General features: G+C 36.7%; 3 protein-coding genes and 1 pseudogene across 6 annotated transcripts; 2 read left to right on the forward strand and 2 right to left on the reverse strand.

Annotated features, from left to right (window-relative positions):
- Positions 1 to 1,329: 1,329 nt before the first annotated feature.
- On the reverse strand, positions 1,330 to 4,289 carry LOC127129127 (ubiquitin C-terminal hydrolase 12). Its single transcript, XM_051058422.1, has 10 exons — positions 4,113 to 4,289; positions 3,962 to 4,022; positions 3,767 to 3,886; positions 3,517 to 3,639; positions 3,216 to 3,305; positions 3,063 to 3,151; positions 2,871 to 2,979; positions 2,657 to 2,725; positions 2,466 to 2,576; positions 1,330 to 2,354 (listed from the first exon to the last, which is right to left on the reverse strand). The coding sequence occupies exons 2-10, from the start codon at positions 4,019 to 4,021 to the stop codon at positions 1,434 to 1,436; spliced, it is 1,692 nt and encodes a 563-aa protein (XP_050914379.1). The 5' UTR covers position 4,022; positions 4,113 to 4,289; the 3' UTR covers positions 1,330 to 1,433.
- Positions 4,290 to 8,085: 3,796 nt separating this feature from the next.
- Positions 8,086 to 43,942, forward strand: LOC127126627 (uncharacterized). 4 transcript variants are annotated; one of them, XR_007805037.1, is made up of 3 exons: positions 8,086 to 8,484; positions 9,225 to 12,349; positions 43,614 to 43,942. XR_007805037.1 is itself a non-coding variant. In XM_051055585.1 (2 exons), exons 1-2 carry the CDS (start codon positions 8,280 to 8,282, stop codon positions 43,695 to 43,697), a joined length of 339 nt encoding a protein of 112 aa, XP_050911542.1. In that variant the 5' UTR covers positions 8,103 to 8,279; the 3' UTR covers positions 43,698 to 43,942. The 4 variants fall into 4 exon arrangements, 1 of the variants encoding a protein (XP_050911542.1); XR_007805038.1 differs by having other exon boundaries at positions 9,294 to 12,349; XR_007805039.1 differs by having other exon boundaries at positions 8,104 to 8,484; positions 12,300 to 12,349.
- A 5,715-nt stretch (positions 43,943 to 49,657) lies between these two features.
- Positions 49,658 to 51,285, reverse strand: LOC127126628 (spermidine hydroxycinnamoyl transferase). Its single transcript, XM_051055586.1, has one exon. The coding sequence runs from the start codon at positions 51,259 to 51,261 to the stop codon at positions 49,864 to 49,866; it is 1,398 nt and encodes a 465-aa protein (XP_050911543.1). The 5' UTR covers positions 51,262 to 51,285; the 3' UTR covers positions 49,658 to 49,863.
- A 13,638-nt stretch (positions 51,286 to 64,923) lies between these two features.
- On the forward strand, positions 64,924 to 65,557 carry LOC127130671 (beta-carotene 3-hydroxylase, chloroplastic-like; annotated as a pseudogene).
- Positions 65,558 to 72,089: the final 6,532 nt, after the last annotated feature.

Genomic DNA, 72,089 nt, shown 5'->3' on the forward strand with positions numbered 1-72,089 from the left:
GATCTAGTTATAATTGTTATTCGATCATAAAATTGTATAGACTGCTCGCAAAGACAATCGTAAAAGAAGAAAGCAACTAAAAAAACATAACTAAAAGAAGCCATTGATTCTACAAAATTAGAAGAAATGACAGAAAACAATAATCAAGCTAACAGTGACAACAATAGCCTGAATCAAACCAACAATGCTGGTGTGGCATGCCTTGCCACAATAGTTCAAGAAGTTTGGCTCACATAGTTAGGGTTGCAAGAAATACTAGGCAAGCTGAAATAAAAATTGGTTTACTACAAATTTGTACGCTAATCCTTTTTGCATGTTTAGACCACGATGACTCATCATACACACATCTTACCAAATTTTATGAATTTTCTGGAACTCTTAGAGTGACCGAATAAGAAGAGGAAGTTGTATTCTTGTGTTATTCCTCCACTCATTGATCGGTAAAGCCAAATAATGGACTTGAAATGTATTATTTGGCTTGAAATATATTCTTGTGTTATTCCTTTCACAAAGTTAGTCTTTGGCTTAACATATGTTGTAGACTCTCTTCAATTCTAAACATCCTTTCAACCATGATGTGCGAGTTTTGGTGTTGTACCATGTTACGTACATTGTTCAGCCGACCAATAACTCCCTGCACTTCGAGGTTAGCATGTAATAACTGAAGGCCGGGGAGCACTTCTGGTCCATGATTCGCATGCAGTGGTAGAGATTTGTGTGAAGGTTCTCCTTGATGAGGTTGTTTCGTGGATCTAAAAAACATAAGAGTTTGGAATACTCCTTATCCGACTCTCGGTTGAACATGATCTTGTTGATAAGGATTAGATGAAGATGCTACCAAGATTGGATCGTCCACTATTTGAGAAAGAGGAAGTGGGTCTTTGGCAGCCTCAACAGCGGCAACAACAACTTGCTATTGAATGGCGACGCGAGTGCCTTTGGATGCCACCATAGGTGATGGATCTGAGAAAGGATTTGATGGAAAAGAAATCGAGATTCAAGGAAGGTGATCAAGAAACAGAGATCTTAACTTCTAACAGAGGACGTGTAAATGTCTAACAGAGGAGATCTTAACTTCTAACAAAAGAATCAGATTCCATTCCCACAGACAATTCATTGCTATGTGGAGGAACCAGAATTGATCGGTGAACAAAGAAACAAAGCTTACTACATTGAACCTAAACTTCTCATGCGGTGGAGAGGGAGGGGTCTGTCTCTTTATTTTGAATATGAATCATTATACAATGATTTACACATAAGAGATGAAAATGAAATTTCTGCTAATGTTTAAATCAATAGAATTTACTTTATTGTCGCGTGTCAATTAAGTAGAGAAAAGAAGAAATGTGAAAATTTATCATTGAAGGCTAGCATGCTAAAGCAGCATCGAAACTAAAAAAGTTGTGGCCAAAAAGATCATCCAAATACATAAATCAAAATGGAGGACTTGTCCTAAAGGTCTTGTACATCTTCTCATGACTTTCTAATTCAGTTTGGGCCTCTAAGATATTACACTCAACGCTTTTCAACTTCATTTTCTCATCAGCAAGGCGATATATAATTGATTTAACTTCTTTGTTGAAAGATGTGATCTTATCTTTCTCTTGATCTTGCATCTCAACCATTTTAACCCTGTCACCTTGTAATTTTTCAAGTTTCCCTTTAAGATCAGCAATTTGAACATCTAGAGATTTGAGTTCTGTTTGGTGGTTGGTGAAGGAAGCTTTTGAAACCAGTATTTTCTGTCTTTTCCTCTTCAATTCTTGGTTATCTTCTTCAGTGCACTTTTCAGCTGTGTTTCGCTCTTTTTTCAAATTTTCAAGTTTATCAAACATTGTCACAACTTTATTGAGAAGGTTAACAATAACATTGACATGCTCTAATTGCCAAGAAGAGAACACGTCTGCATTGGCATCAATTCTCTCCTTGATGGAATTGAAGTTAACTTTCCGCGTGAACCCTTTTTTAAGATTTTCAACCAAGTCGTCTTTGAAGGCAATATCTCTCAATTCCTGAAGAAGTTGCTGAGGGAGGTTTGGATCCAGTTTCCTCGCTTCTAGTCCTAGGACAGAATGCTGAGATCGCAGTGAAATGCTGATTTCTTCTGATAAAACTTTGTCGATTACATCAATGACATCATCCTCTATCAAAGCATCAACTTCTTCCGAGTCTACTATGAACTCTGAATTGTTTCTTTTGCTGGAACTTTCATCTTTAGTGGTCTCAATGTCCACTTCTGACCGTTGAGCTGCAGTGTTTCTGTGAACATTCGCTTCCTCAGCTATAATGATTTTGTTTTGCTCCTCCATGATTTTTAATCTTCCGATTCTTTGGCTGAAGGAAGAATAAGGAATCTGGACAAGGAAAAATGTTCAGTTCAACTTAAGCCTAAAAAATAGACAAAAAAAAAAAGCAATTTTGATTTTTGAATCACATTGCCTTTAGTTAAAGGTCAAAAATAATACCTCATAAATGTGCACAAATTTCAAGTATGAAGTCACATCAGGAAAAGGAAAACGTTTCTTACAATCCATAGCCAAAGATTTCTGAAAGCATATAATATCACCATTTTCTAACTGCATTGCATTCAGAGATAAACAAATCAATAAGAAACCAAAGATAAAGAAATTGTGCATCAACTTATAGTGTATCGAACCTCGCTTGCTTTAAATGTAAGTTTCTTATCAACAGGTTCACACATTACATTTGGTTTAAACCGAATTTCCTGGACAACAATAGGCATAACTAAATTAGTAACAGAACAGTATTAAATTCACCCGCAGATCAAATAACAAGAAATAACGCAACAACATGCAATGATAATAATCTTTCATAGAAACTAGAACAACTGGAAAGGAAGAACTACAAACCTCATAAAGTTCAATCTCTTGCTCTGAGTCAAAACCAGCCATTTCATTTAATCTTGCTAAAATGTCGGATGGCTTACCCCTACTTTTCACAAAGAGCCTTCCAACATAACTGCAATCACATGAAATATGTTTCAAGCCAACTAAGATTCATCCTTTACCTAAGTTAAAATCACACAAGAAATTATTCAGTACCGTAATGTCTCTTTTTCAAAATCATACAACTTGAAGAAAAGTAATATATCATCCTTTTCCAGGTTAAGAAGTGCAACGGGACATAAATCCTATATAATAATACGGTTAGTCATGTTATCAAAATAGTAAAAAAAATAGTTATATAAATTTTACCCGCCCACGCTCCACTTCCAGAAAAAATGTTAATTTGTCTTCATTTTCTAAATCAAAATTTTCATGGTTTCCAACTGTCAACTGTCCAATCTGCAATTTGAAATCAAAATGAAAAAAAAAACATCAAAATCATAAAAAAAAATAAAAAAAAATTGATGTAACTCATTACAAGGACAAAACTAAGGGACCCAAAAACAAAACCAGTTGCAATTGATGAATATACATTTCACAAAAGGTCACAAACACACTCAACATAAAAAATAAAGGAGAGAAAAAGCTTCAAGAGATCCTATGAATTTACAGATCCTAATTCCTCAATGCATGTCAATGGCCGAGACGGACGAAAGGTCTGGTTTCGCCGCCATGCAAATACCCAAAAGCGCTGGAATTGAGCTGGTATGCCAAACACAGTAGCTAGCTTTTTCTACATAGTAAGAATAAAACAAAACAGAAAAATCAAACTATACATTATGATATATCTAATGGGATGAATACAATTTATACAAATAATTAAATAATAGTGTTGATTAAGATGGTGATGATGATGATACCTTGAAATGATTAAATGTTGTAACCTTTGAAACATGGAAAGTTTTCACCTTGTCAGGGGCCACAAGATCAAAACATATGTTATTTCCAACCTGTTTTTCTAGGTCTTCATCTTGCACCACCTGACAAGTATTATATGTCAAATAAATATGAAGACACAAACAAAACAAATTTCTAGGGAAGCAAACTTAGAACACCTTTATAATAGTGTAGTTGTGAGTCTCAAACATTTCTTCATTTTTGTGTTCTTTCTTCATCCTTTCGTGCATAAATCCGTTAGTACAATAGAAATCGAAAGTAAATGATAAACTGTAATAGTTCAAAAAGATTTTCACATGCAAAACTGACCTTTGTATCTATCGCCTGGAACGTGACCTTTGTAGTACTCTGGAAGACTCTATTTTATAGACTTCATTGCTCTCAGATAGAAGTAGTAAAATGTACTGTCTTTTGAACTTCTCAAATAATTAATCAAAAGTTTGGACTTCCTAACTTATGTATGGACTTCTTCATTTTCTTTATTGCGATTTCTGGAAATTGAACTTTAGAATATAAAAAAAATAAAAAAATAAAATATATATATATATATATATATATATATATATATATATATATATATATATATATATATATATATATATATATATATATATATATATATATATATATATATATATATTGATTTGCTTAGCGAAATGACAAGTTCAATGTTCTTGGACTTGCTAACCGCACTTGTGTGTTTGGCTTAGCAGGTTGGTAATCGGTTATTAGCGGTTGGTAAAGAGTTACTCGTGAGAAAAATGAGTTTTTAGATTGTTTTTCATGCTTGTAATCGGTTATTCCTGAAAGTGTAAGAAAATACATAATTTGGAAATAACATAACTTGATGTCTACGACTCCGATTGAGGAGCGGTTTAAAGTGTTGGAAAGTAATGAATAAAGCTATCTTATGGTAATGTCTCGTGATGTTTCAAATGTGAGTTATGTGGAAAAGGATTAATTGTGTAAGTGTGAAGCTGGCGGAAATATACCCAAACGCATCACATACTCGAAGGTACAACAGAGTCGTCGTCGAACTTTATTTATTTTCGAAGGAAAAGAAAAACATCGATAAAATTCGGGGGAAGAGAAATGGGTAAGGAAGCCGGTTATGCAAGGGAAATGTATTAGCACCCCTTACATCTGCTGTACTCAACGGAAACCGTTTTGATTCTTCTTTGTTTAAATGGGTGTTATTTAAAGATTACTCGCGAAAGACAAAGGAAAAAAGAATGGAATAGATAGAGTGATCGGTGAGGATTAGGGCCTTCATGCCTACGTATCCTTATAGTACAATAAGGAATTTAAAGCTTTGTAGTTCATAGAACCAGTGGTGGGAGAGGAAAGAAGAGTGATAACAAATATGGTTTGAACCAAAGAATAATATGGTTTGACTCCAAAAAGGTATGAAATCTAAACCAGAGAGTAAAACTGACATTAACTAATATGTGGGGAGCCTAAGGCATGTAATCACTATATGGAATGACCGAAAAAAAAAGGGAATTAAATGTTTGGCATCAAGGAAAATATCTCTCGGTTCAAAGGCAGACACTAGATGGAGCTCAAAGAAATAATGTATTTGACTCAAAGAGAGAGTATATCACATGGAGTGAATGAAGGTAGTAGGTATTGGATGAATGTAATAAATAGTGAATAATAGAAATGAATGAAGTGATTGAGAAAAATAATTACTGTAGAAAGAATTGAATGTAAAAGTGACTAAAGGGTATGGTGTGGAACCAAAGATAAGAGTATTATTGGAATCCATAAAGGAAATGGTATTTGAAACTTAAGAGTAAAGGTGATATGAACCAATATGTGGGGAGCCTAAGGCATGTAACCACTGTATATGGTTGGGTCGAAAACAAGGACAACTAAGTGTTTGGCATCAAGGCAAACATCTCTTGGTACAAAGGTGGACAATTGTCCTAAAAAGGTATATATGGAATTCAAAAGAAAATGATATTTGGTTCCAAAGAGAGACAATATGTCACTGGGATGAATGGTTATGATTGAATATAGATCATGGATCATGAAAGATACGAGTGGAATACTAAGGCAGAAGAAAGAATAATTATGCTCGCCAAGGGTTCAAAACCTTGTGCTTACGTATTCTCATCGTGCAATGAGAAAATCAGAGCTCCGTAGTTTGTGGAACTAATGCGGAACAAGGACAAAAAGATTGATTTGATAAGACGTGATGAAAAATATAACTTTCACCAAAAGACAATGGTAGTATGGGAACCCACAAAGGTAAGTGAACTTTAAACTAAAGAGTAAACAGACATAAAGCCAGAAAACAAAGGAATTAAGTGTTTGGCATAAAGGCAAACATCTCTTAGTTCATAAGGTGGGCACTGGAATTGCCCTAAAAGGGTATGTGGAACACAAAGTAATATGGTGTTTGATCCAAGGAAACAGTATATCACTGTAGAGGAACAAGAAATTTGAAACCAAAAGAGAATGGTATATTGAATCAATGAAGGAATAAACTCTCAATCGAAGAGGAAATAGGAATCAAGCCAGAAAACAAAGGAATTAATTGTTTGGCATTAAGACAAACATCTCTTGGTTCATGAGGATGGACATTGAAATTGCCCTAAAAGGATATGCATGAAATCCAAAAGGATAAGGTATTTGGTTTCAAAGAGAAGACACTAAAATACTACTGAGAGATGGTAATGATTGATGAACGGGAAAGAATAAATAAATGTGTTCGCCAAGGGTTCGAAACCTTGTGCCTACGTATTCTCATCGTGCAATGAGAAAGTCAGAGCTCCGTAGTTCAAAACTAATGTGAGACAAAGACAATAAAAGATTGCTAAGGAAACAGAGATGATAATGAAAGATGAAGAAGACTTGGCAGTCATCGGATGTGAACCACATTAAAGTCTATGAACGAATGCAAATGCTTTGAATAGCTAAGGCTTATGCCCCGTATGCAAAGGCATTCTAGACAAGGGTAGGATAAGCTTCATTTCATCATTATTTGTTGCTTAAGACTCATGGCATGTGATATTCATCATGACTAACAAACTGCTAAAGAAGAATCTCCTTGCTACTCCTTAGGATGAAGTTACTTTGAAGAAGAAGATTTGATAATCGTTTGATTCACGTTGTATTAAAGTCTATGAATAAAGACGAATGCTTTGAATAGCTAGGGTCTATGCCCCTTATGCAAAGGCACTCTAGAAAAGGGTAGGAGAAACTGCATCTCGTCATTCTTAGTTGCTTAAGACTCATGGCATACAACTTGAATCAATATTGACAAGTGTTGACATTTGTTGTGCTATGTATGCAATGTGAAGATCTTGCATTGATTTGAAGTCTTGAACTCTTGATCTTGGATCTTGAGGTCTTGAGGTCTTGAGCCCCTAAGGTCCAGTACAGCTTAAACAAAAGAAAATTGCCCTATCAAGTAATCAATGGTCTTTTGATCACTTGAATATGCTTGATGAATTAAGCACAATGCAAAGGATTTGGTTGATCAAAGTGAACTTTGATCAACACTAGTCAATGGGAAAAGATCAAATGATTTATGTATAATCTAATGAATGAATTACTCAGTCAAACTAAATCAACTGATCCTAAGCAAAACCCTAATCTAGGGGAGCATGAAAATCAATCAATCAACAAAATTCACATGAAGAATAAATGATCAATGAAGCTTAAACAAAAACCATAAGCTAAGGCATCATGCATTTTGAGATTTAAAATCCTAAGTATTAAGGTTAATGGAACAATTATGAATCAAAATCTAGTTGATAATTAAACAAACATATTTATCTAATTATCACTATCACTAATCAATTAAAAAATTTAATATTTCTAATCATATTCTATCAATTTTAAAATCTAATTATCATTAATCTAGCTAGAATTCTAAAAAAATCCAATCAAGCTCTAAAAACTAATTAATTTAATTAATTTCTAAAACCTAATCAAGTTTTAAAAACCGAATTATTCTTAAAATTCTATTTAACACCTAATCAAATTCTAAAATCTAACTAAATTAAATGACCTAACATTCTCTAATTAATACGATTAGAACTATAATTATCCTCTAATTTTATTCTAATCATAGCCTAAAAATAATAAGAAAAAAACTAGATGATTAATAAGTTAATGGAGGTGCAGGCCCAAACTTGGGGTATAGTGCAGAAAGAGGCTCATTTGGATGGGCCAAACGCCGATGGCCCAACTACCGTGACCTCAGGTGAGTTATGAGGGTGTATTGTGAAATTAGTATGCAGAAGTTTGTTTGGGCCTAAGGCCCAAACATCTAACCTGGAAAAGATATTGATCAAGTCATCTCCTTGTTCAACGTGTGAGCTGCAACAATAACGTGGAAACGCAGAAAGGAAGAGAAAACGCGCTCTGGAGAAAGCTCTTGCCACGATGTGATTCGCTCTTCTTGTCAACATCATCAATGGAATTCGATTCTTGGTTTAAACAAGAAGAAAATGAATCACAACAATGTGTACGCAACATCAAGAACTTGATAATAGCTTCTCAAAATCGCTTCTTACAAACGCCCCGAACACCACAACTCAGCTTCAATGCCCTCCGACGGTGCTCAACTTTGAATTGATTCCGGAAACGCGAAAAACAACGAAAAAACAAAGGGAAAATACACATAATCTAGCTCGAAGCACTTACCAGATCGATGTCGACTTCGCAGGTATGCACTTTTATCCTTCCTCGTTCTTCAATGCTTCTCTTCTTCTTCAATTTCTTCGAGATATTTATGCTTTTTCTCCCTCTGTTCCTCTTCTTTTTTGTTCTCCTTCTCTGTTCTTTTGAGTTTGTTGTGTACACGCGTGTGAGATTGTTGTTCTCTCTCTGTTGATGAGAGTGGGGGATTGAGAGAGAGTATCTGAGAGTAATGATTGCTTGTGTCAGAGAATCGATTGAATGAAGATGAAAGTCTCAGTATATAGGGTGTAGAATCAGATCAATTGAGGAAAGGAGTGAGGTATGGAGTTAGTTAGATTGAACTCACTAAGTTGATCCCAAACTCAGTTAGTTATTGGATTTTTACTCAGTTGGTTAAGAGTGAGAAGTTGGTTCAGTTAGGATTGGAAATTCGAGAAAAAAATGCCAGGTAAGGCAATCAGTTAGGAAAATCCATTTGGTTGAGTAAGTTGTAGTTTTTGTTAAATGAATGAAAGTTAGTTTAGAAATAGCTTTGTTGTTAACAGTAAGTTACTGTTTGGAATGTTATTGCTGTAAATTTTTCTATGCTAATTCATTGCTTGTTAGATGGAACATGCTACGTGTGAATGTTATTGGACTGTGACATCATGTGTAATTTTTAGTTGCTGCAGAAATTTGTTTACATGATGCTAAGTTGTTTCATTTTCCCTAGTTAAGTATGAACATGTTGCATAATTATCATGAACTTGTTTTGGCTGCTACAAGTTAATGGAATGATGGCCTGCTACGCTGCTACACTATTACTCATTGTTTTGCTTGGATGAAATTGTTCAGTCTTGTCTGTGTTGCTCTGTCGCGGCGGGATTTTTGAATGTAAGATATTGGGTTATCTTGACTCAATTGAATCACTAAAACAAGAGTTACCACCGAACTTTATTGTATCCAAAGACATGGAAAGTGAAAATATCGATAAAATCCTAAGAAAGAGATCTAGGTAAGCAAGTCGGTTATGCAAATGGAAGGTGTTAGGCACCCTTCACATCCTTGGTACTCCAAGGGAACCATTGATCATATCTGTTGTTTGCCTTATTATGAGTATCGAAAGGTGAGTGGGTTTAAAACAAGAAAAGGAAAGGGAGAGGTTGTATTTTTTATTATGCTTGCAAAGATTTGTTTGAACATCCCATGCCTACGTACCCCCCAAGTGCAATGAAGGATCAAAGTTTTGTAGTTCACCTAAAAGGTTGTTTTGTTTGTTGGTTGATTTTATTTGAGAAAGTGATAATAGGCCTTCCCACTTAAGATAATGTTCATTATACATCATTTTGTTCTTGCTTGCTCTTTTGTTATCCACCCTTGTGGCCGGTTAATTGCGAGGCTAAAAGACACTCGGCTTACAACACTGGTTGGGTGCTTGGTATATGGACCAAGTAAGTGCGGGGGTTAAACGTAAAGTGAAGTTTGTGTTTTTTAATCTTTGATTAAGTTGATTCCTTTATTAGGTATTTTACAAAGTGTTTTGACATGCAAAAAGGGTGGTTTTCTAAGTTATGGACAAAGGATGGTGGAAAGTTTTTCATGCAAAAAATTAACTTTAGTTTGAATGGTTGGTTTTAGTTTAAGGCATTAAAGCATACAACCTCTAACCTATCCCTCATACAAAGTACCATACCCCTATCTAAATATAGTATCCATAGTATCCTTATTACATCACTTTGAAAAGCAAGAAAGATAAACTAGTCCTAAGGTGATATTTCCCCTCCACACATGGAATTTCAAAGACAAAAGGAAATGTGAAAGAAACTAATCAAATGAAGAGATAAGGCATCTCTTAGTCTCTTGCTGGTATCACATGATTTGGAATGGCTCTTCCTCGTTGCAATTTTCTTTTTCATCATGTATGGATGTAATACTCTCGAATGTAACAAGAAGAGAAATAATGCTAATACAATGACTTAACAAATTTTAAACTATAACATATAATCTAAATTGTTAGTAAACTTCAAAAGATGAAATGGAGAAGTGTGATTCCAGAATGACATATATTTTTTTGTATATTTTTCTCATGTAAGGAAGAGCACATTTGAACATGGTTATCAAGGCACGTCACAAATGGAATGCAAACTAAACATGCTTTCTAGACAAAATGAAATGAAATGGAAAAAGATCAAAATGCAAAAACACTTAACATATGAAATGATACATAGTGAGATCAGAATCAAATATAATTGAGACACATCATTAATCATGCAAATTGACAAAATGGGAGTCAAAATAAGGCATGCTAGCAAGGTATAAACCCTAATCTACAACATGCTTGAACATTAGACCAAAAGTGCAAGATGTAAACATGATATCAAAAACATTTGGGAAGATGAAATGAAACAAAATATAACCATATATCATTTATGAACCAATTTAAAACACTTAGGATTTTCAAACTTTGGAAATGAATGAATAATGAACCCTATGTTCAAACTAAATGAAAGATGCTTCAAAATAGAAAGCTAAAAAGAAGAGAAGTGTAACCTATTGCATGAGGATCATTCACAAACATTTTGGGATTTTTATCAAGTAATTTAAAATTACTATGATTTAAATACATTACAAATAATACCTAAAAGGAGAAAAAGATTTTTTATTTTCTAATGGTCAGAAAAATAAACATAAATCATATTATGGAAGAGAAAAATAATCCCGACAACTTTCATGTTGGACATTTTTTCAAATTCCAAACGGGATGAGAAATATTAAATAAACAAAATAAATAGAAAAAATAGAAAAAATAATAAAAATTCAATCCAGTGGAAATTAGGGGGACAAGGCCTATGGTAAGCCAGCGCGCAGATCAATCCATTCCCCTTATTAATAAGGTGGCTCAGTGTGAGCCACCAGATCCAATGAAGACACACCATAGCGCGTGTTTCTTAAAGCATAGGAACAAAAACAAATTCAAATTTTGGAGGGACCACACGTCACACTCCCATTGGTCCAATTTGAATTTTTGGAAGGAGGGGCGTGTGGTCGCCTGAGAAGACGACCAGGCAACCATGGGCGGTGGCCGGTTTCTGGAAAAATGTAAAAAGCTTCAAAATGAAAAACTCAAAAGAGCAAAGTTGCTCAAAATTTTATGGCGAGCAAGATGATAGGATCCAAAATTATTTATGAACAACCAACAATGCAAATCAAAGTTGGTACCAAAATGAAACCCTGGACTACAAATTACAATTAAATGCTACTCAAGTCATGAAATGCAATTAAATGGCATAGTGATCATCAGGAACAAATTTCCAACAACATGGCATCAAGAAATTCACAATTTGGTTCAAGTTATATACCTCTTGAAGATCACTCGAATGACTGACTTTAAAGCAATGGTTCTCCCTCCACATGTCATTATTTTGCTTGCTTCAAGTTGTCACACCTTCACCAAACTTCAGAGAACCTTGTTGAGCTAATGGGGAAGCTTGAGTATGCTCGAGTTTGGAAAACCTATTCAAAGTTCAAAGGTTCAAATGTAAAATATGCAGAGGTTCAATGGCTATCTAAGCTTAGAAATAATAGTGTAGTAGCCTCTATTTATAGAGGGGAAATGTGTTGGTCATTTGCTAAATGATTTCAATTAGGTTAGAGGGAAAATGTAGTTTTGATTAATCTTGCCAACCAAGTTTGGTGAGTGTTAGGGACCAATTAGTACTACTTTTTATATCATTTTATTGGTCCCTTTTTCCAAGTTTTGATGTAATTACACACTTTTATTCTCACTATTTTGTATAAATGCAATTAGGTTTAATTTATTTTGTTTTGAATAGTTATTTCACATATATGTTAGTTTTGTAGAATTTTTGGATGAGAGAGCTTTTGGAATGCAACATTATAATATGGAAAAGGTGTTGAATGCAATGTGTGTTGGTGTAAGCCCTAGAGGCCAATACTTTTGGTACTTGTATCGAATTATTTATTAATAATAAAAGGCTTTTTCTTTATTACGTTTGTTTAATAAAGTCCCTAGAATAGTTAGTCTGTTTAATGTATCAAGTATGACTTAATCATGAGATCACATTAAACATAAGGACACTATTCTTAAAGTATCCGTAGTCGAGCTTTAGTGTGAAGTGGGATAACATTAAAGCATTAAGACTATTATGTTTGTAGACTGATGATCACATCTCATGGATCATGGATAAAGAGTTATCAAGTCTTAAACATAGGTATGAATATTAAGAGTAATATTTATACCGGATTGACCCGCTATGAGAATACTATATAGAAAGTTATGCAAAGTGTCATAAGTTATTCTCATGGTGATAATGGTGTATACCACTCTTCGACCTGAAACCACTATGGACCCTAGATGTAGAGTCGAGTGCTTTATTGTTGATCCAACGTTGTCCGTAACTGGATAACCATAAAGACAGTTGATGGGTACTCCACGAAGCATGCTAAGGGACATGAGTGACCTAGATGGAATTTTCCCATCCTGCGTAACAGGATAAATGTCTATGGGCCCAATATTGAACTGGACAAGGATGACACGGTCTATGCCTTGTGTTCAATATAGACATAAGGGCAAAAGGGTAATTATACACATAATTATTATCATAGATGGTTTTGTCAGATCACATGACATTTTCGTGTCTTGGGTAGCAGTGATGTGTTGCTAGATACCGCTCACTGTTTATTATATTAAACGCGTGATTTAATATAATTGCCAACGTCGCGAAAACCTACAGGGTCACACACAAAGGACGGATTGATGAGAGATAGAGTAACTAAGGAATACCGTAAGGTACGGTGCCCTTAAGTGAATTATAGAACATCTTAAGATACGGTGTACTTGAGTAGAATACGAAATATGGTAAGGTACCATGGGCTTAAGTGATTTTGGGCATATTATAAGATATGGGCCAAAATACACTTAAGTGGGCTTTTAGCTTGAAGCCCACACAAGTGGTTCTATAAATAGAACCCTTGTGCAGAAGCATTCATAGCGATTGCATTATTTTCGTTTTCTCTCACTCTCTCTCTCACTCAAAGCCTTCATTCGTACCAGCTAGCACTGAGATTGAAGGAACCCGTTCGTGTGGACTGAGTAGAGACGTTGTCATCGTTCAACGTTCGTGATCGCTTCGTGGATCTGCATCAAAGGTTTTGATCGTCACAAGAGATCTGCACCAAAGGTTTCAATAGTCACAAGAGGTAAATATTCTATCACTGATCATGACCATTCGTAAGGATCTCTAAAGGAGAAAATTTTAATTTTCGCTGCGTTTTGGACCGCAATTCTCCTTCAATGTGGGGGCCCAATTTTGGAAGAATACCACTTGGAAGATTTTGGATGAAGCTTGCAAAGCAAGGAAGCTGAGATAGCTTCAGTTCGCGCCGCGAACCTCCTTCGTGCCGCGAAGGCTGCGAATCCAGCAAGCTGATTTTGGGCCAAGGGTGCTGTTTTTCATGACCAGCTGTTTTTGCCATTTTGGTGTCTTCCTTGGAATAGCTTTTCTGCCTTAGATGGGAAATGATCAAATGAGGAAATGTCAACCCTTTTTAGAAATTTAGAATGGAAATTGATATGTATTCCATTATTCATTATTATTCAAAAATTGAGACATTGAGATTTTTTGTAAGAGAGAAAAACAGAGTTTTTCTTCCATTGCATTTTGCTTTGTAAAATGATGATGAGGAGCTAAACTCCATTTTGTCAAGATTGGAGGTAGTAGCTATTCTCATTTGTTTATGTATTCCATTTGATATATATATATATATATATATATATATATATATATATATATATATATATATATATATATATATATATATATATATATATATGATAAAAGATTGTTGATGTATTGAATACTGTTTTTGCCCTAAGTTGAAAATCAGATTTGAGTAGTTGTTGAAAGAGGTTATTTGAGTCTTGACATAAAATAGATTTTCAAGTAGTGAATAAGTTGTAGAGATAGATTTATTCATTACTCTTCTTTTGTATCAACCGTTAAAGATTGTTATATTGATGGTTAGGTGGAGAGATCGTCTAAGGATCAATATAGTGATTATCACAATATCATTTAGACATAAATGACTTTGAGAGGATACTTGAACATCATCAATAATCTTAAATCTATATAGTTATCATAAAGAATCATAAGCACTTAGAATAGTGAACTCCAATCTTGCCAAGCTTTTACATTTGATTAAAACCATTTTACTGTTTTTAGTGACATTTACTCACAAGATAACTTTCCAAACAAAACAACTTTGTTACTTTCTAAACTTATAACAATTTGGATTATAGAACGGCGGTAATAACAACAAATCTCTGTGGATACGATATAAAAATATTTGCCGAAGATATACTTTTCAACAGTGAGGTGGCCTTTGTACCTTGCAAAAGGCATGTGTAGACACAATACACTCTCCACTATTCTGTTTTGCATCCAAAATCGTGGTCAGCTGTCAACGCCCTTGTCTTATGTGTGATTTGCTTTAAAATGTGAAAAATGAAAAATTGAGGAATCTGGGACTTTGGCATGGTATAGGTCGTGGATGGGTGCAAACAACAAGTGTAAATGGCCTTTGCATGATCTGTTTGAGGTCCAAATGGCTCAGGTTGGAATACAAGTCATGGTTTGAGCCCTCAACCATGCATATCTTGATGCACACACACCACATAGTTGGTATATAATGGAATGACACAAAAAACTGAGCTCAAAAGTGTGTAATTTGGAAAATGGCTATGTGACATAAATGGATAACTTGAAATGAAAGGTACAAGGTGGTCCAATTGAGTTTTGGCTTGAATCAACCTTAAATAATTATGCACACAAGTTATATGAACCATTTGTGAGGTGTTTGAGTTGGAAAAACACCCAAAGAGCCTTTAAATAAAAACCTCATTTTTTCACTTTTGGACAATTTTAGCAACTTTGGGGTTTGCACTACAAGTCCTTGATCTATGCATTTTTAGATTTTTGTCAATGAATTAAAAATGTAGGGAATGGAAAAATAAGATCATAGCAAAAAGAATCACCTCATTTGGGTCAAAACTGAGAAAGTTATGGGGTAGTGAAGTTGGAAAAATGACTTATAATGTATGAACCTCATTCACCCCTTTTCCACTCAAAATTGGCCTTGGATATGTGAAGATAAATTGTCCAGAATGGTTGTAAGATTAACTTTGAAAAATGAACCACCTCATTTGGCCAAAAATTGAGGTAGTTATATTATTTTGAAGTTTGGCCCAAAATCAATAGGAACCAAAGATGATCTGTAATGTCTTCCCAAAATAAATGGGCTTCCACTCAAAATTGGACTTTATAATCAAAAGAAAACTTGTTAGGAATGACTCCAAGATTGATGTGGTGAAAATAACCACCTCATTTGGATTAAAGTTGACCAAGTTATGGTCAATTGAAGTTGGGCAAAAATTAAGGCACTACAAAGGGAAACCTCCAAACCCAAAAGCTAAACCAAACAAAACATCTTCTTGAACAATGAATCAAAGTTTTAGAGGGTCTCAATTGGAGAATATGAGAAAAATAATGGGCTTCGTATGATAAGTATTTCCCAAGTTATGACCTTGGGAAGTTCAACTTGAAAATTAGGTCAAAACCCTAGACATCTTGAGATGTTTTGACTTCAAAAATGGTTTTCCATCCACAGTTGTCTATTGACATGTGAAGATAAGTTGTATATGATGGGGATTAGAGTTCAATTCAAACCCGTCTACAATTTTCTATCTAAATGCATAAAGTTAGTGATGGATGAAAGTAGATGTCAAGTACATACCTTTGAGCCAAATACATAATAAGAGACCAAGCAAGTTAAATATAGAACAAGTAATAGTATAAATCAAAGCAATGGGTGATACAATAAGTGAGATACACACCGCTAGCTTGAGTTAACAAATAAGGATATATATATATATATATATATATATATATATATATATATATATATATATATATATATATATATATGTGTGTGTGTGTGTGTGTGTGTGTGTGTGTGTGTGTGTGTGTGTGTGTGTGTGTGTGTGTGTGTGTGTGTGTGTGTGTGTGTGTGTTGTATGATGTATTTTATTGAGAAATTATGGGTTTTGGTGGTTAGAAAAGAAGACCCATTATGCAGGTTGAAAACTAAGGGTTGCAGGAGAAAGTTTTTGGTTTGTTATAGGGACCAATCGATTAGTCCTGGAACTTTTTCCAGACCAATCGATTGGGTAGAGCTTCTGAGTTGTGAAGAAGTGGAAAAATGTTGGGACCAATCGATTGGTCATTGGTGACAATCGATTGTGTTGTCTTCCTGCATTTGAAGAAAATGAAATTTTCCAGGAACAAATCGGTTGACATTGGACCCCAATCGATTGTATGAACTCACTGACTTTGAAAATTGGAATTTCGTTCAGTTGTCAATTGATTGACACTCAGTATCAATCGATTGATCCTTTGCATTCTTTGAAAAATAAAATTGTGAGATAGACCAGTCGATTGACTCATGATTTTTACCTCATGTCTTATTTTCTAATGTTTCTATATGCATTGTATCAACCAATAATAAATTGCTATGACTCTTATACATTGAATCAATAACAAATGTGAGAGTTACATGTTGAATCAAGTGAGTCAACCTAGTGATCTATTTTAGGTTGTAAGTTAGACATATAACTCAGATAACGTTAGAAAACGACATTCATTCGTATGATACCTATGTGAGGGTTGTGAATGAATGGTTGCTATAGTTGAGAGTGAGACGCTTTGTATGGAACATGCGTTGTTATTGTATGGTATCAGTGAATGAAGTCACCTAGTGATACATGAATCAAGTTATGTTTTGAGGAATTAATCACGTATTCAGAGTGTTTTATCCTTGATGTTGTACATCCTTATTTGATATGCTTAGATGAGTAGGCAATTGGATGTGATTCAAATGATATGTGCCTCAATTAGGTTTGAGCCTCAACCATGGAGGACATAGGGGATAGGTGGACACCAAAGTGGGTTAGAGGCCCATACGGTGAAAGATACCCTAAGTGGGTTAGAGGCCCATACGAGTGATGATTGCTTGGATTGAGCTTGAGACTCATAGAGGACCCGATATCCACCGTGAATGTCGAATCATACGATCATGCATGAACCGAGCTTTCCCAAGATGCAGATCCGCTCAGGGATTTATGTTTCGTGAATCTGAATAGTGATTTATTTGAGTTGTGAGAACTCATGAGTATGTTGCCATACATTGTGATACTTTTCCCCATCACTTAAGTCTTCCTTCCCTTGTTGACTTAAGTTGGATATTTATTAGAAAACCTTGTAGAGCCAAGTGGACCTATAAGATAGGGAACCCATTGGGATTATTATCTCACCCCATGATTGTTGATTATTTTTCAGGTAGTTCTGATTAAGCGAAGGGTAAGGACAAGATAGTGTGATGTCCTTGCTTATCTAATGTTTTGGATGACTTTTCCGCTATGTAGATATTTTTGATATCATTCTACAATGATCTAGTTCCTAGTTTTATTTTGGGAACCTTTGTGTATAATTAGTGCCAAGTAGTGTTTTCTTTTGGGCATGTAATATGTATATTGTTGCCACTAGGCGCTTATGTATTTCAGTACCGGTATTACACAATATATAATATGTATTTTAGACATATATTATATGTGGGTGTTATAGCTTTGTAGGCGTAATCAGCAAGAGAAAAGAAAGGCAAAGGGAAGTAGTTCGACAACAGAGGCAGATGAGGCTACAACAATGCGAATGGTCGAAATCAGCAAGAAGGAGGTTGGTCGAATAAGAGAAAACCCTCATACCAAAGTAACCAACGAGGTGGTGGTGCAGATAGAGGAAAAAGTGGTGGTCGAAAACCTGACAAAATTCACATTCAGTGTTTCAATTGTTAGAAGTATGCTCACTACTCAAGTGATTCTCCTAAAAAATAAAAGAATCAAAAAACGGATGCTTATCACACATGACTGGTAGGAAAGATTGGTTTGTCAACATGAAACTGTCACATCTAGAAAAATACGATCCTTCGCGAAGTCACAGAAAAAGTTGATTTGAACAGAGTTACCATCGAACTTTATTTATTCCAATGAAGGAAAGGAAAATATCAATAAAACCTTTGAAAAAGAAAATGGTCTTCGCAACCAAATTCGGGTTTGGGAGTCGATTACACAAGGGGAAGATATTAGCACCACTCACGTCTGTTGTACTCAATGGGAACCTTTTAGTTAAATTTGTGATTGAATGTTGGATATCGTTAATTATTTTCTTCGTGTAATAAAAAATGTAAAAATAAAAGAAAAAGGGTCGCAAAAATGTTTTTCTTAGGGTGCTTGACGAGAATGCAGGTCTCACTCCTACGTATCCTTAGGTACAATGAGGAACTCAAAACTTCGTAGTTCGGGGAAAGACAAAAGATATTTTTGGTGTTTGTTATTATAGTGTTTGACGAGACGCTGAATCTAGCTCCTACGTATCTCCAGGCGCGATGGAAAACTTAAAGCTACATAGTTCTTGGTAGCGAATGAGTGTTGGTTGATATATTTTAATGAACGAATGTTTAAGCCACATTTTAAGGGTTAAACACCGGCGTGTCTACTGTCGGTTGAGGCTTAAGCACTAGTTTGTATACGCATTAGAAATGATTAAGCATCGTTATTTTAAAAATATTTTGATTGATTTAAAGTGTTATGGATTGAACACGTGTATAGATCGCATTCTAACAGTTAAAAATTAACTTACATGCTCGTAGTGGAGACTTAAGTGCTAGCTTGCATACACATTAGAAAGGATTAGACAAATGTTCTCTTGTGAAAGCTTTTCGATTGCACAGAGGCGAGGAAATAAGTTTGATGTATTTGAATGTTTTTTAAAGGTGAATGACGAATGCTCGATGAGAACGAGACGTGAGTCTCGAGACCAATTATTCAGGGTATTACCAGAATACTAGAGTCCAACGATACCTTTTTCATTAAATGTATTTATAAAATTTGTTTGATGGACAATGAACATTCAAAAAGATTGTTCAAAGGTTCTACCGAAGTGCTAGACTCCAACGGTCCCTTCTTTTGTCCAAGTTTTTATGTTAAGTGTTTTTTTAAAACGCAAAGAGTGAATGAAAAACTAACCCAAGACATGTGCCTCGAGAGCGTTCTTCGAAGATTCAAGGAATGCGAGACTCTAATGATCCATTTCTTTTGTATTTGTTTAAGAAATTTTTTTAATCTTATGTTTTAATCTAGAGAAGATTTAATTCGCATCGATACAAAATTAATCGAGGGAAAAAAGTTTGGAAAATTCACTTGACGTTGGACCAAGGGTTTTGATATGTTTGAAATTACTATCTTAACTATTTATCTATATTTATTATTAATATTATATATTTATTTAATTAATTATAACAATTAAAGACATAAACAAATAAAAACCAATAATAATAATAAAATAAATAAAATTAAGGGGTTTTGAAAATTCACTTGGCGTTGTACCAGGAGCTTTTAAATTAGAAAATATGTTTATCATCATTATAAATATTCATTCAATTTAATTATTTAATTAAGTAAATTAGCAAATAATAATTGAAGTATAATTCTAAGTGAATAAAAAATGATATGTGGAAGTGCATGAGGCATGAGAGATATGATGGAGCAAATGGTATATAAATAAAGAATTAAATTAATTAACTAAACTTTATTCAAACTAATTACTTAGGTTAATTAGAATTAAATATTTTAATGAATCAATTGAAAAAGATCCAATTATTAATTAAAATGATTAAGGCTAATTGATATATTTAATTAATTAAAATAAATTTTAATTAATTAATTATTTATAATAATAATAATAAAAAGAAAAAATATTAAAAAAATACAATGAACAAAATAAATAAAGTGCAAGAGAAATAAAGGAGAGATGAGAGAAAAGTAAACAAAAAATGTAGTGGCTCAATGTCCAATTTAACTAAATACAAAGAAATAAAAAAGATGATAAAGAAACAAAAAAAAGGTGAAAAAAACTCCATTTTATCCATTCTTCAGCGCCACATGGCAGCGCAGGATGAAAGGGGAAAATCATGATGTGTGGTATAAATTAAATCTGAGCTTATTCAAGAACAACAATAACATTCATTCATATTTTGCCCATAACTTACTCAAGTTTTCATGAAATTAAGCAAATTAATAATGAAAATTCATCTACTCAATCTCATGAACAACATGAAATGCTCAGAGTTAAAAAATAAGAAACAAAAAAATGAAAATTAAATCTCATTTAATCACTTTTGCTAATGGAGGTTCAAAAACCCTTTAAACTCTTGATTTTGAATCAATGGAGTTTTCAAAATGGTGATAATTAAGCCACTAATTAAGTTCAACAAGAATAATAATGCAAAGAAAATTAAATAAACGAGAATTAATTCAAATTTAATCATTTTTGCTCATGGAGGTTCAAGAACACTTTAAACTCTTGATTTTGAATCAATGGAGTTTCCATGCAAAATGGTGATGATTAAGGTGCTAAATAAATGAAGCAAGAATAAAAATTTAATATGATTAAATAAATGACAAACATAAGAACCTACCTAAAATAAAATTCAATAAAGAAATAAATAAATGACTTGAAGAAAAATGAAGAGAGTTTTGACTTAGTTTTTGTGAATGATTTGTGGTGTCATTTGTGAACGAAATGAGATTAATTATAGGGTCTAGAAATGATAGTTTAGGAATTATGCAAAGAGTGTGAGTTCCTTCTAAAAACTTATTTAATTAAATAGGGAATAATAATGTAAAATATGTACGGAATAATGATGTAATATATGCATAAAATAATGATGTAATAAATGAGAGATATTTTGGACGTTTTAGAAACATTGATTTTTGTTGTATGATGCATGAAAATGATTAATAAAATTCAAATGGATATTTTGATGACAAATCAAATGATCATACATTTATTTTTCAAAATGCATAATGGAAATATACAATTTTAGTCAATTTCTTCAATATGTAAAATATTGACTTTATATTGATTTTTTTTACTATAATGCATATAAGCATGATTATCATGACTTTATTTGATGATAAAAATGCATAGGCTAAAAATATATTACTTGATAAATTGACATGTATCAAATGGATTTAAAATACTCGGACAAAATTAAGGTATGACACTTTGGTAAAATGGTTGACCAAAAAGTCAACAGTTGACAAAAAGTCAACTTAGGTAGGAAAATGCATTTTTGTGTGAAATGACTTGTAATGTAATGACTTTGATGTATGATTGTAATGATAATTTATATAACACATTACTTAAATGAATGAAATATACCTTGAATATGCATTACAATGCCCTTAGACCAAATGAATTATGTCATGCTACAAAATTGGGGTATGACATAAACCCTTAATGAAGAACATGGTAAAATTTGCAAATGACAATACTCTAGCAGTTGAAGGTATTAGTGATGTTCTAATTATGAGGAAAGATGGCAAGAGGTTAGTAATTTCCAATGTATTGTACATATCATGCATAAAAAGTAATTTGCTCAGCATAATACAGTTGGTCGAAAAGAAATACAAAGTGTCGATTGAAGACAAGATGACGAGAGTTCTCGACTCGGGTGGAAGGTTAATCTTGAAGGCACCTATGTCTCATAATAGAACCTTCAGGATTGAACTTAATATGATGAAGCACAAGTGCCTTGCAACCGCAGGTAGCAGGGATGAATGGATATGAAATTATGGACTTGACCATCTCAATTTCAAAGACATCAGAGATCTGAAGAGAAGAAATGTGGTTTCTAGGTTACTAGAAATCGACATTCCAAATGAAGTGTGTGAGGAATGTGTGCAGGCGAAACAACATAAGAACAACTTCATCAAGGATACAGGAAGCAAGTCGAAGGCAAACCTTGAAGTCATATACTATGATGTGTGTGGTCCTATCCAGGTGGAGTCGATTGGAGGTAACAGATACTTTGTCACATTCATAGATGATTTTAGTAGAAAATTATGGACTTACCTGATCAAGAAGAAAAGTGAAGTGGTCAAGGTATTTGCGAAGTTTAAATCTATGGTCGAAAGATAAAGTAGTTGAAAGCTTAAGACTCTGAGGACTGATGGTGGTGGAGAGTATGTGACGAAGAAGCTAGAAGGAATCACACCAGAAGGATGTTAGTCTAGTGTGAAACCTAGCTTGAGTCATTTGAAGGTATTTGGATCTATAGCATATAGACATATTCCATATCAATTGAGGCTTGGGAAATATTCAAGTCAATCCCGATTCATGGAAGCCAAAACGGCTATTGCGGTATTCACTCAAGGAAGCAACGAGTCTCTAAATGAGGATTGGGAAAGATTCAAGTCAATGTTGAGAAAATGCAAGGGTCATGGTTTTGATGAGCTCACTCAAATCCATATTTTTCTAAATGGGCTCCAATCAACTCACAAGACACTTTTGGATGCTACCGCGGGTGGCTCTCTTATGTCAAAGAATGCGGAAGAAGCTAAAGTCATTATCGACCGGATGACACTCAATGATCGTCAAAGTCAACATGACCGTAGCCCTTCACAACGTAAACTGGGAGTTCTTGAGTTGAATACCAATGACGCCATTCTTGCTCAAAACAAGCTACTCTCTCAACAAGTGGAGTTGCTCACTCAACAAATGGCCAAGCTTCCGCAGCAAATGAAAGAAATTCAAGGGTCTCAAGTTCGACATCAAGTAGCATGTTGTGAATTATGTCAAGGGGATCATCCAACTGGTTTTTGTCCTCCACTAGAAGAAGTGAGTTATGTGAACAATCAAAATCAGGGATATCAAAGACAACCTCCTAACAATCAAGGTTATCAACCAAGAAACAATCAAGGCTATCAACCATCAAGGTTCAACAATCAAAAATTTCAGCAACAGAGTCCCTATCAACACCCAAACTCTCAAGGCCAACAGTCGCAAGGAGGAAATTCCAAGCTAGAGGACACTCTTCAACAATTCATGTAAGCCTCCATGGCAAATCAGAAGAGTAACAAAGCAACAATTAAGAATCTGGAAAATCAAGTAGGCCAACTTGCGAAGCAACTGTCGGAACAAAACGCAGGATCTTCCTTTTCCGCTAACACTCAAACCAATCCAAAGGAGCATTGTAAAGCAATTGTCACGAGGAGCGGTAAAGAGTTGACAAGTGAAAAAGTGAGGAAATTACAGTAGAGAATGATACGGATGGGGTGCTGGAAAAAGAAGACATGATTGGTGGAAGGGAGAAAGTGGCTGGAACTCTTCAGTTCGTGCCGCGATCCCCCTTCGCGTCGCGAAAAGAGCATGATCTACCAAAGGAGCTGCAGACTGAATTGGAGGTGAAAAAGGATGTCGAACCAAGGAAAAAGAAGAAAGGAGAGAAAGGTGTGAGCGTCATTCCAACCCAACATCTACCTTATCTGCATGCTCCATCGAAGAAGGACAATGCTAGGCATTATGCACGGTTCATGGACATATTCAAACAACTTCAAATCAATATTCCATTTGCCGACGCATTAGAACAAATGCCACGGTACGCAAAGTTCATGAAGGACATTCTTACAAAGAAAAGGAAACACGTGGAAGACGAAACCATCTTACTTGATGCACGTTGTAGTGCCATCATTCAAAAGACTCTCCCAAGGAAGGAATCCGATCCAGGCTGAGTCGTTTTACTGGTGACCATTGGAAGCACATACATTGGTAATGGTTTGATTGACTTGGGGTCTAGCATCAATTTAATCCCCCTCTCCATTGTTAAAAGATTGGGAAATGTTGAGATCAAATCGACAAGGATGACTTTGCAACTAGCCGACAAGTCTACCACTTCACCATATGGAATTGCTCAAGACATGTTAGTGAAAGTGGACAAATTCTTGTTTCCGGTAGATTTCGTGATAGTAGAGATGGATGAGGATCGTGATGTTCCTCTAATTCTTGGAAGACCATTCATGAAAACAGCCCGGATGATGATTGACATAGATGATGGACTAATGAAGGTGAGAGTGCAAGACGAAGAGGTGACCTTTAATCTTTTTGAAGCTATGAAGCATCCAAATGACAAGCATGATTCTTTCCGAATTGATGCAATCGAAGAGGAAGTAGTGGAGGTCGCAAACCAAGTTCATATTTCTAATCCTCTAGAAAGATCTCTTATCGGAGCCTACAATGTGTTGACCGAAAATGAGGAAAAAGAGATTGAAGCAATGTTGCATGAGTTAGAATCTTGTGGTGAGCTTACTTATCAAGAAGAAACAAAGGAAAACTTGGATGCAACGAAGACAACGGAAGAACCAAAATTAGAGCTGAAAATGCTACCTTCACACTTGAAGTATGTGTTCCTTGGTGACAAATGTACCAAACCGGTGATCATTAGTAACACCCTGTCCACAAAAGAGGAATACAAGTTGATACAAGTGCTGAAAAAGAATGAAGGTGCAATAGGGTGGGTGTTATCCGACTTGAAGGGTATTAGTCCGGCCTATTGTATGCATAAGATCATGATGGAGGAGAATTTCAAACCCGTTGCACAACCTCAAAGGCGTCTAAATCCATCGATGAAAGAGGTAGTTCGGAAAGAAGTTGTCAAACTCTTGGAAGCCGGAATGATTTATCCTATATCCGATAGTGCATGGGTGAGTCCGGTACAAGTAGTTCCCAAGAAAGGTGGCATGACGGTTATCAAAAATGATAAAAATGAGTTGATTCCGACAAGAACGGTAACCGGGTGGAGGATGTGTATTGACTATCGAAGGTTGAACCAAGCTACAAGGAAAGATCACTTCCCACTACCTTTCATGGACCAAATGTTGGAAAGGTTAGCCAGCAAAAATTTCTACTGTTTCTTGGATGGGTATTCGGGGTACAACCAAATTTCGGTCAATCCGACGGATCATGAGAAGACGGATTCTACATGTCCTTTTGGCATCTTTGCTTACCGAAGAATGCCTTTTGGGTTATGTAATGCACTGGCCACATTTCAACGGTGTATGCAAGCTATATTCTCGGACTTAATAGAAGAATGCATTGAGGTGTTCATGGATGATTTCTCTGTGTATGGATCATCTTTTGATTTATGCTTAAAACATCTTGATGTGGTTTTGGGAAGATGCATGGAGACCAACTTAGTGCTCAATTGGGAAAAATGCAACTTCATGGTCACCGAAGGTGTTGTACTCGGTCACAAGATCTCCTCCGAAGGATTAGAGGTTGACAAAGCCAAGGTGGAAGTCATTGAGAAATTGCCACCCCCAACAAATATAAAAGGAATAAGGAGCTTTCTCGGACATGTCGGTTTCTACCGGAGATTCATCAAAGATTTTTCAAAGATAGCAAAGCCATTGAGCAACTTGCTCAACAAAGGTACGCATTTTCGTTTCGATGAGTCATATCTCAAAGCTTTCCTAGATTTAAAAGAAAAGTTGGTCACCGCACCCATAATCGTGGCACCAAATTGGAAACTTGATTTTGAACTTATGTGTGACGCAAGCGATTATGCGGTTGGTGCGGTGTTGGGTCAAAGAAGAGATAAAGTTTTTCATGCTATTCACTATGCTAGTAAAGTGTTAAATGAAGCACAAGTCAATTATGCAACAACTGAAAAAGAATTACTAGCCATAGTGTACGCATTGGAAAAGTTTAGAGCTTACTTGATTGGGTCAAAAGTTGTAGTCTACACTGACCACTCGGCGATAAAATATTTGCTAACCAAACCGGATTCCAAACAAAGACTAATTCGCTGGATTCTCTTACTGCAAGAGTTTGATTTGGAAATCCGGGATAAAAAAGGTTCCGAAAATTTGGTTGCGGATCATTTGTCTCGTTTGGTCAATGTAGACATCACCAACAAAGAAGAGGAAGTGAGAGAAGAATTTCCGAATGAAAAACTGTATGCGATTCAAGTGAGGCCTTGGTTTGCTGATTTTGCTAATTACAAAGCAACCGGTTTAACACCGGAAGACCTCACTGGTAATCAAAAACGGAAATTCTTGGTGGATGCAAAATATTATGTTTGGGATGATCTGTATCTGTTTAAAGTGGGTGTAGACAATATTTTGAGAAGGTGTGTAACAATTGAGGATTCAAGAGACATCCTTTGGCATTGTCACAACTCTCCGTATGGAGGTCACTATAGCGGTTTGAGAATAGCCACTAAAGTGCTCCAATCGGGCTTTTACTGGCCATCTTTATTTAAAGATGCACATGAACATGCGAAGAGTTGTGATACATGCCAACGGAGTGGAGGAATAGGAAAACGAGACGAAATGCCTCTAACCAACATGCTAGAAGTAGAAGTTTTTGATTGTTGAGGTATTGATTTCGTTGGCCGATTCCCCTCTTCTTTCTCAAATGAGTACATACTAGTAGTCGTTGACTATGTCTCGAAGTGGGTAGAAGCAATTGCTTCACCTAAGGCCGATGCCAAAACAGTGATTAAATTTTTAAAGAAAAACATATTTTCACGTTTTGGTGTGCCTAGGATGTTGATAAGTGATGGAGGCTCACACTTTTGTAATACACCTCTAGAAATTTTTTTGCAACATTATGGTGTAAAGCACAAGGTGACCATTTCCTACCACCCACAAGCGAATGGTCAAACGGAGGTTTCGAACCGGGAAGTCAAGCGGATTCTTGAGAAAACAGTCTCGAATTCAAGAAAAGATTGGTCCTTGAAACTGGATGAAGCTTTGTGGACGTATCGTACCGCCTACAAAGCACCTATTGGGCTAACTCCGTTTCAAATGGTGTATGGGAAGACTTGTCATCTTCCAGTGGAAATGGAGCATAGGGCCTTATGGGCTCTCAAATTCTTGAACTTCGACTCCACTTTAGCTGGGGAAAGAAGAAAAGGGCAACTCCATGAATTGGAGGAATCAAGGAACAACGCGTATTGTAACACCCTTCTAAAATACCCCAATAATTAATTAAAACAACAAATATAAATCAGAGTAGATATGCAATTTAAGGGTGTCACACTTGACACTTCACACCATTCACCATAATAACTTGTCATGCTCATTTATTAATCAAAATAAAACATTGCACAATTCGCAGCGGATAGAGATCTAATCAATCATGCAAACCATGTAATCACATTACATGTAAAACTGTTCAACAACCAAAAGGAAGACAAGGTAAAACATCCCGTCCCGATGTTACATCTACCAGAGCATGACCCACTAAAGAACTACACTAGACTCCAAGCACTAGCTCCTACTCAATCACTGCTCGTTACCTGAAACATAGTTGTAAGGGTGAGTTCCTCAATCGATATAATAAGCATTATGAAATATCATGTAATGCTAAGTAATTTAACACATTTCATCACCCTAATCAGATCACACATTCAGCAACGGCAACATCAACTCATAATCATACTCAACACAACACAACACAAACACACGTGTAATATTGGAATACATCCATTCATATTATACGTCATACATACATTATGCAATGAGACTCCATGCATGCGGTACCGACTATTCGTGAACACATAGTTCAACCTCACCGATCAAATCCAGATACGGCTACCAAGCTCACTAGTCCCACTCATTTGAGACCTAGTGACTCACTCACTAATTCCTCACCATGGGAATTAGCTACCACCATAAAGGCCATACTATGCACGCTAAATCACCTAGCATGCAACCATCAACAACAATCCACAATGGACATATGCTCACACTCTAAGCCATAAACAGTCCATCCACAATTGCATACATAATAGATATATTCACAACATTATGCATACCATCATACATTATCAGCATATTTATCACAGAATCATATCATGTCATGCCAAATAATAAATTACAGTATTAGCACACTCTACTAATACCCCTACTGCTCAAAACAACGGGAAATGATCCCTACTATATCATACACCAATATAGGCCAAACGTCAAATATGTACACAATATTTGAATATCAATTTTCCACTTTCCAAACAGGGTTAACCGGTTAACGCCCTGGGTTAACCGGTTAACGCAAAACAGAACACGCTTCCTGGCACATTTTAACAGTGTTAACCGGTTAACGCCCTGGGTTAACCGGTTAACGCAAGACAGACAGCAATTTCTCATAATTCATAACAGTGTTAACCGGTTAACACCCTGGGTTAACCGGTTAACGCAAGACAGAAAGCTGTTCCTGCGCTAACACGAACAGAATGCAGAATCCCCCGCATTTTCCGCCGTCGGAGGACTTCCGGACCTCCGATTTCAATTCCGTAAAAAGCTACACGTCCAGAAAATCACAACTCATCCAAACATAGATTCAATCACAGTTTTTAACGTAATTTGGTCATCACAATTTGCAACATTCATCATTCAAATTAGGGTCAAATCAATGGCTTATTACTACCCATTACATGTTAACCCATAATACCCATTAAACGACGATAAACCCCCCTTACCTGAGTTAATCCGGCAAATCCTTTCTTGACCTTCAACAATCGTGAATTCTCCTCTTGAGCCCTAGCCTCTTCTTCTCCCTTTCTCAGTTTCTTCTCTTTTCTCCCAATGTTACGTGTTCTCTGCTTTCACGTAAAAACCCTTTTTACCAAATGGGACCTTTATATATATTCCAACTTTATTATTCCAATAATAATAATCCAAATAATATTCCAATTATTTAATTAAATTAATAAATATACTAATAATAATATATATGAATGGTTTATCTAAATAATACCCTCTCATTCATATTATCATCATAATATACTATTAAACTTAAATTAAATAATTATCATATTTTATCGGGGTGTTACAACTCTCCCCCACTAAAAGAGTTTTCGTCCTCGAAAACATACCTCAAGCGAATAACTCTGGATAAGACTCCTTCATCTGACTCTCAAGTTCCCAAGTCACATTGCCACCTGCTGGTCCTCCCCAAGCTACCTTTACCAAAGCAATCTCTTTACCCCGCAACTGCTTCAACTCTCGATCCTCGATCCTCATAGGTGATGTTTCAACAGTCAGGTTATCTCTCACCTGTACATCATCTACTTGGACCACATGCGACGGATCAGGAATGTACCTCCTCAACGAGACACATGAAAAACCTCATGCAAATTCGCAAGTGACGACGGTAAAGCGATACGATAGGCTACCTCCCCTATCCTTTCCAAAATCTGATAAGGACCAATAAATCGAGGTGTCAACTTCTTCGACTTCAAAGCTCGACCAACCCCAGTTATCGGAGTAACACGAAGAAACACATGATCTCCCTCTTGAAACTCAAGTGACTTCCTCCTCTTGTCGTGATAACTCTTCTGACGACTCTGAGCAATCCTCATCTTCTCCTGAATCATCTTAATCTTTTCCGTAGTTTGTTGAACAATCTCCGGTCCAACCACAGCACTCTCACCGGACTCATACCAACATAAAGGTGTCCGATATCTCCTACCATACAAAGCTTCAAACGGTGCCATACCAATGCTCGAATGAAAACTATTGTTGTGGGTAAACTCAATCAACGGTAAATAACAATCCCAAGCACCTCCCTTTTCCAAAACACAAGCCCTCAAAAGATCCTCTAGTGACTGAATCGTCCTCTCAGTCTGACCATCAGTCTGCGGATGATATGCAGAACTCAATCTCAGCTTAGTTCCCAAAGCCCTCTGCAAACCTTCCCAGAACTTCGATGTAAATCTAGGATCTCTGTCCGAAACAATACTCGACGGAATACCATGCAAACTTACAATTTTCTCAATATACAACTCAGCTAATCTCTCTAACGGATAATCCATTCTGATCGGAATGAAATGAGCCGATTTTGTTAATCTGTCAACAATCACCCAAATAGCTTCAAAATTCTTAATTGTCCTCGGTAAACCAGAAACAAAATCCATACTGATACTATCCCACTTCCACTCTGGAATAGCCAACGGTTGCATTAGCCCAGATGGCTTCTGATGCTCAATCTTTGACTTCTGACAAGTCAAACAAGAATAAACAAAACTCACAATTTCTCTTTTCATTCCCGGCCACCAAAATAACTTTTTCAAATCATGATACATCTTCGTAGCCCCAGGATGAATACTCAGGCCACTACGATGTCCTTCCTCAAGAATACTCTTCTTAAGTTCGGTAACATCTGGAATACACACCCGATTACCAAATTTCAAAACACCATTCTCATCGACTCTGAACTCACCACCTTGATCTTGATTCACTAGAGTCAACTTATCAACCAAAAGCACATCGGATTTCTGACCCTCTCTAATCTCATCCAGAATACCACTCGTTAACTTCAACATTCCCAATTTAACACTATTGTGAGTACTCTCACATACCAAACTCAAGTCTCTAAACTGCTCAATTAAATCCAATTCCTTAACCATTAACATAGACATATGCAATGATTTCCGACTCAATGCATCAGCCACTACGTTTGCTTTACCCGGATGGTAATTCAAACCAAAGTCATAATCCTTCAGAAACTCTAACCATCTTCTCTGTCTCATATTCAGCTCTTTCTGATCAAACAAATACTTTAAACTTTTATGGTCACTGAAAACCTCAAATCTTGACCCGTACAAGTAATGCCTCCATAACTTCAGAACAAATACCACAGCTGCCAACTCTAAATCGTGTGTCGGATAGTTCCTCTCATGAACCTTTAGTTATCTCGAAGCATAAGCTACAACCTGCTTATCCTGCATCAAAACACCACCCAAACCCAACAATGAAGCATCACAGTAAACCTCAAATGGTTCCGATGGGCTTGGTAATATCAGAATAGGAGCAGTAGTTAACCTTCTCTTTAACTCTTGGAAACCTTCTTCACATTTTGAGTCCCAAACAAACGCTTGCCCCTTTCTAGTCAACATCGTCAACGGTAACGCCAACTTAGAAAATCCCTCAATGAATTTCCTATAATAACCGGCAAGTCCAAGAAAACTCCTTATCTCAGAAACTGACTTCGGAGCTTCCCACTTAGATACCGCTTCTATCTTAGAAGGATCAACAGCAATACCACCTCTTGAAATCACATGACCAAGAAAACTAACCTCTTCTAACCATAATTCACACTTGGACAGTTTAGCAAATAACTTCTTTTCTCGTAGAACTTCTAAAACCACTGTCAAATGTTCAGCATGCTCTTCTTCAGATTTCGAATACACCAAAATATCGTCAATAAACACCACAACAAACTTGTCTAGGTACGGATGGAAAATCCTATTCATATACTCCATAAATACCCCAGGCGCATTAGTCACACCAAAAGGCATTACAGAATACTCATAATGTCCATACCTTGTTCTGAAAGCAGTCTTCTGAATATCCTCAGTTTTCACACGTATCTGATGATACCCCGATCTCAAATCTATTTTGCTGAACACACTCGCACCAACCAACTGATCCATCAAATCATCAATCCTCGGCAAAGGATACCGATTCTTGATCGTCACTTTATTCAGTTGCCTGTAGTCCACACACAACCTCATCGTACCTTCTTTCTTCTTAACCAATAACACTGGTGCGCCCCACGGTGACACACTCGAACGAATAAATTTCTTATCCAACAGATCTTCCAACTGACTCTTCAAATCAGTTAACTCAACAGCAGACATACGCTACGGAGCCATCGATATCGGCCTAGTACCAGGTACCAAATCAATCGAGAACTCAACTTCACGCTCTGGCGGTAATTCATTCACCTCTTCAGGAAACACATCAGGAAAATCACACACCACGGCTAGATCGCAAATCACCAGTTTATCTTTAGCCTCCAAAGTTGCTAACAGCATAAACAACTCTGCCCCCATCTGCTACTGCCTCATCATAGGGAGTGTAATACTTCGACAGCTCTGTGAACCTAGCAGCATACTCAGTAACAGACCGATTGCCCTGCTTCAATTCTAAGAACTCTATCTCTTTCTTTCTTCTGACATCCTCTGGAAAGTACTTCCTCAGGAATCTCTCTCTGAACACCGCCCAAGTGATCTCAGCACTCCCAGCAGCTTCCAACTCAGTGCGGACAGCAACCCACCAATCATCTGCTTCCTCTGATAGCATATGCGTACCGAACCTGACCTTCTGGTTATCGGCACACTCAGTCACTCGGAAGATCCTCTCGATCTCCTTCAACCACTTCTGAGCACCATCTGGATCGTATGCTCCCTTGAACATTGGAGGATTGTTCTTCTAGAACTCACTCAGTTGACGAGCAGCTCCCAATCCCACAACATTCGGATTCCCTCCAAGTACTCCAGCTAGCATACCCAGAGCCTCAGCAATCGCAGCATCGTCTCTACCTCTTCCAACCATCTCTATTCTGAGTTAATCCAACAAGCTAAAACAATAAGTACTGATAGGGTTACACAACACCTATCACGTACAGGGAAACAGAATAATTACGACTCGACTCGACCGACTATGCTCTGATACCACTAATGTAACACCCTTCTAAAATACCCCAATAATTAATTAAAACAACAAATATAAATCAGAGTAGATATGCAATTTAAGGGTGTCACACTTGACACTTCACACCATTCACCATAATAACTTGTCATGCTCATTTATTAATCAAAATAAAACATTGCACAATTCGCAGCGGATAGAGATCTAATCAATCATGCAAACCATGTAATCACATTACATGTAAAACTGTTCAACAACCAAAAGGAAGACAAGGTAAAACATCCCGTCCCGATGTTACATCTACCAGAGCATGACCCACTAAAGAACTACACTAGACTCCAAGCACTAGCTCCTACTCAATCACTGCTCGTTACCTGAAACATAGTTGTAAGGGTGAGTTCCTCAATCGATATAATAAGCATTATGAAATATCATGTAATGCTAAGTAATTTAACACATTTCATCACCCTAATCAGATCACACATTCAGCAACGGCAACATCAACTCATAATCATACTCAACACAACACAACACAAACACACGTGTAATATTGGAATACATCCATTCATATTATACGTCATACATACATTATGCAATGAGACTCCATGCATGCGGTACCGACTATTCGTGAACACATAGTTCAACCTCACCGATCAAATCCAGATACGGCTACCAAGCTCACTAGTCCCACTCATTTGAGACCTAGTGACTCACTCACTAATTCCTCACCATGGGAATTAGCTACCACCCCAAGGGCTATGCTATGCATGCTAAATCACCTAGCATGCAAACATCAACAACAATCCACAATAACTCACTCACTAATTCCTCACCATGGGAATTAGCTACCACCATAAAGGCCATACTATGCACGCTAAATCACCTAGCATGCAACCATCAACAACAATCCACAATGGACATATGCTCACACTCTAAGCCATAAACAGTCCATCCACAATTGCATACATAATAGATATATTCACAACATTATGCATACCATCATACATTATCAGCATATTTATCACAGAATCATATCATGTCATGCCAAATAATAAATTACAGTATTAGCACACTCTACTAATACCCCTACTGCTCAAAACAACGGGAAATGATCCCTACTATATCATACACCAATATAGGCCAAACGTCAAATATGTACACAATATTTGAATATCAATTTTCCACTTTCCAAACAGGGTTAACCGGTTAACGCCCTGGGTTAACCGGTTAACGCAAAACAGAACACGCTTCCTGGCACATTTTAACAGTGTTAACCGGTTAACGCCCTGGGTTAACCGGTTAACGCAAGACAGACAACAATTTCTCATAATTCATAACAGTGTTAACCGGTTAACACCCTGGGTTAACCGGTTAACGCAAGACAGAAAGCTGTTCCTGCGCTAACACGAACAGAATGCAGAATCCCCCGCATTTTCCACCGTCGGAGGACTTCCGGACCTCCGATTTCAATTCCGTAAAAAGCTACACGTCCAGAAAATCACAACTTATCCAAACATAGATTCAATCACAGTTTTTAACGTAATTTGGTCATCACAATTTGCAACATTCATCATTCAAATTAGGGTCAAATCAATGGCTTATTACTACCCATTACATGTTAACCCATAATACCCATTAAACGACGATAAACCCCCCTTACCTGAGTTAATCCGACAAATCCTTTCTTGACCTTCAACAATCGTGAATTCTCCTCTTGAGCCCTAGCCTCTTCTTCTCCCTTTCTCAGTTTCTTCTCTTTTCTCCCAATGTTACGTGTTCTCTGCTTTCACGTAAAAACCCTTTTTACCAAATGGGACCTTTATATATATTCCAACTTTATTATTCCAATAATAATAATCCAAATAATATTCCAATTATTTAATTAAATTAATAAATATACTAATAATAATATATATGAATGGTTTATCTAAATAATACCCTCTCATTCATATTATCATCATAATATACTATTAAACTTAAATTAAATAATTATCATATTTTTTCGGGGTGTTACACGTATCATTCGAATAAACTTTACAAGGAAAAGGTAAAGGCATACCATGATGGAAAGGTTCGTCATAAGGAGTTTCATGTTGGACAAATGGTATTGCTGTTCAACTCAAGGTTGAAGTTATTCCCGGGTAAGCTGAAGTCAAAGTGGTCAGGACCGTTCGTTGTCAAAGAGGTGCGCAACTATGGGGCCATTGTGATCGAGGATCCAAAGTCACAAGAGAGCTGGACTGTAAATGGCCAAAGACTCAAAGTCTACCATAGTGGCGACGTAAATCGGGATGTGTGTGTCATTTCTCTATCTGGACCGGGCTAATCATTGGACCGTCGAGCTCTAAACGACGTTAAACAAAGCGCTTGTAGGGAGGCAACCCAACGTTGTAAGTCTGCATTTTACATTTTTTCAATTCTGCTGTGTTGATTTTCTGCTGTGTTAAATTTTGTGAAATTGGGTTCTGTTTTCTGCCGTTCGCCCCGCGAACAGTGCGTGGCAGAACCACTTAAGTTCTGTTTAGGTTATTTTTTCCTATTCATTCCAATTCATTTTCAAAACAACAAGTTTCCCTCGTTTTCACTCCCACTCCCGAAACATCCAAAAACTAAAAATCTTCCTTGCCCAACTCCCTAATCTTCATTTGCTAACAAGAATCAAGTGCTTCAATAAGGTATGTTATGCTTTTCATTTCCTCTTCTCCATTTCCTTTTGGGTTCACATATAGGTATGGTTAGGGATTGGAAAAAATTTGAAAATTGACACTTGAAATCACTTTGCATGTCTGATTTAGATTAGGAATAGGATAGAGTTGGAGACCATGACTGTTGGAAGTAGCATACTTCACATCTTTGGAACCCTAGGAGGCTCCTGGAGATTTCCTGGTTCGCAGGGTTCGCGCCGCGAACGGGCCTTCGCGCCGCGAACTGGGAAATTCCAGGGCCATGTTTTTTATGCTGTTGATTGCTAACTCTCTTCATGTTTTGTTGTGTGGTTGTTCTGATGTTTAATGCAGATGTCAAAGAGAACTAAAACCACGGCTTTCGTTCAACCCCGTTCATTAAGAAGGTTCACAAGTGACGAACACGAGGAACGATTCGAAAACCTTATCAAGAGAACCATCCAGCCGGAAAGGTTCATCCGTTTATTACCGGATGTGACTTATCGGAACGTGGTTTCAAATTTTGAGAGACGAAGGTGGACGAAACTTTGTGAACCAGAAGCGGCAATCAACTATGATATTGTTCGGGAGTTCTATACAAACGCCATGCATCAAGAAGAGGGGGTAGCTTTCAACTACCAAACAAGGGTAAGAGGCAGGATCATTTCTTTTGGGAGAGATGCCATTAACTCATATCTTGGTAATCCTCTAACCCTGGGAGAAAACGAGTGGTGCGAGTATCGTACCCAAGAATTGGCTAATGTGTGGGATCTTCCAGAGGTGAATGCTACTCTGTGCCTTAAAGGAAAATCATTCGACCTAAATGACCAAGGACTTCCAAAATCTTGGAAAAGAGAAAATCTAAATTTGGAAGCAAGGGCATTTCTGGTACTGCTGTTGAGCAATATTCGGCCAAGGAGCCACACCACCATGATCCCTCTGGATGTAGGGTATTTGTTGTACTACATTATGATCGGAAAATCTGTGGATGTAGCATCAATCATAGCGGGGGAAATGAGAAAGATGGATATAAGTGGAACCAAATTTGGTGGTAAAGCAGGTGTGCTTGCGTACCCGGGGCTGATCATGGGACTTTGCCGTCGGGCGAATGTTGCCATTCCGGATGAAGTACACTTCAATATCACCAGTGTGATTAACGATGCCTATCTGAATAGGTTCTGCCAAAGGCAAATGGATATAACCGAAGGAGCTGAGACCTCGTCATCCAGACCCCGACCCCGCACTACTCCAGTTTTTGACCATATGGCGTTTGCCAATTATTGTTGCGAGAGCTTTGAGGCCTCTAGGAGGTCTCAATCATTTATCTTCGATGATATACAGCAACAATTCCAGAACACGTTCCTTGCACCCGAAGCCCGCACATTTCCCTCTCAGGCGGAATATGTGGCTTATGCTAATTGGCCTGAGGGCAGGCCAGATTTTATGGGGGGTGCAGGAGGTGGTGCAAACCCTAATGATGAGATGGAGGACGTCATTGGAGCTGTTGGTGGTGGCCAAGAGGAGGAGGATTGAGGAGTTGGTGAATTTGAAGAGTTGTTGTCATTTTGAGTTTTCTTTGTATTATTTCTGTTTTGGAAAAAATTTGATGTACTTTTGGGTGGCTCTAATTCACCAAAACTTTGTTTTTTGTTAGTTGTTTTAAATTGCATGAATACTATTTGAGATTTGAGTATGTTACAATCAAATTGGTTTACCAACATTTTTTGTTTAATTGTTCTTACTCTTAAGTCAAGCTTAAAGCAACCGAGAAATGTTCGCAAAGAAAGAAGCATAGGACACTTCGAGTGGTGATGATAAGAATTAGTGTCGGCATTTCAAGGTACACTTTATCGATTTCTAAACTTATCATGAGTAGTTTGATGGTATGTGTCGCATCCGCGAAAAACAACCGACGGGCTAAAACAAAAACAACACAGAGCCGCCACCGTGCGTTATTTATCCCAAAGAGGGAAAGGAAACGCTCGAAGTAAACCTGGGAAAAGCAATGGTCTCGCGACCAGAGAGAATGGGATCGGGAGTCGGTTATGCGAATGGAAGGTATTAGCACCCCTACGCATCCGTCGTACTCGACGGGATCCACGCTCAAAAGATAGAAAAAAGGTTGCTAAAACAAACATCACACACACACACTGAAGACAACACAGGTGGAGGAAGAGGGGAGAGGGCTCGCTAGGATATCGCATCCTATGCCTACGTATCTCGTCTGAAACGAGAATCAGAGCTGCCGTAGTTTGGCTCACGCACGCCGAAACAAAGCGCACACAAACACAGGCAAACCTGGAACCCGAACGCCAATCGCTGGACTTACATCGGCTTCCGAACCAAACAAACACACTCAGGATACGGACAGCCAATCGCTGGTCTTACATCCATATCCCGACACACAATAAGAAACAAACAACAACAAGTTACTAAGGAGTCAGGCACTCGAGCCTAGCAACTGTCGAGCAAACACACACAAAAAAGAACAAAGGGTGCCCGGAGAGACCTCGCACGGTCTCCTGCCTACGTACCTCATCTGGTATGAGGATCAGGGCGACGTAGTTCCCCTGAACGGGAAAGAAATTCTAACCAGATACAAAGGGAGACACACTACTAGGGAGCTGGACTCGAGCCTAGATGTTATCATGCATCATTGCCATATGTTATGGCTTCTATCCTAACTTGCACAGGCAGCAAGCTAATCCTAAACAGGCAAAGCAATCAAAGCAAACAATCACAAATAGCACACACTATATCCAAACAGAGGTGGCTCAAACAAGGGTTAGACTGCCAAAGCAAGTCAACTGTATCAGGGTGATGTTAGCTCTTAACCCTGACATTGAGAGTCAGGGTGAAGCCAGATGAAAGGTGAGTGAGGGGTGTGCCTCACAGCTCTTATCCCTGGCCAGGGAGAGCTTCAGACAAAGGAAGTGTGGGTCCAGAAAGTGGGAACCCTTCTACATTTATGACACTGACTCAACTGTACAACTGTACATGGATCTTGGGTTAGGATCCACAAGGCATCAACATGTAATGTGAGCCAAGGGACGACTCAACAGATTAGCAGGAGGTGGATTACACACCTCTTGTGTCTGCCAATTGCCTTAACAAAGGTCTTTTCCTGCTTGGGGACAAAAATAAACAAGCACAAACATCGCCTCTTAAGGAGGACTTCAGACAGGTGCCTGGCCAAGTAACAGGCCAGGTCTTCCAGACTACATGGAGAAAAGAAATTCTACCTCAATTGGTTAACACAACCAAGAAACAACACAAAGCAAGTTCAAAGATGAACTATTAGCAACTAATGTACCTGAAATCAATCAAATATAATCAGTATACCAATCACAAAGTCAAAACAAACAGATATGAACCAACAGTCAACACAATCAATCACATGTGCAAAGCACAATCAACTCAAGTGAGCCAAGCATCCTACAAAATAAACCAAGTTAGTTCATAACAAGCATATAAACCAAACTCAATCAACTTGGATTAATCTCCTTAAAGCATTTGCTTCTTCAACCTGAAAATCACATTCAAACATGAGAAACAAGACCACTAGGACAAGCCTAGGGTCCAAAGGAGATGAAAAATTTAAAACAGCAAGTGAAACTCAACAAGAATCAAGATAAATCACTGCAGAATAAAGTCCAATTGGTCTCACATCAAAACTATGCACCAAATTCATTTCATACACAAATCATGTCAAAGTGTGCAAGTGTGAATCACAATGGAGCAAACAGAATGATCACAATCAAATCAATACCAAAATGGCTCAATAAATTCCAAGAAAATTCAAGCTTAAACAGAACACATTCAATGAGCAACATATCAAATTTCAGGCTATTTGGACAAGAGTAAGTATGGAAATCAAATTCACTAAGTCAAGTCATGCTTATACAAGTCCCAACAAGGCACAATTTCATGTATCAACTTCAAGCAAGCATAAAACAGTGTAGGAACATGATAAATGCACCAAACCAAAACCATGATACACTTAAATGTGTCTAAAATCACTCCACAAAATTTCAAGTCCATCCAATACATATCCAGAATTTCATAAATCAATTAAAAACATGTCTCACAAAAAGTTCACAAATGGCTAAACAGAAAATAAAATCCCAATCAAATAGGAAATGGATTCAAAAATTCCATAAAAATTCACATGCATTATCAACATGCACAAGTATCCTCATGCAAAAATCCAGCTCAATTCAAGTTCAATAAGCATAGCAAATAAAATCAAGAAGATGCACAAGACATGGTGTGATACAAAATGTAACACCTACAAAGATCATGTCATAACTCTCAATCCAGGAACTCAAAAATTACAAACCACATACCAAAATGACAAGGAATGAGTCTAGTTTAAGCACAAAAAATTTCATGAATTTCTAATGAAGCATCATCATTTTATGAGCAAAACAGCAAGCAATGTGCAAGCAAACACATGTTCATACAAACCCTAGGCCATGTCAAAATTTACACGTGCACAATTTCCACAAAAATCATCAAAAAATAGTAGAGACTACAAGGATCATGGTGAAAAAATTTCATGCAATTTGGAATTATAGTTTGGGAGTTATGAATTTTTGAAGGAAGAAAAAAAATAAAAAAGTGTGAAATAAGCATGTGAAGTATGTAGCATATGGTTGAAATAAATGGAAAAGGCCAAAATGGACTTGGCGCCAGCAAGGATCGAAGCCGGTCCTAATTTAAAACAGTGGCGCGCGCAAACACTATCCAGTATGAACAGTAGCACGAATTTTGGATTAAACACACTTTCTGGAAATTTTTTCAAGTGTTCTTCATCATGTTCATACATTCATAGGCTCAAGAACAAATCTCCACCAAATTGCACAAACTATATATCAATGGAAAGCTCTTCTAATGTACATTCACAATCTCAAATTAATTTTTCCTAATTCCTCATGATTAAAAAGATTCGATAGCAAACATGTTTGTGCACAAAACTTCAAATCATCATAACTTCCTTGTTTCTCAACCAAATTTAGTGGTTCAAATTGCAGAATTCTCTACTAAACAAGATCTATCCAAAGCATCAATCAATTTCAAGAATAATTGAAGTCGAAAACTCACCTTAATTTGAGGACAGTTGCTAAATCGCGCGTTTTAGGCCTTGAAATGTGAAAACAGAACTTCTATGATGCTTGTAGAAGTGAATGGAACAAGTCTTGTTGCTCAATTATGCACGATCTTGATGAAATCTTGAATTGCCATTGTTGCACCTCACTTTAACAGTCCAAAATTTGGCTTGGAAATGTTGAAATCTTGCTTCAATTAGCTTTAATAATGCATGTGGATGATGAAACAATGAAGATCTAAGCAAGGTTTTTGAAGAAATTGCAAAAAAAGTGAAGATGAAAAGTTGAGAGAATTGTGCAATTTTGGATCTAGATCTGAAATTCTGTTATGATTAATCAAAAAACAGTTAGGATTATGTTTATATATGCTATGTTAATGATGTTAGTAAACATGATTAGTGAAAATGCAATGAATTAGTGAAAATGCAATTTCATGCTAAATGACAATTTTGTCCTTTCACCTCACTTAGGCCAAACCAATGTAACAGTGGAATTTTCTGGTTTGAGCAAGTTTCAAGTGGCATTTGTGAGCTAGTGCAAAAGGAATGGAGTGAAAATAATGAATATTTCTCAAAAACACCCTTTTCCCTCCACTTTTTAAAATTGGTCCACTTGAAAAATGGACTTTTTATGTGATGAGTTTTCATGAAATGCAATGCTTGTTTTGGATAGAGGACATCAAAAGAATTTTGCTCAAAGAAACCTCACTCCATTTGGCCTTGTGAATCAAAAGTTATGCCACTTTGAAATTCAACTTTTTTGGACAATGATCAATCCATAACTTGCCAACCACACATGAGAAATTCATGTTCTTGGACTTTTTGGAAAGGTGAGAGCAAGATCTACAACTTTCATGTTGAACAAAATTTCATTTGAAACATTTTTAGACACGTAACTTTGAGGAGAAAAACTTTCCATTTTTGGCAATTTTCAAATACAAGTCACTTTCTATTTTTGGAAAGTTTCCATCTGACTTTATTTTCTTCATTCTTGATCTTTGAAATGTCAAATGAAACTTGTTTGGACATGAATGAAGTGTCTCTAACCCTCTCCCTCCTCCAAATCCATGAATTCAGGCACAGTTGACCACAGTTGACTTTTCTGACTGATAGATGAATTTCAACTTGACTGATCAAATTGAGCCTCAAACTCCTGATGAAATGGCTCAATGATGAAACCCTAGCTTCCATAAGCTCAATATAACCATATGATGATCCCCATATCCACTGAAAACCCCATCTCCTTGCCAAGCCCTGATTGGCCCAATGCAACTGATTAGGGTTGACCAGTGGTCAAAAACCCTAATCTCAAGGTATCTGATCAATCTCTTGGTGATGACAAGACCATGATGATGATGATGTACCATTTCAACCAAGATAAAGCTCAACCTCTTTGAAGAACCAAGAAACCCTAATTGATGCACACACCCTCAGATGATTAGTGATCAATTCAATTAAACCTTAGCTTGCATCTTAACCTCTTTATCTTCTGATCAAGACTTAGGAGGATGACTTGCTCAATGTAGCCACATGATATGCAAATATGCAATGCCTAATGACCTACAAATGATATGCAATATGCTAAGCTAGTCCCAAGAGATGAGGGCAAATTTTGAGGTGTTACAGTATGTGCAAATTTCATATCATAAACTCATTGAAATGTATGTCACCTTTGAATCAAAATAGGACTTAACCAATTGTGAGGAAGCTTTCCATTGTACACTAAAAAGCGGGAAACCGAGCATTATTTCAACTCATTCTTATCATGCTAAATCATGCATCAATCTATTTTTGTGTGAAAATTTTGAAAATGATAGAGGCATTGTTTGTCAGAAAAACCACTTGACCAAAAAGTTTGAATCAACTAACCTTGTGAGGAGTAATCCTTAGTTAAACCCCTTTAAGCTTATTTTAGGATTCATTTGATTGATCATTGTAAAATCAATTGAAAATTTTGGAGTAAATGAATCCTAATTTCTTTCGTATCAATTGAACCCTCAAACCGAGTTGTTTGCAAATTTTGCCTTTTGCTTTTGTCTAAGTAGGGAGCATTATTGAATAAAAATTGGTTTTGGAATCTAAAGTTGGGGAGAGTAAAGAAAAAAGAGTTGATTAGAAACTTGGAAAAGTGAGTTTTTATGAAAGGGTGAAAATATGAAAAGAAACAAGAAAAAGAAATCACCCTTGAAACCATAGAGCAAAGAAAAAAAAGTAAAGAAAGAAAAAAAAATCAAAGAAAATGCTCATGGTTGTGTGGATGTAAAAAGAAAAAAAAATAGGGATCAAAGAAAGGGAAATTGTGTAGAGTTGAATGTTTGGGAATGCTCCCTTAGGATAGACAACTTTGTTGAATTCTCTTAATCATATCCTTTCTTGTAACCTAAGTCACATTACAACCTTTGAAAGACCTCTTGATTATCATTTTTCACATGATTTGGTATTTGTTGTGATAACCGCATGATTTGAATTGTTGTTGATTTAATTGCTTGGATGAGTGAAAGTAACCCTTCATGTTATTCATCATTATTATGATGTGTGTGTAAGTTTGATTCAATTTTGACATATATGACTTTGAATTCCTTGGAATGATTTTTGCACTCAACCATTTCTCTTATTCATGTTTTGTCTAGAATTGAGATAGGCGGATTGAGAAATTGCCAAACACTTTTGAACCATTTGAATGTCCTTGGTAAATCCTTGTTTCAATATTTTGTGTCATTGCTTTGGTTGTGAGGGTGGAAACTTTTGTTTAGGGACAAACAAAATTCTAAGTTGGGGAGAGTTGTTAGGGACCAATTAGTACTACTTTTTATATCATTTTATTGGTCTCTTTTTCCAAGTTTTGATGTAATTACACACTTTTATTCTCACTATTTTGTATAAATGCAATTAGGTTTAATTTATTTTATTTTGAATAGTTATTTCACATATTTGTTAGTTTTGTAGAATTTTTGGATGAGAGAGCTTTTGGAATGCAACATTATAATATGGAAGAGGTGTTGAATGCAATGTGGGGGCCCAATTTTGGAAGAATACCACTTGGAAGATTTTGGATGAAGCTTGCAAAGCAAGGAAGCTGAGATAGCTTCAGTTCGCGCCGCGAAGGCTGCGAATCCAGCAAGCTGATTTTGGGCCAAGGGTGCTGTTTTTAATGATCAGCTGTTTTTGCCATTTTGGTGTCTGCCTTGGAATAGCTTTTCTGCCTTAGATGGGAAAAGATCAAATGAGGAAATGTCAACCCTTTTTAGAAATTTAGAATGGAAATTGATATGTATTCCATTATTCATTATTATTCAAAAATTGAGACATTGAGATTTTTTGTAAGAGAGAAAAACAAAGTTTTTCTTCCATTGCATTTTGCTTTGTAAAATGATGATGAGGAGCTAAACTCCATTTTGTCAAGATTGGAGGTAGTAGCTATTCTCATTTGTTATGTATTCCATTTGATATATATATATATATATATATATATATATATATATATATATATATATATATATATATATATATATATATATATATATATATATATATATATATATATATATATATATATATATATATATATGATAAAAGATTGTTGATGTATTGAATACTGTTTTTGCCCTAAGTTGAAAATCAGATTTGAGTAGTTGTTGAAAGAAGTTATTTGAGTCTTGACATAAAATAGATTTTCAAGTAGTGAATAAGTTGTAGAGATAGATTTATTCATTACTCTTCTTTTGTATCAACCGTTAAAGATTGTTATATTGATAGTTAGGTGGAGAGATCGTCTAAGGACCAATATAGTGATTATCACAATATCATTTAGACATAAATGACTTTGAGAGGATACTTGAACATCATCAATAATCTTAAATCTATATAGTTATCATAAAGAATCATAAGCACTTAGAATAGTGAACTCCAATCTTGCCAAGCTTTTACATTTGATTAAAACCATTTTACTGTTTTTAGTGACATTTACTCACAAGATAACTTTCCAAACAAAACAACTTTGTTACTTTCTAAACTTATAACAATTTGGATTATAGAACGGCGGTAATAACAACAAATCTCTGTGGATACGATATAAAAATATTTGCCGAAGATATACTTTTCAACAGTGAGGTGGCCTTTGTACCTTGCAAAAGGCATGTGTAGACACAATACACTCTCCACTATTCTGTTTTGCATCCAAAATCATGGTCAGCTGTCAACGCCCTTGTCTTATGTGTGATTTGCTTTAAAATGTGAAAAATGAAAAATTGAGGAATCTGGGACTTTGGCATGGTATAGGTCGTGGATGGGTGCAAACAACAAGTGTAAATGGGCTTTGCATGATCTGTTTGAGGTCCAAATGGCTCAGGTTGGAATACAAGTCATGGTTTGAGCCCTCAACCATGCATATCTTGATGCACACACACCACATAGTTGGTATATAATGGAATGACGCAAAAAACTGAGCTCAAAAGTGTGTAATTTGGAAAATGGCTATGTGACATAAATGGATAACTTGAAATGAAAGGTACAAGGTGGTCCAATTGAGTTTTGGCTTGAATCAACCTTAAATAATTATTCACACAAGTCATATGAACCATTTGTGAGGTGTTTGAGTTGGAAAAACACCCAAAGAGCCTTTAAATAAAAACCTCATTTTTTCACTTTTGGACAATTTTAGCAACTTTGGGGTTTGCACTACAAGTCCTTGATCTATGCATTTTTAGATTTTTGTCAATGAATTAAAGGTGTAGGGAACGGAAAAATAAGATCATAGCAAAAAGAATCACCTCATTTGGGTCAAAACTGAGAAAGTTATGGGGTAGTGAAGTTGGAAAATGACTTATAATGTATGAACCTCATTCACCCCTTTTCCACTCAAAATTGGCCTTGGATATGTGAAGATAAATTGTCCAGAATGGTTGTAAGATTAACTTTGCAAAATGAACCACCTCATTTGGCCAAAAATTGAGGTAGTTATATTGTTTTGAAGTTTGACCCAAAATCAATAGGAACCAAAGATGATCTGTAATGTCTTCCCAAAATAAAAGGGCTTCCACTCAAAATTGGACTTTATGATCAAAAGAAAACTTGTTAGGAATGACTCCAAGATTGATGTGGTGAAAATAACCACCTCATTTGGATTAAAGTTGACCAAGTTATGGTCAATTGAAGTTGGGCAAAAATTAAGGCACTACAAAGGGAAACCTCCAAACCCAAAAGCTAAACCAAACAAAACATCTTCTTGAACAATGAATCAAAGTTGTAGAGGGTCTCAATTGGAGAATATGAGAAAAATAATGGGCTTCGTATGATAAGTATTTCCCATGTTATGACCTTGGGAAGTTCAACTTGAAAATTAGGTCAAAACCCTAGACATCTTGAGATGTTTTGCCTTCAAAAATGGTTTTCCATCCACAGTTGTCTCTTGACATGTGAAGATGAGTTGTAGATGATGGGGATTAGAGTTCAATTCAAACCCGTCTACAATTTTCTATCTAAATGCATAAAGTTAGTGATGGATGAAAGTAGATGTCAAGTACATACCTTTGAGCCAAATACATAATGATAAGAGACCAAGCAAGTTAAATATAGAACAAGTAATAGTATAAATCAAAGCAATGGGTGATACAATAAGTGAGATACACAACACTAGCTTGAGTTAACATATAAGGATATATATATATATATATATATATATATATATATATATATATATATATATATATATATATATATATATATATATATATATATATATATATATATATATATATATATATATATATATGTGTGTGTGTGTGTGTGTGTGTGTGTGTGTGTGTGTGTGTGTATGTGTGTGTGTGTGTGTGTTGTATGATGTATTTTATTGAGAAATTATGGGTTTTGGTGGTTAGAAAAGAAGACCATTTATGCAGGTTGAAAACTAGGGGTTGCAGGAGAAATTTTTTGGTTTGTTACAGGGACCAATCGATTAGTCCTGGAACTTTTTCCAGACCAATCGATTGGGTAGAGCTTCTGATTGTGAAGAAGTGGAAAAATGTTGGGACCAATCGATTGGTCATTGGTGACAATCGATTGTGTTGTCTTCCTGCATTTGAAGAAAATGAAAATTTTCAGGAACAAATCGATTGACATTGGACCCCAATCGATTGTATGAACTCACTGACTTTGAAAATTGGAATTTCGTTCAGTTGTCAATCGATTGACACTCAATATCAATCGATTGATCCTTTGCATTCTTTGAAAAATAAAATTGTGAGATAGACCAGTCGATTGGGCCTTCTCAACCAATCGATTGACTCATGATTTTTACCTCATGTCTTATTTTCTAATGTTTCTATATGCATTGTATCAACCAATAATAACTTGATATGACTCTTATACATTGAATCAATAACAAATGTGAGAGTTACATGTTGAATCAAGTGAGTCAACCTAGTGATCTATTTTAGGTTGTAAGTTAGACATATAACTCAGATAACGTTAGAAAACGACATTCATTCGTATGATACCTATGTGAGGGTTGTGAATGAATGGTTGCTATAGTTGAGAGTGAGACGCTTTGTATGGAACATGCGTTGTTATTGTATGGTATCGGTGAATGAAGTCACCTAGTGATACATGAATCAAGTTATGTTTTGAGGAATTAATCACGTATTCAGAGTGTTTTATCCTTGATGCTGTACATCCTTATTTGATATGCTTAGATGAGTAGGCAATTGGATGTGATTCAAATGATATGTGCCTCAATTAGGTTTGAGCCTCAACCATGGAGGACATAGGGGATAGGTGGACACCAAAGTGGGTTAGAGGCCCATACGGTGAAAGATACCCTAAGTGGGTTAGAGGCCCATACGGGTGATGATTGCTTGGATTGAGCTTGAGACTCATAGAGGACCCAATATCCACCGTGAATGTCGAATCATACGATCATGCATGAACTGAGCTTTCCCTAGACGCAGATCCGCTCAGGGATTTATGTTTCGTGAATCTGAATAGTGATTTATTTGAGTTGTGAGAACTCATGAGTATGTTGCCATACATTGTGATACTTTTCCCCATCACTTAAGTCTTCCTTCCCTTGTTGACTTAAGTTAGATATTTATTAGAAAACCCTGTAGAGCCAAGTGGACCTATAAGATAGGGAACCCATTGGGATTATTATCTCACCCCATGATTGTTGATTATTTTTCAGGTAGTTCTGATCAAGCGAAGGGTAAGGACAAGATAGCGTGATGTCCTTGCTTATCTAATGTTTTGGATGGCTTTTCCGCTGTGTAGATATTTTTGATATCATTCTACAATGATTTAGTTCCTAGTTTTATTTTGGGAACCTTTGTGTATAATTAGTGCCAAGTAGTGTTTTCTTTTGGGCATGTAATATGTATATTGTTGCCACTAGGCGCTTATGTATTTCAGTACCAGTATTACACAATATATAATATGTATTTTAGACATATATTATATGTGGGTGTTATAGCTTTGTAGGTGTAATCAACAAGAGAAAAGAAAGACAAAGGGAAGTAGTTCGACAACAGAGGCAGATGAGGCTACAACAATGCGAATGGTCGAAATCAGCAAGAAGGAGGTTGGTCGAATAAGAGAAAACCCTCATACCAAAGCAACCAAAGAGGTGGTGGTGCAGATAGAGGAAAAAGTGGTGGTCGAAAACCTGACAAAAGTCACATTCAGTGTTTCAATTGTTAGAAGTATGCTCACTACTCAAGTGATTGTCCTAAGAAATAAAAGAATCAAAAAACGGATGCTTATCACACATGACTGGTAAGAAAGATTGGTTTGTCAACATGAAACTGTCACATCTAGAAATATACGATCCTTCGCGAAGTCACAGAAAAAGTTGATTTGAACAGAGTTACCATCGAACTTTATTTATTCCAATGAAGGAAAGGAAAATATCAATAAAACCTTTGAAAAAGAAAATGGTCTTCGCAACCAAATTCGGGTTCGGGAGTGGATTACACAAGGGGAAGATATTAGCACCACTCACGTCCGTTGTGCTCAATGGGAACCTTTTAGTTAAATTTGCGATTGAATGTTGGATATCGTTAATTATTTTCTTCGTGTAATAAAAAAATGTAAAAATAAAAGAAAAAGGGTCGCAAAAATGTGTTTCTTAGGGTGCTTGACGAGAATGCAGGTCTCACTCCTACGTATCCTTGGTACAATGAGGAACTCAAAACTTCGTAGTTCGGGGAAAGACAAAAGATATTTTTGGTGTTTGTTATTATAGTGTTTGACGAGACGTTGAATCTAGCTCCTACGTATCTCCAGGTGCGATGGAAAACTTAAAGCTACATAGTTCTTGGCAGCGAATGAGTGTTGGTTGATATATTTTAATGAACGAATGTTTAAGCCACATTTTAAGGGTTAAACACCGGCGTGTCTAGTGTCGGTTGAGGCTTAAGCACTAGTTTGTATACGCATTAGAAATGATTAAGCATCGCTATTTTAAAAATATTTTGATTGATTTAAAGTGTTATGGATTGAACACGTGTATAGATCGCATTCTAACAGTTAAACATTAACTTACATGCTCGTAGTGGAGACTTAAGTGCTAGCTTGCATACACATTAGAAAGGATTAGACAAATGTTCTCTTGTGAAAGCTTTTCGATTGCACAGAGGCGAGGAAAAAAGTTTGATGTATTTGAATGTTTTTTAAAGGTGAATGACGAATGCTCGATGAGAACGAGACGTGAGTCTCGAGACCAATTATTCGGGGTATTACCAGAATACTAGAGTCCAACGATACCTTTTTCATTAAATGTATTTATAAAATTTGTTTGATGGACAATGAACATTCAAAAAGATTGTTCAAAGATTCTACCGAAGTGCTAGACTCCAACGGTCCCTTCTTTTGTCTAAGTTTTTATGTTAAGTGTTTTTTTGAAACGCAAAGAGTGAATGAAAAACTAACTCAAAATCAAAATCCCGTAGCCTTGCAACTTTCAAACATTCTAAGCATGAAGTCTCCTAGCATTGCCTCACAGTTTAAGACTAAAATAAATATAGTTGTTTATTTTAAAGAAAACATGTACTAAGCCACCTTTCAACAGATTTGGGTGATATTAATTCTGAATTTTCAAGTCAAAACTTATCTCAAAATTAAACATTTAATAATGTAAGCAAACATTATCAAAACAACCGCACTACTTTCTTTGCCAACATTATTTAGTAATACAACCAAAACTCTTTATCCATGACTTTGAAATTCAACTAACCAAATTTAGATGGACCACACCCATCACAATTTAGAACTACAAAACACCTCATTGATATCCTCATAAAAGAACTTCTTAAATATATCCATATAAGATGCCTCCAAAGAAATTGCCACCACAACACCATCACCATTGTTATTATTCATAACAAATGCCTTTCCTTCAGAATCCATGTACCCTGGCCCAAAATAAAAAGGTTCTCCCAACCCAAAATCTGCTTCTTTATATGAAAAATTCATCCAACTCACAACAAATAAATTTGGACTCCCTTTGTATTCTCCCTCCTCACACACACTCTTTGCAGGGTAGTGAAAGTTATATCTTAATAATTTCATGTCCTTCTCACTATCTATATAATCAAGTGCTGACATTACATACTCTCCTGTCACCCTCTCAAGTGCGTTCCTAACATCTTCCACCGCGTAACCCAAAGGTTTGCAAATAAGATCGTTAAAGGAGCGAGTTGGTGTCACGGTCGGAAATGCTGTATTTCCAATGTAACTACTAGGAAGAGGTGGTTTTAAACGATTTCTACAATTAACCAAAGTGGACAGCCTTGTCGGTTGGTCACTACTTCCACGCGAGTAGTGTGATTTAGTGACACACCTCCAAAGATGTCCTGCAATAACCTCGAAAGTTGTAAAAGGTTTTGTTCTAGAAACATCTTTGGAGGTGGATTGAAAACTCAGGTGAGAATCAATATTTTTCTTAAGTTTTAAAATTTGTTCTCGCTTGAGTTTCATAATAGTAACACTAGTTTCTTTATTGTCTCCCGAGTCATGAGACATCCAATTTGGAGGCGCTTCAAACTCCGGATGACGATGCAATATTGATGAATTTGTTGATTTACGTGAATTTAACAAAATTCGATCATGACACGGAAAGTCATTAGGGTCCACATACTCCCCACGCGCCAACTTAGCCCATGCGCTCATGAAGTGCATGGTAGCCATTCCATCCGTCGCGGCTCGACATAAAGCAACGCCTAACGTAAAACCGCCACAACGGAACCTCGTAAGTTGCACCACCAATAATGGAACATCCTCAATTGGAACATCATAATTAATGTTTGGTATGAGTTGTGACACCAAATTAGTTGGCACAAAATCACCCAAATCTTTCAAGTTAGTTTCACATTTAGCTTCTAATAGAATTGCTCCTTTAGCGTTGCAATTAAGTTCCCACCTTTTATCTTTGATCCAACTCAACCTTCCAGCTAGTGGATAGTAAATAACCAAAACATGGCTAAGAGAGTTTCTAAGTGTTTCAAGAAAGGTTGATATGTTGTTATGAGGGTTGTAAACGTAGAGGAGAGGAGCATGAGTACGAAGCTTGATTTGTTCACATAATGAAAAGAGTTTTGGATTAGGGGTTGGTTTGGAAGGGATAACAATGGATTGAGATATGATACTCACCACCATTTTTTTTTCTTGAGTTATGGCTTTGTCTTTGTTGTCTTATAAAGAGGTTAAATGAGTTCTTGTACGTAAGCAAATAGGTGTCAAAATCCATTTTTCAAAATTATTTAAAAAAGCTCTTAACTTAATCTAGAAATACAAATCCAAAACTTTATTTGATTTTTGCAACTACCTACCAAGATGTTTGATTTGGATTTGGATTTCGGCTCTGACAAATTATGAACAGGAGTATGATTCATTTTTCTGACGCATGTGAGATATGATTGCCATTCATGCATCTCTATTTTTTTTATTATAATTATTTGCTTTTTATTTATAATAAAACTTACATTTTTAAAAAATTATTTATTATTTACTGTATCTTTTAAAATCATTTTCTTTTAATATTATTAATTTAATATATTTAATGTTTCACAAATTTTAATAAGAATGTAGTTGATGGATTCTTTAAAATATAAGAGGAATTATTAGTTTGAGCGATTTTGATGTTTTTTCTCGTATAATTAGGATTAGAGGGAGTAATCCACTTGAATTGTTAAGCTATAATGTAGATGGACAAACAAGTCAACAACATGCACTCACGTCATTTCTTTTAAATATATTCAAAAAGGGACAAGAAGAGAGTATATAGAAACATATGCATTGTTTACTGCTTACTTTAATAACTTATAAGTGACGCAAATATTAACTCGTCATCTGCTTTGTTTGATTCTTTCTTTCTCATTTATAAAATGAATATCATTTTTTTAAAATTGCTGATATATCAACGACTTGTTTAGCATAAATGTAAATAAATTTTTAATATAGAATTAATTTTTTTCTTCACTTATATCTATAATTAATATTATATAATTTATTTTTAATTTCTGTCTAGGTTAGTTTTGTTATACATAGTTGGTTTCAAGTCTGGATAACAAAAGAAAGTTATGTTAGACAGTCGACAGTTAACGTAAAACTTTGTCGAATCTATATGACACAGATACTATGAAATATGTGAATGTTAGGTCGTTGTCCATAAGCAATGTGTTGTATGACTCGAGTACAATGTCAAAAGAGCAAGGGTCGCTGCATTGTCACCTGGATGTAATGAAAAATAAGCAAGGGTTTCCATATTTTCGTGAACGGGTGTAGGTAAAAAAGTTAGTTCATGAGAGGATGATTTGTTTTGAATCATGGAATATATGCACACTTACAGAGAAATCTATGGAAATAGTGAACGTTATGGTTAAGAGGAAGATTAGTTTTATGTGTATACAAGAAACTAAGTGGACATGTGAAAAGCGAAAGAATTAAACAACTTAGCATTTAAGCTTTGGTACACCAGAAAATTTAGATAAAAAAATGGTGTAGGGATTATTGTGGACAAGGAATGGAAGAAGGATATTGTAGATGTGAAAAGAGTAAGAGACCAAATCATAGCCTTGAGATTTATAGTAGAACAAGACACCTTTAATGGTATTAGTATTTACACACCTCATGTTGGGTTAGCATAACACCTTAAGATAAAACTTTGTGAGGATTTATAAGGTTTACTGCAGAGGATTGCTGGTTGGATTCTCTGAAGACCATGTATATGTAAAAAGATATATCACATTGAGTATTACCTATGGAGAAAAACATCAAGCCAAGGAGATTAATGTTAGGTATCTGGTTATTGAGGCCCTTTCTTCATATAAATGATTATAGGGCGTCCAACCTTTAACCGATTGGGCACCACCTTATCTACTATATATTTATGCATGAAATATTTGTTCCCCAATGGGCGGGCGGTGAAGGAGAATAGCGATCCAAAACACAGTGGAATTTAAAATTTCTCCTTTAGTGATCCTTACGAATGAGCATGATCAGTGATAGAATCGTTACCTCTTGTGGCGATTGAAACCCTTAATGCAGATCGAAGGAGTGATCACGAATGTTTAATGGTGACAACGCCTCTACTCAGTCCACACGAACGGAATCCTTCAGTCTCAGTGCTAGCTGCTACAAATGAAGGCTTTGAGTGTGTGTGTGTGTGTGTGTGTGTGTGTGTGTGTGTGCGTGTGTGTGTGTGTGTATGTGTGTGTGTGTGTGTGTATGTATGTGTGTGTGTGTGTGTGTGTGTGTGAGAGAGAGAGAGAGAGAGAGAGAGAGAAACGAAATTTCATATGCACAAATGCTTCTGCACAAGGGTTCTATTTATAGAACCACTTGTGTGGGTTGTAAGCTAAAAAGCCCAGTTAAGTGTATGTGGCACATATCTTATGATATACCAAAATCATTTAAGCATGTGGTACCTTACCATATTTCGTATTCTACTTAAGTGCATTGTACCTTATGATGTTCTATAATTCACTTAAGTGCATCTTACCTTACGGTGTTCCTTATTTACTCTATCTCTCATCAATATGTCCTTTTGTATGTGATCCTGTAGGTTCTCGCGACATTGGTAATTATATTAAATCACGTATTTAACATAATAAACAGTGAGTGGTATCTAGCAACACATCACTGCTACCCAAGACACGAAAATGTCAAGTGATCTGACAAATCCTTTTATGATAATACTTATGTGTACAATTACCCTTTTGCCCTTATGTCTATATTAAACACAAGGCATAGACCGTGTCATCCTTGTCCAGTTCAATATTGGGCCCGTAGACATTTATCCTGTTACGCAGGATAGGCAAATTCCATCTAGGTCACTCATGTCCCTCAGCATGCTTCGTGGAGTACCCATCAACTGTCTTTATGGTTATCGAGTTACGGATAATGTTTGATCAGCAATAAGGCACTGGACTCTACATCTATGGTCCATAGTGGTTTCAGGTCGAAGGGTGGTATACACCATTATCACCATGAGAATAACTTATGACACTTTGCATAACATTCTATATAGTATTCTCATAGCGGGTCAATCTAGTATAAATATTACTCCTAATATTCATACCTATGTTTAAGACTTGAAAACTCCTTATCCATGATCCATGAGATGTGATCATCGGTCCATATACATAATAGTCTTAATGCTTTAATGTTATCCCACTTCACAATAAAGCTTGACTACAGATACTTTAAAAGTAGTGTCCTTATGTTTAATGGGATCTCATGATTAAGTCACACTTGATACATTAAACGGACTAGTTATTCTTGGGACCTTATTAAACAATCATAATAAAGAAAAAGCCTTTTATTATTAATAAATAATTAGATACAAGTACCAAAAGTATTGGCCTCTAGGGCTTACACCAACAATCCCCACTAGCACTAGAGCCAATCAGGCATACCCCTAATGCCCATAGATCTCGTATGACCATCATGCTTCTCCTGCGCAAGAGGCTTTGTCAGTAGGTCAGCAATATTGTCAAGTGTAGGTACTCTGCATATTTTCACATCTCCTCTATCTATCATCTCTCAAATGAGGTGATAACGCCTAATTTTGTGTTTGGATCGTTGGTGAGATCTAGGCTCCTTAGCTTGTGCGATAGCACCATTGTTATCACAATAGAGACCAATGGGATCCACAATGCTAGGAACTATGCCAATTTCACTAATGAACTTTTTGATCCAAACAACTTCCTTTGTTGCACTTGAGGCAGCAATATACTCAGCCTCAGTTGTAGAATCAGCAATTGTATCTTACTTTGAACTTTTCCAGCTCGCAACGCCATCGTTTAAGCAAAACACATAACCAGATTGCAATCTAAAGTCATCCTTATCTGTCTGGAAACTAGCATCGGTGTATCCAATTACAACAAGCTCTTCCTGACCTCCATATATCAAGAATGAGTCTTTAGTCCTTCTCAAATACTTAAGGATATTCTTGACAGCTACCCAATGAGCATCACCGGGATCAGATTGGTACCTACTCGTTGCACTTAAAGCATACGAGACATCTGATCAACTACATAGCATGGCGTACATGATAGATCCTATTGCAAATGCATATGGAATCTTATTCATGCGATCCCTTTCTTCCTTAGTTGAAGGGGATTGTGTTTTTGATAGACACAGGCCATATTGCATAGGTATGAATCCTTTCTTGGAGTCATGCATATTAAAGTGTCTCAGCACTTTGTCTATGTATGTACTCTAACTTAGGCCAAGTAGTTTTTATGATCTATCTTCATAGATCCTGATTCCTAATATATAGGTTGCTTCACCCAGGTCCTTCATAGAAAATCATTTCCCCAACCAAGATTTTACTTGTTGTAGGGTAGGGACATCGTTTCTAATGAGTAATATGTCATCTACATATAATACCAGGAAGACGATCATGCTCCCACTAACCTTCTTGTAGACACAAGGCTCATCTTCATTCTTGATGAATCCATATTGTTTTACTGTTTCATCAAAACAAAGATTCTAGCTTCTGGAAGCATGCTTCAATCCATAGATTGATCTTGGTAACTTACATATATTTTAAGCTTCTTTTGGTATGTCAAACCCTTCAGGTTATGTCATGTACACATCTTCAAGAAGATTCCCATTAAGGAAAGCAATTTTGACATCCATCTGCCATATTTCATAATCATGATATGCAGCGATAGCAAGTAAAACCGAACAGATTTAAGCATTGCAACTGGTGAAAAGGTTTCATCATTGTCAACCCCATGAATTTGTTTATATCCTTTTGCAACCAGTATTGCCTTATAGGTATGTACCTTATCATCCATGTCAGTCTTCTTTTTGAAGACCCACTTGCATCCTATAGGGTTAACTCCTACATGAGGCTCTACCAAGGTCCAAACCTGGTTTGTGTACATGGAATCCATTTCAGATTTCATGGCTTCTAGCCACTTCTCAGACTCGGGACCAGTTATGGCCTCTTGGTAGGTTACATGCTCATCTTGATCCATGAGTAATACATCACCTTGATCAGTTATGAGATATCCATATCTCTCAAGTAGATGATGTATCCTACTTGACCTACGCTGGTCTTGTTCTACTTGAGCAGGTTGCTCTTCCACAACTACTTGTGTTTCCTACTCTAATTCCTCCATAGGTGTATCAATGCTTTATGATTCTTGAATTTCTTCAAGCTCTACTTTCCTCCCACTGATTCCTTTGTAAATAAAATCCTTTTATAGGAAAACTCTACTTCGAGCGATAAACACTTTGCCCTCGGAAAGATTGTAGAAGTAATACCCTCTTGTTTCTTTAGGATATCCCACAAATAAGTATTTGTCAGATTTGGGCTCAAGCTTAGTTGAAATTTGTCGTTTCACATAAACTTCGCAACCCCAAATATTCATGTAAGACATATGTGGTTTCTTACCACTCCATATCTCATATGGTGTCTTCTCAACCTTTTTGGATGGAACATATTTAAGTGTGTAAGCTTTTGTCAACAGTGCATGTCCCCAAAAGGAGTTTGGAAGATCAGCGTGACTCATCATGGATCGGACCATGTCTAACAAGGTTCGATTTCTTCTCTCAGATACACCGTTCCATTGAGGTGTTCCAGGAGGAGTAAGTTGGGATATGATCCCACACTCTTTCAGATGGTCATCAAACTCTAGGCTTCAATACTCACCACCTCGATCTAATCGAAGAGTTTTAATATTCTTACCTAGTTGGTTTTGTACTTCATTCTTGAATTCCTCAAACTTTTAAAAGGACTTTGATTTGTGTTTCATTAAATACACATAACCATATCTACTGAAATCATAAGTAAATGTGATGAAGTACTGAAAACCTCCTTTAGCTGGTATGTTTAGTGGTCCACAGACATCAGTATGTATGAGGGCCAAAAGATCATTATCTCTTTCACCTTTTCCTGTGAATGGAGACTTTGTCATCTTTCCAATTAAACAAGATATGCATGTCTCATATGATTCATAATCAAAAGAGTCCAAGAGTCCGTCTTTATGGAGTTTTGAAATGCGTTTCTCATTTATGTTGCCTAATCGACAATGCCAAAGGTAAGTTGGATTTAACTCATCAGGTTTCATCCTTTTAGTATTAATGTTATAAATAGGCATTTCAAAATCAAGGACATATAGTCCATTGTTCATTTGTGCAGTAGCATAGAATATATCATTCAAATAAATGGAGCAACAATTGTTCTTTATTATAAATGAAAAACCAAACTTGTCCAAACAAGAAACGAAAATAATATTTCTGCTAATTGCATGTACATAATAACAGTTCTCTAACTGAATTATTAAACCACTAGGTAAAGTCAATACATAATTTCCTATGGCTAAAGCATCAACCTTTGCTCCATTGTCAACTCGTAGGTCAACTTCACCTTTTGCCAAATCTCTACTCCTTTTTAGCCCATGCACATTGGTACAAATGTGAGAACCACATCCAGTATCTAATACCTATGATGCAGAAGTAGATAAATTAATTTCAATAACAAAAATACCTGAAGTTGAAGTCTCTACTCCATTCTTATTATCTTCCAGGTACTTTGGGCAGTTTCTCTTCCAGTGTCCGGTCTTACCGCAATGGAAGCAGGTGCCTTCCTTTGCTATGCCTCCACTAGGCTTCAAAGCATAAGCAATGGATTTGGGTTTGGCAACTTCCTTGCCTTTCCCTTTATCACCCTACTTGGTGGGTCTTTTGTTCTGTCTCTTTCCATTTCCGATCATCAGAATGGACTTCCCTTTTGACTTCAGATTCTGCTCAGCAGTTCTTAACATGGCTAGTAGTTCAGGAAGAGATTTGTCCATATCATTCATATTGAAATTAAGGACAAATTGACTGAATCTATCTGGCACCGATTGCAAGATCAAATCAGTCGCAAGTTTCTTTCCGAGGGGAAAACTCAACCTCTCAAGGTTATCCACATACCCAATCATCTTGAGCACATGGGGACCTACAGGGGCGCCCTCGGCTAACTTTTCTTGAAAAAGGGCTTTTGAAACTTCAAACCTTTCATGCCTTGCCTTCTCTTGATAGAGCATCTTCAGGTGTTCGATCATATCGAACATTGCCATGTTCTCATGTTACTTTTGCAACTCTGAGTTCATGGTAGCTAGTATGAGACAAGCAGTTTCATTGGCATCATCGACATGTTTCTTATAAGCATATCTTTCTGCCTTAGGTGTAGAACTAAGAGGTTCCTCTTCAGGAACAGATTTCTCCAAGACATACAAATTTCTATCATGTTTGAGGATAATCCTCATATTTCGGTGTCAATCTAGAAAATTTGTCCCAGACAATTTTTCCTTATCAAGGATTGATCGTAAAATGTTGTTAGAGGTGTTTGTTGTCATGGTAATCTACATGAAAATAATGAAAATATAAGTATCAATAACATATTTAATTAGGCCTTTAATTAAATATGCTCCCACTATTTTACTCAAAACAAATGACCCTCGCCATTTGATTCGGAAAATCCCGTTGGAAGATTTTCTAGTGGGTCGAGATCCACATTTCACTTTGTTTTAAGTCCGCGTAGGAGGATTACACAAAACTAGGTTATTTAGGTAGGAACTCCTTCCAAATGTATCTAATACAACTCTCGACTATTTTAGTTGGGTGAATAACTCCTTATTCCAATCCACCACATGGATCATTTCCAACTCTTGCTTCTAAACATATATAATCTTATTATAATTTGTTTAGTTAAGTTTGACTCATTGTTTTAGCAATTGGATATTACAATTATCCCACTGCACCTTACTAATATAGAATATGCACCTCGCATAGACGTAACTTACACTACTCGATACTAGTCTTGATGAGTGCTAAAACTTGAAAAGCATAAACTTAATATTTAATTTGAGGGAATTTGCAATTATTCTGATCTCATCGGCTTATTTATCATATAAATCATCTCTCACATGCATCAACATGAATTCACATGCATCAACATATATACAAAATGAAACAGTTATGGCCCCTAGCGCAATTGTTCTCCCAAGCCAATGAGAGAACCTAAGCTAACCTAATAACGATATAAGCTTATCCAAGCAAGATATTCAAGGTTGTCTTCCTTTGATATTGTATTCTTCTCTTTCTTCATAACATTACATTACATAAAAGAAACTCGTTTTACATACGAGGGAGTGAGATGAGAAAAGAAGTAGGTTTCGCCTACGCGAGGTGCATTTTCTATATTAGTAAGGTGGCTGGGATAATTGTAATATCCAATTGCTAAAATAATGGGTCAAAACTTAACTAAACAAATTATAATAAGATTATATACGTTTAGAAGCAAGAGTTGGAAATGATCCATATGATGGATTGGAATAAGGAGTTATTCACCCAACTAAAATATTTGAGAGTTGTATTAGATACAATTGGAAGGAGTTCCTACCTAAATAACCTATTTTTGTATAATCCGCCTATGCGGACTTAAAACAAAGTGAAATGTGGATCTCGACCCACTAGAAAATCTTCCAACAGGATTTTCCGAATCAAATGGTGAGGGTCATTTGTTTTGAGTAAAATAGTGGGAGCATATTTAATTAAAAGGCCTAATTGAATATGTTATTTTAATGATACTTATATTTTCATATTTTTCATGTAGATTACCGTGACAACAAACACCTCTAACAACATTTTTTGATCAATCCTTGATAAGGAAAAATTGTATGGGACTAATTTTCTGGATTGGAACCGAAATCTGAGGATTATCCTCAAGCGTGATAAAAAGTTGTATGTCTTGGAGGAACCTCCTAGTTCTGCACCTAAGGTTGAAAGAGATGCTTATAAGAAGAATTTTGATGATGCCAATGAAGTTTCTTGTCTCATGCTAGCTACCATGAACTTGGAGTTGCAAAAGCAACATGAGAACATGGCAGCGTTCGATATGATCAGACACCTGAAGATGCTCTATCAAAAACAGACAAGACATGAAAGGTTTGAAGTTTCAAAAGCTCTTTTTTCAAGGAAAGTCAGTTGAGGGAGCCCTTGTAGGTCCCCATGTGCTCAAGATGATTGGGTATATGGAGAATCTTGAGAGGTTAAGTTTTCCCCTCGGAAAGGAACTTGTGACTGATTTGATCTTGTAATCGTTGCCAGAGAGATTCATCCAATTTGTCCTTACTTTTAACATGAATGATATGGAAAAAACTCTTCCTGAACTGCTAGGCATGTTAAGAACTATTGAGCAGAATCTGAAGTCAAAAGGGAAGTCCATTCTGATGATCAGAAATGGAAAGAAACAGAACAAAAGGCCCACCAAGCAGGATGGTAAAGGGAAAGGCCAGGAAGTTTCCAAACCCAAACCCACTTCTCCTACTTTGAAGCCTAGTGGAGGTATAACAAAGGATAGCACTTGCTTCCATTGCAGTAAGACCGGACACTGGAAGAAAAATTGCCTAAAGTACCTAGAAGATAAGAAGAATGGAGTAGAGACTTCAACTTCAGGTATTTTTGTTATTGAAATTAATCTATCTACTTCTGCATCATGGGTATTAGATACTGGATGCGATTCTCATATTTGTACCAATGTGCAGGGGCTAAAAAGGAGTAGAGATTTGGCAAAAGGTGAAGTTGACCTATGAGTTGGCAATGGAGCAAAGGTTGATGCTTTAGCCATAGGAACTTATGTATCGACTTTACCTAGTGGTTTAATAATTCAGTTAGAGAACTGTTATTATGTACATGCAATTAGCAGAAATATTATTTTCGTTTCTTGTTTGGACAAGTTTGGTTTTTCATTTATAATAAAGAACAATTGTTGCTCCATTTATTTGAATGATATATTCTATGCTACTGCACAAATGAACAATGGACTATATGTCCTTGATTTTGAAATGCCTATTTATAACATTAATACTAAAAGGATGAAACCTGATGAGTTAAATCCAACTTACCTTTGGCATTGTCGATTAGGCAACATAAATGAGAAACGCATTTCAAAACTCCATAAAGACGGACTCTTGGACTCTTTTGATTATGAATCATATGAGACATGCATATCTTGTTTAATTGGAAAGATGACAAAGTCTCCATTCACAGAAAAAGGTGAAAGAGATAATGATCTTTTGGCCCTCATACATACTGATGTCTGTGGACCACTAAACATACCAGCTAAAGGAGGTTTTCAGTACTTCATCACATTTACTTATGATTTCAATAGATATGGTTATGTGTATTTAATGAAACACAAATCAGAGTCCTTTTAAAAGTTTGAGGAATTCAAGGATGAAGTACAAAACCAACTAGGTAAGAATATTAAAACTCTTCGATTAGATCGAGGTGGTGAGTATTGAAGCCTAGAGTTTGATGACCATCTGAAAGAGTGTGGGATCATATCCCAACTTACTCCTCCTGGAACACCTCAATGGAACGGTGTATCTGAGAGAAGAAATCGAACCTTGTTAGACATGGTCCGATCCATGATGAGTCACGCTGATCTTCCAAACTCCTTTTGGGGATATGCACTGTTGACAAAAGCTTACACACTTAAATGTGTTCCATCCAAAAAGGTTGAGAAGACACCATATGAGATATGGAGTGGTAAGAAACCACATATGTCTTACATGAATATTTGGGGTTGCGAAGTTTATGTGAAACGACAAATTTCAACTAAGCTTGAGCCCAAATCTGACAAATACTTATTTGTGGGATATCCTAAAGAAACAAGAGGGTATTACTTCTACAATCTTTCCGAGGGCAAAGTGTTTATCGCTCGAAGTAGAGTTTTCCTATAAAAGGATTTTATTTACAAAGGAATCAGTGGGAGGAAAGTAGAGCTTGAAGAAATTCAAGAATCATAAAGCATTGATACACCTATGGAGGAATTAGAGTAGGAAACACAAGTAGTTGTGGAAGAGCAACCTGCTCAAATAGAACAAGACCAGCGTAGGTCAAGTAGGATACATCATTTACTTGAGAGATATGGATATCTCATAACTGATCAAGGTGATGTATTACTCATGGATCAAGATGAGCATGTAACCTACCAAGAGGCCATAACTGGTCCCGAGTCTGAGAAGTGGCTAGAAGCCATGAAATCTGAAATGGATTCCATGTACACAAACCAGGTTTGGACCTTGGTAGAGCCTCATGTAGGAGTTAACCCTATAGGATGCAAGTGGGTCTTCAAAAAGAAGACTGACATGGATGATAAGGTACATACCTATAAGGCAATACTGGTTGCAAAAGGATATAAACAAATTCATGGGGTTGACTATGATGAAACCTTTTCACCAGTTGCAATGCTTAAATCTGTTCGGTTTTACTTGCTATCGCTGCATATCATGATTATGAAATATGGCAGATGGATGTCAAAATTGCTTTCTTTAATGGGAATCTTCTTGAAGATGTGTACATGACATAACCTGAAGGGTTTGACATACCAGAAGAAGCTTAAAATATATGTAAGTTACCAAGATCAATCTATGGATTGAAGCATGCTTCCAGAAGCTAGAATCTTTGTTTTGATGAAACAGTAAAACAATATGGATTCATCAAGAATGAAGATGAGCCTTGTGTCTACAAGAAGGTTAGTGGGAGCATGATCGTCTTCTTGGTATTATATGTAGATGACATATTACTCATTAGAAACGATGTCCCTACCCTACAACAAGTAAAATCTTGGTTGGGGAAATGATTTTCTATGAAGGACCTGGGTGAAGCAACCTATATATTAGGAATCAGGATCTATGAAGATAGATCATAAAAACTACTTGGCCTAAGTTAGAGTACATACATAGACAAAGTGCTGAGACGCTTTAATATGCATGACTCCAAGAAAGGATTCATACCTATGCAATATGGCATGTGTCTATCAAAAACACAATCCCCTTCAACTAAGGAAGAAAGGGATCGCATGAATAAGATTCCATATGCATGTGCAATAGGATCTATCATGTACGCCATGCTATGTAGTTGATCAGATGTCTCGTATGCTTTAAGTGCAACGAGTAGGTACCAATCTGATCCCGGTGATACTCATTGGGTAGCTGTCAAGAATATCCTTAAGTATTTGAGAAGGACTAAAGACTCATTCTTGATGACCATCTAAAAGAGTGTGGGATTTTATCCCAACTTACTCCTCCTGGAACACCCCAATGGAACAATGTATTTGAGAGAAGAAATCGAACCTTGTTAGACATGGTCCTATCCATGATGAATCACGCCAATCTTCCAAACTCCTTTTGGGGACATGCACTATTGACAGAAGCTTACACACTTAACCATGTTCCATCCAAAAAGGTTGAGAAGACACCATATGAGATATGGAGTGGTAAGAAATCACATATGTCTTACATGAAGATTTGGGGTTGCGAAGTTTATGTGGAACGACAAATTTCAACTAAGCTTGAGCCCAAATATGAAAAATGCTTATTTGTGGGGTATCCTAAAGAAACAAGAGGGCATTACTTCTACAAGCCTTCTGAGGGAAAAGTGTGTGTCGCTCAAACTGGAGTTTTCCTAGAAACGGATTTCATTTCCAAAGGAATCACTGGGATAAAAGTAGAGCTTTAAGAAATACAAGTATCACAAAGCATTGATACACCTATGGAGGAATTAGAGCGGGAAATACAAGTAGTTGTGGAAGAGCAACCTACTGAAGTAGAACAAGACCAACATAGGTCAAGTAGGATACATCACCTACCTGAGAGATATGGATATCTCATAACTGATCAAGGTGATGTATTACTCATTGATCAAGATGAGCCTGTTTTTCGTACCCCAAAATTCTACCCTTCATAATGATCATCTAGGGCACTAACCCTAAGCATTTTCATATCTTCTGATAAACATTCATCTCATATGCATATCCATAATATCATAGTACACTCCACTTGCATTTGGAAATCTCAAAATTATAGATTCAATGGCCTCGATCACACAAGGAATGAAAGGAAGGTTGAGTCTCCAGGTTAGGGTTCATGTGATGGCCATGGTTATATTGGAACCTTTCATCTTGGTTGTTTTTATCATGGAGCATAGCCTGAAACCTTAATTCTTAGACCATGGTTTGTGGTCATGGCATTGGTAATTTGGATGTTGGATTGCAAGTATCATCATGATCAATCAAATCCCTAAAACCCTAATTTCTGATTGTGGTACTATCATCCATTATGTGTGCATTTAGGCTTGAGGATTCATCAAGATCATTTGGTCAATTGTGAGGGATTTATTTTCTTGATTAGAGTTCATTCAAGGCTTTACATGTTCATGTTCATGTTACTTGATTGAGCTTCATGTGATTCAAGTCCATTTTCATGGTATGGCAAGATCTATTTCATTCATGTTCATGATCCTAATTTATTGGTCGAGGTTCTTTTCATTCATTCAATTAGCATGGCAAAGTTCATTTGTGCATGTCATGTTTCATTCGAATTCATTTCATTCATCCATGTGTTTATTCAAAATCATTTGTATTAAAAATCCACTTTCATTTCAGAAGAAATATCAATCTAGCATTACATCATCAACATCCTTACATTTCAAATAATTTCATACAACAAATTATACCTTTTATCTAAGTTGACTTTTTGTCAACTGTTGACCTTTTGGTCGACTAGTTGACCAAAGTCAACTGACTAATTCTACCTATCCTTAACCCTAGTTATTCCCATTTTACTTTTCCATAAGTCACTTTGTAGATCTTCATAAACTTCCACTTGATCTTTGATAATTGTCGTGATCCAACTCTTCAAATACAAGACAAATGAATATCATGTTTTTAGGCCTTGTTCAATCCAATCCTCATGTGTGCATACCCTACAAAACAATTCCAAACAATGTATTATCATATATGTTATCATGACCATGAACCAAAATTTCAAAAACATCGTCGGTAGCAAGGAAAATATCAACACAGAAGCAAAAACACAACTTCCCAATAATAAACTCAACCCTCAATTTTCAGTATCACAAATTGGCAAGAAAGAAGTCACAAAGGTCCATTTACCTAGTTGTCGCTGTAATGTCTAGCTTTGGTGTTACCTCTATGGCAATCTTAGAAGTTTATTTTAGATTCTTATGGAAAATGAAGGGTAGTGGAGAAGTTCTACGGTCTGAAATGTTTGCCACATTTTCCCTCTCAGTGGGTGTTGCTGTAGGTATGGAGTTTTGGGCAAGATGGTTTCATGAGGTTCTATGGCATGCTTCCTTATGGTACATGCATGAGTCACATCATTAACCAAGAGAAGGTCTTGGAATTATAGTGTTTGGGATTGCCTACATGCCTTTCCATGAGGGATTGGTTCATAAGAGATTATTGGTGGCTCCTATTGCTAATGTGCCTTACTTTGCAAGAGTTGATGTCGCTCATCAACTTGATCATTCAGACAAATTCAAAGGAGTGCCATACAGACTCTTTTTGGGCTTAAAGGGAGTTGAAGAGGAAGACCCTACAAATGAACTGGAGAATTTTTCTAACAACAAACTCCAACAGAATTAACTGAATTCTAACCCCTTCTAACCCCACCCTTCAATAAAATTACTGCTGCATAACTTGAGGAACCGACATAACCTCCCAAAACCACACTTCAACTACCAATAATAGCACTACTACAACAGAAATAAAACTTCCTTCCATGAAAAAAATATAATAACTAACTTAAAACGAACCAAAGGATTCTAACCAAAAAATCCATCCTCAATCCCTTCTCCAACTCTAACCAACTGCCGGTGTCAAAAACCTCCAACGACATCAAGTCCTCATAACATAACTGAACTTTCCTTCAACTGCTCAGTAGAACCATAACCATTTTCCAACCGCTTCATAATATAACCATTCAAAACCCTCTCAAAAACTCCTTAAACCTTCAATCGGCTACCTTCCAATAACCCTCCAATATTTCACCAACAGTCCATATAACACTTCCAATTTCTCAACCAAAAATCGGCAACTTCACACCAACCGTAACCGAACTCACACCAACCTCTAACAGAACCAACACCTCAACAAACTAGTTCACGAACTCTTCTTCAAACAGAATTCTGCAATCCCTAATTGACACCAATTGACAACAGAACTGCAACAACTTAATAGAATATATAAAACCACTCTGCAAAGCTCAAACTTGGAACGGATCGATAACCATTTTTCTGCCACACTCGACTTACCCTGCAATCTTCAATTCACACAAACCTTCTGTTGGAAATCCCCCAAAACCTATGGAGAATTTCAATAAATCTTGATGAACAAGATTGTTATTACCCACACAATAAAAATGAAAAGAGAAGAACAATGGAGAAAGAAAGTGTATAGAACGATGAAGGAGAAGAGTAATATAATTTTGCAGAGTTTCTTTCTACCCACAAACTGTGGAAAACTTGTTATTCACTTTGCAACTGCAAAATACTGTGAATACTATGTGTTGTGAATACTCTATTCACTTTTGTTACAAAATAAGGGTTACTCCCTCTATTTATAGATTTAGGTTAACTTGGACCTCAAAGCAAATCCCAAAACTATAAAAGCCCAAAATAGCTAACACTACTCAACACACTGGGTGGTTCGACACTTCCTTGCTTATATCGAGCAACCTGCTTCGACACAAGGAATTATAATTCAACACACCACCTAATTCATTGTGTCTAAGCTATCTACATTCATCATAACTCTTAGCCTTCTGAACACTTCGACCTGCACTCCCTTCGTCATGATGTCTGCAATATGATTCTCAGTTCTGCAGTATTCCACATTCATCTTCCCATCTGCTACCTGCTCTCGAAGATAATGGAACATCATATCGATGTGCTTGCTTCGACCATGTGCTATCGGATTCTTCTCCAGATTGATAGCTGACATGTTGTCGATCTTCATGGAAATTGCTCCATGACTCTTTGATGTTATTTCTCCGACCAGATTCACCATCCATGTTGCTTGGCATGTACAAAGAGAAGTAGCTATGTATTTTGCTTCGCATGATGATAATGCCACTACTGGCTCCTTTCTCGAACTCCAAGCAACTGGTGCACCACCTAGCATAAACACATAACCAGATGTGGATTTTCGATCCTCAGCATCACTACACCAACTTGAGTCGGTGTATCCCACTAATTTGCATTATTTTCCTTTATCATCTGCAGGAAATAAAATGCCATAGTTGAGAGTTCCTTTCAGATACCTTAGTATCCTCTTCGCTGCTGTTAGATGTGATGCCTTTGACTTCTGCGTGAACCTACTTACCATACCTACACTGTATGCTAAGTCAGGCCTTGTATGACACAGGTATCGAAGTGACCCAATAAGTCTTCTGTATTGGGTTGGGTCGACATCATCTTCATCTGAATCTTTCAACAATTGTAATCTGGGCTCAGCTGGAGTCGAAGTTGGGTTGCAATCTTGCATCTCAAATCTCTTGAGAATTTCGCCTGCATGCCTTCTTTGGTGCATCATCAAACCTCTACCACTCTTGTAGAATTCGATGCCAAGGAAATATGAAATGTCACCTAGATCTGACATTTCGAATCCCTTGTTGAGATCACCTTTGAAGTCTTCGATCTCCTTCTTGCAGCTACCTATTATCAACAAGTCATCGACATAGAGACATAGTATAAGCAATTCATTCTTGCTTCTTCTTACATATACTCCATGTTCAGATTTTCACTTTACAAATTTCTTCTCCCTTAGAAATCCATTGATTTTCTTGTTCCAAGCTCTTAGAGCTTGTTTAAGTCCGTACAAGGCTTTATGCAGCCTATACACCTTTCTTTCTTCGCCATGTTTCACAAACCCAGCTGGTTGTGTAACATAAACTTCTTCTAAGGGGCCATTAAGGAATTCTCATTTCACATCCATCTGACACATCTGCCAGTTGTTCATATTTGCTAGACCAACAACCAACCTGATTGTTTCGATCCTAGCAACAGGTGCAAAAACTTCATCGAAGTCAATTCCTTCTTTATGAAGAAATCCTTTCGCCACAAGTCTCGCCTTGTGTCGAGTCACTTCACTTTTTGGATTCAACTTCACCTTTTATACCTATTTCACGTTGATTTCCTTCTTATTTTGGGGCAATTCGACAAGTGACCAAGTGTTGTTGACTTTTATTGACTTTAGCTCTTCGTACATTGCTTTCATCCACTTCAAATCTTTCAATGCCTCAGCTGCATTGACAGGTTTGAAATCTGCGTAGAAAGCATAATGTACCATCTCACCTTCTTCATCGACCACATCATCTGATGTAATCACACATTCTTGCAACCTTGCAGGCATGTGTCTTGTTCTTTGAGGCCTGCTTGTACTTGCTTCACCTCTGACTTCTTCTTGTCGAACTTCTATTTCGACTTCACTAGCTGGTTCATCACAAAAGATTCTCACTGAATCTTCCTTGACATTCTCATTCCAATCCCACTCCTTAAGCTCATCTATGATCACGTCCCTGCTGATCACTACTTGCTTATTCATTGGGTCGAACAAATTGTATCCTCCAGTTGAATGATATCCTATCAGGATCATCTGACTGGACTTATCATCAAGTTTTCTTCTCAACTGATCTGGCACATGTCTATGTGTTATAGATCCAAACACCCTCAGATGACTCAAGCTAGGCTTGACACCAGACCAACATTCTTCTAGTGTGATTCCTTTTAGCTTCTTCGTCGGACATCTGTTCAGGATATATGTCGCAGTTGACACAGCTTCTCCCCATAATTCTTTGGATAGATGCTTGCCTTTCAACATACTTCTAACTATATTCATAATGGTTCTATTCTTCCTTTCTGTGACTCCATTCTGCTGTGGAGTGTAGGGTGGCACCACCTCATGCATAATCCCTTCTTCCACACATAATGCATCGAAGTATTTCGACACAAATTCTCCACCACCACCAGTCCTCAAAATCTTAGTCTTTCGACCGCTCTGTCTATCGACCATAGATTTAAACTTGGAAAATACCTCGATCATTTCACTTTTCTTCTGGATCAAGTAAGACCACAATTTTTGACTGAAATCATTTATGAATGTAACAAAGTATTTATTACCTCCAATCGAATCTGCCTGGAGAGGACCACATACATCAGAGTATATGACTTCAAGAATTGCCTTCGCCTGCTTTCTGCATCCTTACTGAAGTTGTTCTTATGTTGCTTCGCTTGCACACATTCTTCACACACTTCATTTGGAATGTCGATTTTTGGTAATCCTGAAACCATATTTCTTCTCTTCAAATCTATGATGTCTTTGAAATTGAGATGGCCAAGTCTGTAATGCCATATCCATTCATCTCTACTGGCTGTTGTTGCAAGGCACTTATGCTCCATCACATTTAGTTCAATCTTGAAGGTTCTATGCTAAGACATTGGAGCCTTCAAGATCAACCTTCCATTTGAGTCGAGAACTCTCATCATCTTGTCTTTGATTGACACCTTGTAGTTTTTTTCGACTAACTTCCCTATGCTGAGAAAATTACTCTTCATGCCTGGTATGTACAACATATTTGAAATTACTGACCTCTTGCCATCTTTCCTCATAATCAGAACATCACCAACACCTTCAGCTGCTAGAGTGTTGTCATTTGCAAATTTCACCATGTTCTTCATTGGGGGCTTTATGTTGACAAACCAATCTTTCCTTCCATACATGTGTGATGAGCATCCTGAGTCCAAGTACCATTGGTCCTTGAATCTCTCTTCTTCTCTTGTTATAACCATCAACAACGTCTTTTCTTCTTCATGTTTCGCCAACTTTGCATAAGTTTCTTGATTCTTCTGCTTTTCTGGACAATCACTAGAATAGTGACCATACCTTTGACAATTGTAACACTGAATGTGACTCTTGTCTGGATTTTGACCACCACCTCTTCCTCTACCTGCAACACCACCTCTTTGGTTGCCTTGGTTCCAGGGTTTTCTCTAATTCAACCAGTTTCCTTCTTGCTGATTTTGACCAGTCAAATTGTTGTAACCTCCTCTGCCTTTGTTGTCATTCCAGCTACATTTGCCTTTCCTTTCTTTTGTTGATTGAGCCTGCAAAGCCATATCACTCTTCGACTTTCCTGTAGCTCTTTCATCCATTCTTTTTTCATGATATTCAAGTCTCCCTTGAAGCTCTTTCTTTGTCAGTTTTGACAAATCTTTCGACTCTTCTACGGCGACTACCACATGGTCGAACTTTGGAACCAACGACCTCAAGATCTTTCCAACAACAGATCTTGATGTCAACACTTCTCCATATACCTTGATTTGATTCACCGGTTTCGTAACCTTGGTGAAGAAATCAGTCATGCTTTCATTGTCTTCCATCTGAAGCAATTAATACGTTCTTTTATGAGTTTGTAACCTCACCTCTTTCACCTTCTCTGCGCCTCCAAATGATTTCTCCAGAATTTCCCATGCTTCTTTCGCTGACTCTGCATCTGTTACCACAAAAAATCTCTAAGGCATGCTGAAAGCGTAGTTAGTGATAGAGTCCTGTGAATTTGGGGGTTATACCCCATCAAAGGATGAAGAGGTGTTTGAGGCAAGCAAGAGTGGAAAAAACACAAGTCAAGGGATGAAGCCGACAGGAGAAGCCTGCTTGGTCGACAGGTTATTCCGTCGACTAAAGTGAAGTCTGAGACTTAAAGAATTTTCTTTCATGCCAAATGCGTAAAAGATAGTGTCGCCCTAAACGTCTGGGCAAGAGAAATTTGAAATGGGAAAATGACCAGCAGTTACAAGAAGAATAAGAGCGCCAGAATCTGGAGCAGTTTGCAAGACGTAGGTGTAACGGTTTGCAGATCGTGTGACATAACATCTGCTAGTTTTTAGGAGTTTTAGCTTATGAGCAGTTCCTTTAGTTTAGTATAAATAGAATATCCCACGAGGGGATGGAGGTTTTCACCTTGTAAAAAAAATCACTTGTAAGAAACTTCTCATTCCCAGCGCGAGGAAGCAAGAGTTTTTAAGAGTGCTATGTACGTGAATCACCACATTTATTTCAATGCAACTTCCTTACTTTTCAATTGTTCCCATTGAACATTTCATTTTAATTTCATTTACGTTTGAGTTATCACTTTACGTTGTCGTTTACGCTGTCGACACTGATTCTATTACGATAATAGAGTTCACCAAAAGCGTGTTCGTCGTGTACATCTTTTGAACGCTGTAGCGCTGTCGGTCACGAGTCACCCATAGGCTATAACATTGTTTAAACCGTCATGTGTGTAGCACCTCAAATTTGCACCTATCATTATACATACATTTTCATGTTAGGTCATAGCATATCATGGTCCATTGCATAGCATAGCATTGCCTCTTTTGCCTAAAGTGCAAGCCAATCAAGGAATTAGGTCAAACTGATCAGGAGATCAGTCAACCAAGCAAGCAAGTGAATTTCTCAAGGAGCCAAGGCCCTAGGGTTGGTCCAACATGTTCACATGACTTGGAGATCCATTTGAAGTGTTCAAGTCAAGGGTTGAAGGCTCAGAGGTCATCAGTTCATACACAGACAGTCAAAAACCCAAGACAGTCAACAGTCAGTCAAAGCAGTGGATGGTGGCCATTCTTGTGGAATTTGGGCACCATGATCAATAATCAAGAGTTCATACAACTTGGGACATCATTTGAAGTCAAGGTCTCAAGGAATTAGGGTTTGGAAGTCATCAAGTCAATGCACAGTCAGCCAGAAACCCTAAAAGTCAACTGTTGGTCAACTGTCCATTTAATCAGTGATTTGATGAATGGATTTGGTTTGAGAGAGCTTATTCATGTCCAAATAGTCATCATATATCATGCCAAACACCATCATGGAAGAATTTGAAGCCAGATCAGAAATTTCCAAAAATGGAAACTGGACCTGTAATTGAAACTTACCAAAAATGGAAAGTCTTGATCCTCAAACTTACATCATGATACAAGCCTCAAATGAATTTTTACCCAACATGAAAGTTGAAGATCTTGTTCTCCCATTTCCAAAAAGTCCAAGAACTCTCAATTCCCATGTGTGGTTGGCAAGTTATGATCGAATCGATTTCAGAAAATCTTGAACTTCAAGAGGCCAT

This window comes from Lathyrus oleraceus, chromosome 3 (genome assembly GCF_024323335.1).
Source record: "Lathyrus oleraceus cultivar Zhongwan6 chromosome 3, CAAS_Psat_ZW6_1.0, whole genome shotgun sequence".
NCBI lineage: Eukaryota > Viridiplantae > Streptophyta > Magnoliopsida > Fabales > Fabaceae > Lathyrus > Lathyrus oleraceus.

Bases quoted from the DNA above. Each gene is read 5' to 3' on its own strand.
- LOC127126627 (XM_051055585.1), top strand. From the start codon at position 8,280: ATGTGTACGCAACATCAAGAACTTGATAATAGCTTCTCAAAATCGCTT. The intron at 8,485-43,563 runs GTATGCACTTTT...TTAGTTTTGTAG, and splicing joins GATCGATGTCGACTTCGCAG to AATTTTTGGATGAGAGAGCT.
- LOC127129127 (XM_051058422.1), bottom strand. From the start codon at position 4,021: ATGAAGAAAGAACACAAAAATGAAGAAATGTTTGAGACTCACAACTAC. The intron at 3,306-3,516 runs GTAAATTCATAG...TTCAAATTGCAG, and splicing joins GCATTGAGGAATTAGGATCT to ATTGGACAGTTGACAGTTGG. The intron at 2,577-2,656 runs GTTCGATACACT...AATGCAATGCAG, and splicing joins TTACATTTAAAGCAAGCGAG to TTAGAAAATGGTGATATTAT.
- LOC127126628 (XM_051055586.1), bottom strand. From the start codon at position 51,261: ATGGTGGTGAGTATCATATCTCAATCCATTGTTATCCCTTCCAAACCA.